At 37.6% G+C, this 60,948-nt stretch overlaps 2 protein-coding genes across 2 annotated transcripts in view; one reads left to right on the top strand and one right to left on the bottom strand.

The window, feature by feature from the left end:
- Positions 1 to 218: 218 nt before the first annotated feature.
- LOC129419196 (neprilysin) lies at positions 219 to 41,540 on the bottom strand. Its single transcript, XM_055174250.2, has 23 exons — positions 41,190 to 41,540; positions 28,348 to 28,518; positions 21,852 to 21,887; positions 21,310 to 21,471; positions 15,426 to 15,506; positions 15,099 to 15,194; positions 14,877 to 14,995; positions 14,463 to 14,528; positions 12,769 to 12,903; positions 11,022 to 11,123; positions 9,805 to 9,941; positions 9,557 to 9,650; positions 9,106 to 9,234; positions 6,810 to 6,908; positions 6,493 to 6,570; positions 6,297 to 6,400; positions 6,092 to 6,150; positions 5,885 to 6,004; positions 5,660 to 5,793; positions 5,212 to 5,277; positions 4,261 to 4,356; positions 1,848 to 1,924; positions 219 to 1,753 (listed from the first exon to the last, which is right to left on the bottom strand). The coding sequence occupies exons 1-23, from the start codon at positions 41,230 to 41,232 to the stop codon at positions 1,654 to 1,656; spliced, it is 2,304 nt and encodes a 767-aa protein (XP_055030225.2). The 5' UTR covers positions 41,233 to 41,540; the 3' UTR covers positions 219 to 1,653.
- Positions 41,541 to 58,467: 16,927 nt separating this feature from the next.
- LOC129419692 (probable G-protein coupled receptor 149) overlaps positions 58,468 to 60,948 on the top strand; it is a 13,745-nt gene continuing 11,264 nt past the window's right edge. The window contains exons 1-3 of the mRNA XM_055174861.2: positions 58,468 to 59,722; positions 60,152 to 60,335; positions 60,852 to 60,948. The exon at positions 60,852 to 60,948 is cut by the window's right edge and continues 328 nt beyond it. Of these exons, the coding sequence (XP_055030836.2) occupies positions 58,793 to 59,722; positions 60,152 to 60,335; positions 60,852 to 60,948 (1,211 nt within the window). The 5' untranslated portion in view covers positions 58,468 to 58,792. The remainder of the gene's footprint in view (positions 59,723 to 60,151; positions 60,336 to 60,851) is intronic.

Here is a 60,948-nt window from a genome sequence, read left to right as displayed (position 1 = left end):
GTTTTAACCCAAACTGACTCTTACCCAATGCATTAAGACATTACATAGAGAAATAAAGCTGTGTTTCTCTTCACTGGCCGCTGGTACGCTTTGTCTCACAGGGCTTGTTTGCCTGCCAAAAAAATGCCAGAGTGGATGCCTGTTTCTGAAGCCTGATTATGTTCCCCGTTCAATGTTTTTTCTAAGTGGTAGTGTGAGAAATAAATGCAGAACGGAGACAGGGTTTACATTAACAATTTATTATTAAAACAAATTTCTCTTTAAGATGTTTATTACAAAGTATCTAAATACAGGCATCTGAGGTATATTCGTCTGTGAAGTGATTGAGATGGATTTTGGTGAACAGTATTGGACTCTGTTAGAGGGGGAGCAGTGTCTGATAGGTGTTAAAAAGGCCCCATGCCTTTGAAAAAGAAAGATGTCGTACAGCTTATTTATAATACATCAAACTATAACCTAATCACTAATAATATCAGAAATGTAATCTCATTTTCATTAATGTAGTGAAAGAAAAATATACATATATATCATTTTGGCAGTGTGTGTCATTGCCTAAAAAAATGCGTGAAGAGTTTGGTCCAGCAGTTCAGAAATTATTACCGTATAAATTTGGTAGATGAACACAAAATCACAGAATGTAAATAACTGTAAAAATCTTTGGCATTATAATGTACTGTGTGCATGGATTGGTCACAGTAGGACTTATTCTGCCTTGTATTTCATAAAACATTGATAGATCATTTTAAGGCGTTAAGTCAATAAAGCTGGACAGGCTGGAGATTATTCGTCAAATGTGCACCCATTCATACAAGCAAATGTCAAGGCGAGCACAATGGAAAAAGAAAAACAATCAAATGTAGACAAACACACATGCCAAACATTCAAATAATGTAAGCAGACCTCTTTCATAACATATTAAACATTCAAAGTCTGATACATTGTACATACTGACAAATGTTTATATGTTCAACAAATCTTAGTTAATCATTCATGATCTTCATGACAATCTATGTAAAACTTCATACAAATTACAAATGAGTCTACATATTTTAATTTTACATTGCACTGTATGCAATTTAGTTAAATCATCTTTTTTTAAATAAATGAATACAGAGTATTTTTATTTTATTGTAGTTCACTGACTATCTATTAACTCCCATTGTATTATACATAACAGTTCTTGTCATAGCTGTGTGGTGTCATAGTTTAGCTTACTGAATCTATTCTGGTTGACAGGTGTTGGTACAAGCAGTGGACATATATTGGTATTGCGATAAATATTTATATACATAATGCTACTGATATCTCCAATTCACAGTTTTACTTGATATTACCATAATTCAATCAAAATGAACAGTACCTCTACACAATCTTCACTTTAGATTTGACATAGTGTTTGGAAACAGTAAAAGCCATGGACTGAGTAATGATCTCACAAACTAAAATCAGATAAACCATTGCTTATAGGAGTGTATTGAGACAGCTCCCCCTCTCTGTGTATGGCTCAAGTGCACTGGTGGAGTTGAGCATTACGGCCCTAGCTTACCCTGTCGAGGGTATTTCTCAGCTTCCGCAATTGTGGTCTAATAGTCAGCAGAGTTTCTACAGACCATAGGACCTCCAAAAAACCTTCATCTTCTGGTCCACGAGTAATCACCACACCCGGCAAATGTTACGAGGCACCATATTGTGATTATTCTGGCACTGGAAGGCTTTGGCAAACTCTGGGAAGTTCTGTAATGACCCAAGAACTCTGCACAGAGAAGAAACAATGGAGGGCATGGTAACAGTCAAAATGCATGAACATCAAACACAAGAATAATCTTGGTGAATAAAGATGCATGTACCTGAACTTCCCTGGGCTATGGACATCTGTTTTGATTGAGTTGACAGCATGCTCTGGTCTATGTGTACCACACCACACCTTGAAAAAAAGAATGCCGTTTAGGAAGAATGCTTCACTTACAATACACATTAATCTCAAGTTTGTCTTACTCTGAAGCATTAGTATTCAAATAGTTAATTATTCTATCTAATTTTAAAGTTAAAGGGCTCTATCTTACACCCGGCGCAATGCGCGACGGAAGTGTCTTTCGCTAGTTTCCACCCTGCGCAATTATAATTTTCACGTTTAGTGCCACGTTGTTTAAATAGCATATGCATTTGCGCCCCCTTTTGCGCCCATGGGCGTTCTGATCTGAAAACGAGGTGTGTTCAGGCGCATTGTTGGCGCGTTGATATTTTGGGGGAACTAAAATAAACTACGCCATTGACCAACAAAAACCTGGTCTAAAGTCTAAAGTCAATGGCGCAATATGTTTTATGTTATTTAAAGAGAGATTAGTAATATGCGCCTATAAACGGGACGACAACGCGGGTTTGCTTATCACATAGTACATGAATGCGCAGCAGCAAAAAAACGCTTTTAAATATGAAAGATTAAAGGATTGAATGTAAAAGATTATTATTGAGTCTCTTGGACATAAATGAGGACTAATTATGAGACGTTAGAAGGCACAAAGAGCTGCTTCACCTGTCGCCTGGTAAGTAAATAAATGCTTTGCTTTAAACAAATGCATCTATTTTTAAATGTTTTTAAATGCTACCTCACGGATTTATTGTATATGATGACTTTGTGCCTGTGGATATGGTGAGATGAGAAACATTTTTAAATAATGCTTAAAAAAAAAACGCTGTCCAAGTGCTGAAACGTGCAGAGGGCCGTTTGTAAATTCTTATCTCCTGTTTGTTACAAATAAAGTATTTTTAGAGTACAAACCTTATCTTACATACTTGTAAATTATTTTTTGATGATATTGGATAGCCATACATTTAAAGCAATTACAAGCCTACTTTTTTACTTTCATGACTATAAGAAAACGATTTTTAAAGGTTTTAATAAAAAATAAAAATTTCAATACAAGTGAAAAACAACACAATTATTTAACATTAATCTTAAACTGGGGATCTTCTTCCTCCGCTTAGTTTTTCAGTTTACAAAGTCCGTCATCTAAATAGGGATTAGACATAGTGCCAGCGCAACTGGCTTTTAAAGGGGATGAAAGCTGAGACTCTCATTGGTTTATTGCACGTTACGCCCAAAATACTCTCATTACAATAGGACCAACCCTTTTCGACCATGCGCTTGGTGGACAAACCATTTTTCCCGTCCTTAAATTAGCAAAAGTGGATTCGGACACGCCCATTTAGACGTTGCGCTGTGCGCTTTAGACAATGCACTTAGATCGTTAAAATAGGGCCCAAAGGATTAGTCAATTTTCTTAAAAAAAATCTAGATAATTTACTCACCACCATGTCATCCAAAATGTTGATGTCTTTCTTTGTTCAGGTGAGAAGAAATTACGTTTTTTGAGGAAAACATTCCAGGATTTTTCTCATTTTAATGGACTTTAATGGACCCCAACACTTAACAGTTTTAATGCAGTTTATCATTGTCGCACTGGCGTGTCACAGGACCGGAGAAAGACGATAAGTTGTGGTTTAAAAGTGCATATTGTTATATATTTTTTTTTTGCCAAAAATGACAATCGTTTCGTTAGATAACACCAGTATGCCTCGTTTGGGATCATTTAGAGTCCTTTGAAACTGCAATTTTAGGGGCTGATCACACCAAAAGCATTTATGGCAGTTGCAGGTTTTTGCCGAAGGAGCGCTGAGAGCAGAGAAGCGCCTGACATCATTCGCTTCTTTCCATTGTCCAATCGAATGAGGGGAGAGGCGGGCAATCAAGTTGCTTTGAAGAACCGGACTCCACTCGCTCACTCTCTCCTGCGTGTTTGTGCACCTCTCACCCTCAAACAAGGTCAGAGCAAGCGCCCTCTTTTTATAGTTTCTGCTAATATGACAGTTAACAGCAAAAGAGCACTCACGCTTCAATATTTGATTGAGAAGACAGCTGACTCGGTGGTTGCTTAGCAATATAAAAAGCCGCGACGCACTGCCTTTTTAAAAAAAACATCTTGCGTTTCCAAGCATTTAAAGCGCGTTTGGTGTGATTAGCCCCTAAAACTGCATTAAAACTGTTCCAGAAAAATCCTGGAATGTTTTCCTCAAAAAACAACAAAGAAAGACATCAACATTTTGGATGACATGGTGGTGAGTAAATTATCTGGAATTTTTTTTTTAAGAAAATGGACTAATCCTTTAGGTGGATTGTGAAAATGATTTTCTTGTATTGTGACCCGCTAAGGTGGTTTATTTATATTCATACTTTATCTCCATATATATATAATTTTTTACCTGTGCAAAGTTAAGGAAAAAAAGTTGATCATGACTGAGGTCTATTCCAGGCAGAGGAGCTTCCTTCCCATGCTTCTTCACATAGTTCTTGTAGGCCTGGAAAAGTGAGAACACAGTGACGATGAAGAATTATAGGAAGCTGTTATTGGAAACAAAGTCTCGTCCTTGAGATTTCTAAACAGTAATTAACATCAGACATAAAGTGTCATCTCACAGCCAATAGCTCTCTGCAGAAAATGCGAATCACATGTGACCCGTGAATCTGTGACAGATTTGTGATTGCATCTTATACACTGAAAGTCCATATTTGATGGTTCACTGAGAGCTAGCATTAAACACATTCGGATCATGAGCCATTTTCTCCCCTTTGGCTTTCTGGGAGACTAAACTATTAAGCCGATTCTATCTGTCATCACAGTCTGACAGAAAAGCCATCCGCAGCAGAACTGCCCGAGTTTATTATGAGTTCACTTTAGGAGCCTTCAAACACGGCTTATTTGATTGCACAGCGCCGGTTCTCGGCTGTTTGAAAGTGGCAGTGATATAAAATGGGTGGACCGCTTGTGACATCATGAAACGTCTACCATAAAACTGTTAAAATATATTTCAATAAAAGCTTAAAGTCTTATGATAACAATTAGGGTATCAAGAAAAACAAGTTTCCTGTCTAAGTCATGCATGCAAATGGCCGAACCTGCATTACTCAAAACGGTTTCTCCTTTATACCTATCCCCTAAGCTGTTATTATTCAATTACTATTGGCAATCATAGAGACTTTAACTGAAGTGAACTACACAATTCATCTGCAGTTTGAGACCACTAAGAGTATTTCACTTTTTATTAACCAGAATTGTTTTGGAAGTAAAAGTGTGTTAAACTAAACCCATTCCTCTGGCAGTAAAGAAGGATGACAAGGCATCCACAGCGAAGGCTGTGATGTCCTGTACTTACCTGATAAGACTGCCGGATGCCCCCATTGTCAGCTATGTTCTCCCCAAGGGTATTATTCCCATTTAGCTGTTCACACAAAGGACACATGAGAGAGAACAGAAAATAAGACAGTAATTTAGATGTCTTTCTACATCTCCAGAAAATCACTGCTTACTCTACTTCCAGGAAGACTATTTGTTGACAATGAGGTCCAAATTACTGCTGTCAAAAACTCACAGAAAGCTATGAGGAGCCTTTGACGGGGACATGAAAGAATAATGTGCAAAATACAGTAAACAGCCTGAGCAGGACTGTTTGCTCAATGGTTTCGAATTGCGAGCTTTGTTGCACTGAACATTATTTGTCATTTCTACTGATTACTTTCCCCACATTATGTGCCTCATTAAAAAATGGTCTGGCAAGATTAGACAGTCATTGCAAATGGAAAATATTTGCCATGATATAATACATTTTGTCCATTTGCCAGGTCCCAAGAGAAGCTTCCATACTGGTCCACAATGCATTTCGAAAGATCATGGAATTTCTGAGTCGACGTTGGAGTCCACCAGTCTTTGAGGTCACCTTCTTTATCAAAATTACGTCCTGAACGAGAATAGAAATGACACAAAGTCAAGCACAAATGGAGTACACTCTTAACCTCAATAAGAGTGTTTTGCTCTTGTTGTTCAGATACCATTGTCATCAAAGCCATGAGTGATCTCATGTCCAATGACCATCCCAATGCCTCCGTAGTTCAAAGACCAGGGCTGACCTTTACCAAAAAAAGGAGGCTGAAGAATACCTGCAGGAAATACTGAGAAAAAAGAACTGAATATTAATATTCAATGAGTATTAAAAAGTTTTTTTTACTGACATTCATACATTTTTGTGATTCAGTTACCTATTTGGTTTCTGCTAGATGAGTAGAATGCGTTGACCACAGCAGCTCCTGTGATCCACCTTGAATTAATAATACATATCACTCTTTAATTTTTAATGAAACATCTTTATTAGTACGGGTAATGGCCATTATGAATCTTGAAAAATGACAGTGCTATTTCGGAGAGACTGTAGTTTAAAAAAATCACATGATGAGGAGATCTTACTCGTCTTTGTTCACTTTTACTCTTAACTTCTTCAGACGTTTCTTCTGGCCATACTCCAGGTTCATCATGATGTTCTCAAAGTATTTATCCTCACTGTAGCTTAACTGATAACAAGAAGGATTTGCACAACACATCGATTTGAATACAATCGCAAATGAATTTCTGTTCGTCAACCATTCTTCTTGTAGCCACTCACTTCTTGGTACTCCTGGTCCAGGTATGTGTCGTTCATTATGTTTTCTGAGAAACCAATTCTTTCTCGGATTGCTCGTGCCTGTTGTGACAAAGAATAGTGAAATGATAACAATAGCTTTGGATGGGTGGGTGGAATATTGCACATGTTAAAAAAATAGAAAACAGCAAAATTGCAGTTACACACTTTAAAGATCTTTGGTTCAGCTTTAACATACTATTGCTTGGGTGATAGAATTAATGTTCTTTATCTTCATTGTTCAAGTTGATAAGTTTTTTTTGATCAGGTTAAAAAAACACGGAAGGTAAAATAAATTTTACCTTCTCCTCTGCAGCTTTCTTAGTTTCAGCGTCCATCCAGGTTAGATCATCAAGGTTACTCACAAACACCTCTCTGATGTTAGTGATCATCTCATCCATCTGAGCCAAACACAAAGGACACTATGAGACATTTCTCCACAGAGGTTTAAGTCAGAAGCATTTACTTTTAAGAGATAGAAAATGTAATGTGTTTTGTGAACTTAAGATCAAACTGATCTAAAGGATTATTAGGAACACCATACTTATAATGTGTTTGACCCCCGTTCAGAATTGCCTTAGTTCTATGTGGCATTGATTCAACAAGGTGCTGAAAGCATTCTTTAGAAATGTTGGCCCATATTGATAGGATAGCATCTTGCAGTTGATGGAGATTTGTGGGATGCACATCCAGGGCACGAAGCTCCCATTCCACCACATGCCAAAGATGCTCTATTGGGTTGAGATCTGGTGACTGTGGGGGCCCTTTTAGTATAGTGAACTCATTGTCATGTTCAACAAACCAATTTAAAATGATTGGAGCTTTGTGACATGGTGCATTATCTTGCTGGAAGTAGCCATCAGAGGATGGGTACATGGTGGTCATAAAGGGATGGACATGGTCAGAAACAATGCTCAGGTAGGCCGTGACATTTATACAATGCCCAATTGGCACTAAGGGGCCTAAAGTGTGACAAGAAAACATCCCCCACACCATTACACCACCACCACCATCCTGCACAGTGGTAACAAGGCATGATGAATCCATGGTCTCATTCTGTTTACGCCAAATTCTGACTCGACCATCTGAATGTCTCAGCAGAAATCGAGACTCATCAGACCAGGCAACATTTTTCTAGTCTTCAACTGTCCAATTTTTGGTGAGCTCATGCAAATTCTAGCCTCTTTTTCCTATTTGTGGTGGAGATGAGTGGTACCTGGTGGGGTTTTCTGCTGTTGTAGCCCATCCGCCTCAAGGTTGTGCATGTTTTGGCTTCACAAATGCTTTGCTGCATACCTCGGTTGTAATGAGTGGTTATTTAAGTCAAAGTTGCTCTTCTATCAGCTTGAATCAGTCAGCCCATTCTCCTCTGATCTCTAGCATCAACAAGGCATTTTTGCCCACAGGACTGCCGCATACTGGATATTGTTCCCTTTTCACACCATTCTTTGTAGACCCTAGAAATGGTTGTGTGTGAAAATCCCAGTAACTGAGCAGATTGTGAAATACTCAGACCAGCCCCTCTGGCACCAACAACCAGGCCACGCTCAAAATTGCTTAAATCTCTTTTCTTTCCCATTCTGACATTCAGTTTGTTGTTCAGGAGATTGTCTTGACCAGGACCACCCCTAAATGCATTGAAGCAACTGCCATGTGATTGGTTGATTAGATAATTGCATTAATGAGAAATTAAACAGGTGTTCCTAATAATCCTTTTGGTGAGTGTATCTTTACGAAATAGTAAATATAATGAACAAACACAATCATACCAAGGGCGTGTCTACTACTCGACTTCGTTGCCCGGGTTGCGTATGTGTGGGGCGGGTCTATCAAAAGAAGGTCCAGATTCTATTGGGGTGAGGCGTGTTTGTTTAGGTGATTTCAAATATCAACATTGGCTTTCAGAGATCATGCACCCCGCCTTTAAAGGACGGTGTTTATATAAATGTGTGTGCCTTTAATGTCTGCCAAAAAATAAAGATATGGAAATTCACTGCCAATGAGGGACTTTAATATTTTAAGTGATAGGTTTGTTTTTCATCTGACAAATACAGTGTTCTCCCATTTATCAAAACTGGCAGACAGATACTAAGGAAAATTTGAGAGCCTGCAGAATGCTGTTATCTGATGTTGTTGAACGGGCTAATGATTGGCATATATTTTGTGTGCAAATCTGTAACGTTATCCTGGTGACCTAGTACTGCCTGGAACAACATGGATGCAGTGAGGAATGATTTGCAGGAGAAATGTGTTTAGGTCACCTGATCATGGACACCCACATCAGGTCTGTTTTATACTGATTTGTTGTATTTTTTTTATCATAGAAATGCTGGTCTGCAGTTTCACACAACATTGGAACATGCAGAAGGATATTGTCAATGTACATGTAGTGGGCTTGAGGCCAAGGGCGTCCAGTGATTAATGGAGTGTTAAAGAGCGTGTTTTACAACAGGTGGTACTGATACACTGCTCAGCTGTTCTTACATACGCAGAAACACAACTCAAATCAACCCACGCAAGCTTGAGCGTATCGTACCCACAAGAAGTCCCGAGACCCATTTAGGACCTACACGCACACCACACACAGATGCTGCTTACCATCTCTTTGCTATCTCCAGCGAAGGCTTCATCCACATACAATCTCCCCACAGCGCTGTCCATGTTGTTGTTGACATAGATGGCACATTGCCTCCAAACTGCTGCTTCGGAGCTGGTCCCATAGATAGCCTGAGTAAAGAGAAAAAGCAGAAGGGGTCAAGTTGCTGTAGCTCAACTAGTTCTTGAAGCTCAAATTGAGCTAGAAATGCCAACACCTTTTGAATATTAACTTTGGTTTCATTATGTTAAAAGTGTAGTAACCATATGTTTGGTGTATTGATTACAATCTGCAAACAATAAATCATGGTTAAACTATTGATCCTACCAGAAAACCATAGTTAATTTGCAATTCCCAGGGCACACATACATTGACCAATTGTATACTATTGTATAAAACCTTGAATGAAACATGGCAGGCAATTCACAGTTTGAGATTTTCCTTGTCATTTACCTTTCTGAAGGCTTTTCTGGTCTCCCTGTACGGCCTGCTCAAACCAACCACCAGATTCATAATAAAGCGCCACACAATGTAGTTATGAATGTCTCTGCACAAACAAGTAAGCTAAGGTAAACAACAGTATGCTATTATATTCTGGCATGTTATAGTTTAGTGTAAGTATATGCTGGTGTTTATATACAGTAATATTTTAGTGACACATTCTGGAAGCTATGCATACTTGATCAGTCTGTGGGAACTACCTCTTTGTGTACTTGGCAAGGATAGGGTTGAGCCTCTTAAAGTAGTTTGGGGCATACACAATAACATCCTCACTGTCTGTAACATTAACACTGACTGTATCCATGATCTTTTTAGTAAAGCGGGTCCAGTTGAACACCTGAACGAGAATATTGCATAAGAAATTATGATAGGATCAATAATATTATGTATAGATCATTATTAAAGGACAAGTTCGGTATTTTACACTTAAAGCCCTGTTTTCAGATTGTTTATGACGAAATTGAACGGTTTTGACCGAAATTTCGACATATGCGGCTGCCCCGAGATTTTTCGGATGTTTGTTGTTTCACCTCTCACCTCTACAATGGGTGTATAGGTGAACAGGAACAATCCTTCCTAAAATGCATTAAACTTTCGTTTACAAAGACGTGAAACTCACCGAGCAGTCAGGGGTGTTCACTGATATGCTCGAACAAAAATCGCTGCAAAAGATGCTTTCCAACAGGTGTTTTAGCATTCGTTGTAAACTTGTGGACCTATTTTTCCAAACGCCTCACACTCGTATATTCTTCCGTTGAGAGCTTGAATAATAGACACTCCAGCCCAGTTGGTGGCGCTAATCCGCCTTTGCAAATTGCAAGAATACCAACAAAGTTCCCGGCACGGAGTAATCCCGTACCTCACAGCACAACTAATACAAGTCAATGGAGTTGGACAAAAACTACGATAAAACCTGTTGGAATGCGTCTTTTGCAGCGATTTTTGTGTGAGCACACCAGTGAACACCCCTGACCACTCGGTGAGTTTCACGTCTTTGTCAATGAAAGTTTATTGCATTTTAGGAAGGATTGTTCCAGTGCACCCATATAGCCATTATATATTGGGAGGTGATACAAGAAACACCCGAAAATTCTCAGGCCAGCACCACACGTCGAAACTTCAGTCAAAACCGTTCCACCCCATCATAAACCGTCCGAAAACAGGGCTTTAAGTGTAAAATACCGAACTTGTCCTTTAAAACAACTAAGGTGATTTGTGCATCCCCAGCCTGACAGAGTAGCAACACGTGCTCGACCAATAGCATATGTTAGGTCCAGAATTATACTGTATGTCTGCCCAGCCAATGAACTTGTTATTCTTACAGTTTTAGTACTGTTTAGTGGTGCTACTGGCAGAAATACACTTATAAACTTTAAGACATCGCATAAAGTCTCTTATAGGAGATTAATTTTTTTACCTCAGAGTCAAACTCCAGGGTGAAGTTGTTGTTCAGTGTCTCCAGAGGCATCTTGTTATAAAGCAGAACCGGGTTGTTTCTGTCCTCTAGTGTGTCTGTCGCCTGCAATGACAGTAAATGTATTACATAAGGGAGATCCAGTACATCTCTACAAGGGTGGTAGAGTATTTCATAGGGAATGAGAGGCAGATACAAGAGCATGATATCTTTATCCAATTTTCTTATTTTATAAACACAGAATCCCACAAATTGAAACATTTAAAAGTTTTGCCAGCATACAGCATCAAATCTTGAAGATGTAACCTAGAGCCAAACCCACCCTGTTGCACAAATACATATGATGCAATGAGCTTGGCCATTTAATTACTGTCAGTAAGAATGTCTCAGCAGCAGTGTGGGTCTGACATCAGCTCAAACTTAACTTGAACACATTTATTAGGACTGTAATCCATACTCTGTAAACTGAGTAGGAATGAGCTCACTATCGTAAAAGGTAAAAACATGACTATAACTTGTGGAAAGAAACATGTCACCTATATTTACAAATTGAGCAGCTGATACAGCCACTCTAGCTAATTGTTTCAATGTGGAGCACAGACACAACCTATGAGTAAAACCAAAAAACTAACTATGAGCGCTGAATGCACAATGAACATATTAAAGTAACTACACAGTACTTTTCAGATAAATAGGCTCCGAGTGGTCAGGGGTGTTCACTGATATGCTCACACAAAAATCGCTGCAAAAGATGCTTTCCAACAGGTGTTTTACCATTCGTTGTAAACTTGTGGACCTATTTTTCAAAACACTTCACACCCGTATATTCTTCCGCTGAGAGCTTGACTAATAAACACTCCAGCCCAGTTGGTGGCGATAATCCACCTTTGCCAATTGCAAGAATACAAACAATGTCCAGGCACGGAGTAATGCCGTACCTCACAGCACATCTAAAAAGTCAATGGAGTTGGACAAAAACTGTGATAAAACCTGTTGGAATGCATCTTTTGCAGCGATTTTTGTGTGAGCATATCAGTGAACACCCCTGACCACTCGGTGAGTTTCACGTCTTTGTAAACGAAAGTTTAATGCATTTTAGGAAGGATTGTTCCAGTGCACCTATACACCCATTGTAGTGGTGGGACTGGGAGGTGATACAACAAGCACTCGAAAATTCTCGGGCCAGCATCATATGTCCAAATTTCAGTCAAAACCGTTCTATTTCATCATAAACAATCTGAAAACAGGGCTTTAAGTGTAAAATACCAAACTTGTCCTTTAAGACACACAGTAAAATGTTAGTAGTGAAAAGGCGTAGACACAGTTGTTTAGACATGACTGACTTAATTGCTTATGCATTTATAGGAGTTTCCCCTTTCAGACGTGAAATTTATGGGAGGAGAGTATTGAAATAAATCCTGCAAACTGATTTACTAAGATTTGTGTGCGGCAGTTCATTGGTATTTGTGCTATTATTTAACTTGAATTTAATTGCGTTGGTCATGATAGAAAACAGATATTGTGTCTATGTTCCTTAATGTGTGCCTTGTTAGTAAATTGCTAACACATTTGGCATTTTCGTAGATGATTGATTTAGATTGTAGATTATAAGATTTAGTTTCTCATATTCAACTGTCTTCTCGATGGCATTAAAAATTAGCCCTATATTCTCATCCATCATTAAACCTCTGGCCAGTCTCAGTGATTGGTTGGAAGGTGGTTAGGATTTTAGAAGCTTATCCTCACTTACATTAGCAATTTCCTTCTCCAACATCATCACTCGAGAAACCTCTTGTTTGATATTGGTTTCATTAACGTCAAGTCTCCGGTCAGTTCTGATGAGTTTCGCCAAATCAGTCATGAAGTTCACATATGTATCACAAGCCTGAGAAAAAGTACACATTGGAAACACATGAGTGCTAAATTCAATACCCGTAAGAATGCACATGTTCTTGACTAAAATACGAGCCTACAGATTCTCCAGTTAATTGTTTGTAAAAAGCATTTGTACATTGACAAAATTATTAAGTGAGTTTTAGCTTTCCTGCAGAAAGGTCTATAGAAATAAAAGACAAATGTTTTATGTGTTTGTTCCTTTCTGGTGAACTGAGGCTCCCCAACCTTTATACTATCCATTTTGTTTCTAATTTACCAGCCAGGCCTGGAATATATTAAAGGCACATAGGCACTTGAGAGTTAATAAGTCTGACTTGAATAATAATTAGATGATAACTAACAGATGTGGTCCACTGTCCACCAAGCCATCATTCACCTAAACTGTACTTTTTCTGTCACTGTGGTGGTACCCTCATATGTTCATTTTGTACCTTTATACATGTATAACACATTGAAATGTTGTACCTTTTTGGGTACAATTTTATACTCTTAGGTTATATTGTGTATCAGTTAAATATTAGGGATACAAAAATTTTCCTGTACTTTTAAAGGTACGGAAAAGGTCCATAAGGTAATGTAATGTATCCAAAGAAGGTATTATATATTGTATACCTGTAAAGGTACAAAACAGAACCTTATGATGCTTTCCATTGCATAGTACCCCACGGTTGGATCTGGTTTAGTTTGGGTCGGGTCAGCTTACTTTTGGGAGCTTTTCCATTGGGTGCAGTACGTAGTACCCAATACTTTTTTCGTACCACCTTGGTTGGGGTTCCAAGCGACCCGAGCTGATACCAAAAAATATCACATGAAAACACTGTAGAGATTGGTCTGAGAGAATCGTCACTACCAGCATCATCGCTATAATGTAAAGGATTAGCTTTACCTTACGTGCTAGCTTGCGCTGTCTCGAGCAAACATGTTGTCATGTGTACTATAAGTTCCCAAACTCCCTTTTAGTGATGAAAAACATACACAGGTTGTGAATCAGGAACACCATAACAGTTTTTTTCCAGACTATGCGCACGTCCACATATATGCTTAAATGCAACTTCAAGCGGAGCATCTATTTGTTGTGGTCAATTTTAATTTTGTTGCAGACTGAGAAATAAATGAATGTATGGGAATTTACAACGAACCTCTCACTTGCATGATGTCACAACAGTAGGCAGTGCAAATATAAAAACACACCTATGATCCCTCCCACTGCGAAGTGATACTAAACTCGATGGAAAAGCTAACCACGCCAAAGTGAGATGAGCTGACCCGACCCAAACTAAACTAAACCGTGGGGTACTATGCAATGGAAAAGCGCCATTAAGGTACCGCCACAGTGACAAAAGGGGTACAGTTTTGTACTTGTGTACTTTCTGACAGTATAGAATTCATATTGGTTTCAGTTTGTCTTTCAAGAAGATAGATTTGACTAAATCTACCTGTAACTGTTGAACAGGAAAGTCAAGACAGTTTACATGGCCAACAAAATTAAATTCAGAATAAGTTCAATAATTAGATGACTGCTGTCCATATAAACAAAGTCTTTCTTACCTCCGCATATGGTCCAGTGCATGCATAGTAGTCTCTGATGGGTAAGCCAAGAAGGGGCTGGTCAAACTAGCACAGAAAATAAAACCAAACAGACAATCACCCTTTCATTCTTAATAAGAAACCCAATATAACCTGATACCAAAGAGCCATCCCAGTAAAATGGTATCATTTACTGCAATTAAAACAAAGAAAGCACTCAAAAGCCCCCTCTAAGGCACATAAATAGGTGTTCTGTTTGTTCATAAAGATTTTGTGATGTTAAGTGTTTCGTTTAAAAGGCCCCTTGCAGGGAAAGGTTATGGCTGTTTAGAGAAAAGTTTTTACTGAGAAAATACACAAAAACTGTTTATGTGCATTTGTGTCTACATAAAACACAGAACAGATGTACTGTAGTCTGTTTTTGTGCACACCTACATGAATGATGTGTGCATTGGAGTCTTTGTCATCTGTACCAATAAAAAAGCTAATAAGGACTTGCTTTCCATATTTCTCATTTAGTCTGGCTATGGCATCTTCTGCTGTCCAATTAATTCCTGCAGATGCGAGGAGAAGAAGAGAAAAGACAAGAGGAGATGAATTGTAATATAGTCAACCGATGAGGTCTTTGGGGTTATGCATGAAAAATCCTTCTCATACCGTATGTGTTGTCCCAATCATCTGTTGCTACGGGCCACTCGAAGACATCTGGCAGCATTGTCAGTAGAGGTGACCCACCTCTCTGTTCAATGTGGCCTGTCAGAAAAATGCAAAATATTGAAGTAATGCATGCTTAGTTTAGCACGCAATGAATATTGATATCCTCTGAAGTTCCTATCTTTGGAGAATCTCTTTACTGTTGGACGATTACGACATACAGTAATGGTTTTCTAATGACGTCCTACATGGACAATGTCAAAATAGCATTTTGGGTGTCTTTACAACAATTGACAACCCAGTCCTAAGTCTAAATGTAACTTTACTTACTTTCATTGGTGCAGGACTTGTAGAGGATCTTGGCTTTGTTTAATGCGCTACTGGTTTCATTTTCCTTCCGCTCCATCACTCCTGTAGTAAGAAAATGGTAAAGTACCAATGAACGCCACATTATGACCTTACACTTTATTTACACCTGTCCCAGTCTTGTGTGACCTGACCACAAGTACTATACTGTAATACTGTACGTGTTAGAGGGAACCTCCACTTTTTTGAAAACAGGCTCATTTTCCTGCTCCCCTAGAGTGAAACATTTGATTTTTACTGTTTTAGAATCCATTCAGCTGATCTCTGGGTCTGGCGCTACCACTTTTAGCATTGCTTAGCATAATCTATTGAATTCAATTAGACCATTAGCATCGCGCTCTAAACTAACCAAAGAGTTTCGGTGCAGCGCCTGAAAATAGTCCCCTTGGTTACTTTCAATGGCATTTTCGGGTGCTGCGTAATATCATTGCGCCCCATGCAGCCATGTTACATCAGCAAAGTCCTTGATTATTACGCCAGAATGAGAGTATAGTTGCTAGACATATCAGCCTAAAAAACTGCAGCTTTTTTTTCCTTCGGTCTTAGTACATGATGTAACTACAGAAGGGTCAAGTTTTAAATAGGAAAAATATTGCAACTCTTTGATTATTTTTGAGCGTGATGCTAATGGTCTAATCAGATTCAATGGATTGTGCTAAGCTATGCTAAAAGTGGTACCGCCAGACCCGGAGATTGTCTGAATGGATTCCAAAACTCTAGAGGAGCTGGAAAATGGGGGAGTGTCCCTATAACCGGTTCCAAAAAGTTGCTCCCAAACTACATTCGGTGGTATAGTCAGAAAAACATGCAACCCCACTGCATCGGTAGTGTTGTTTAAACACTAATTAGAGAAACTTCAAGATACTTTTGTTTTAAACATAGTGAGTATTAAACACATACATAGTGACAAAATCAAAGACAATCTCTGCAACGTTAAGTCACAAATTCTTACAGGAGATATTATGTTACTACAGTATAAGCAATATCATGATTACTAACACATGCATCAGGTGTAAACAGGGCCTTAGAGATGCATTTCTTTCTGAATCAGTGTGTTTGTGAGAAAACTAAATGAAAACCTCATGCTGCTGAATGAAGCATGGAGACACAAAAAATCCTTCCTCCTCATCTCATTTACCCTTCATTCACCCAATAATCTCAATTATCTTAATAATTGGACCAGCTATGGCTCCAAATCTCTCAACTTGTATCCTGTTTTCAGGGTTTGTGTTCAGATTTTGTTTTAATTAGTGCTTTGGTTCAGAGTGTTTCCTGTGAAAGGGCACAGATCATGTGTGTGTGATTGGATTAGAGGCCGCCTGGTGTCCATGTGGCACGAACCCCTACAGCTTCAAAACTCTGTCACTTCATCTCAGCCACTCTTTTCCTTTATCCATCTGACATGTGCGGATTACAGGTTTTAATTTTGCATGCAAATGTAGATCAATTTTATAGGCAAATACTTTAAGAAAAGGTGTTGCACACTTGACTGCTATTAGGATAAATTTATAAAAATTAAATAGTAAATAGTAGTTGATTTGTACATGTGGTTTTGCATCTGAATGCCGTATAAACACACCCAGAACAATTTGTTCAAACATATTTTGCAGGTGGAGTTCAGTAGGATCTAACATTTTAGCTTTTATAAATAACACGTGCTCAACTGATATACAGTATGTTTATATATGTCAGATTATAACCCTTTACTTCATTATTTGCATGAATTTCACTTTTTATTTAAAAAAAACATGGATTAAATACAGAAAATGTGCAATAAAAATGAAAAAGAAAGTCCAGATTTAAAAGTAAGTTAAAAAAACAAATAGCATGTGTCTATAGCAAAGCCAAACTACTGCTTTTTCCACTGCAACTTTGAAGTCTTTATAATAGAATGGCCATTAAAGCTACAGTATACAGCCTCATTGAAAGTAACTTTTTGATACTGAGATCAGCAAGTAGCCTTATCTGACCCACATCTTCGACAAAGCTCACTCTGTCCCGGCAGGAAACAGCCCTTTCCTCTAGCATCTCCTGCATGTATATGCATGAGTATTCCTGCTGGCCTTCTTCAGAAAGCTTTTCGTATTTATATCCCATTTTCTGTCACCTCAATATGGATTATGCCTCTCACAGACAGCCTGTCATAGCACACTAAGTCTGCTGGAGATATGTTACCATTTAGTCATTAACATCCATATATTGACTTGTATTTATTCTGTGTATAGACGGTTTCATCGGACTCACGTGATACACGTCTGGATCCGAACCTTACTTCCGGTTTTGTTTTTTTTAGTAGTCTGACTAGTTGCTAAACTGATCTCTTGAACAAATGCCTCGTCGAAAATAACAAATATTTTGCTTTCCTAGGTAATCTATGTGTTGTTGTTTTGCTTGTCATATAAATAAACTACGTTTAAAGTACTTTGTTGTTATTTATTATTAGCGGAGTTTACCGGAAGTTACGTGCGGACCGCGACAGCCGCTTGTTTATGTTGTTACTGCTGAAACCGTCTATACCGTGTTGGCCAAACATTTCTGTTTACATAAATGAATTCATGGGAAGTTTCCCATGCAGAAGAGAAAATAACTATGACTGTTTTCTTTTCGTGTTTAACTTTCTCTACTTTTTCTTAAAAACGCACTTACCTTACTCTCTCACTCGCTCTCTCTCTCCCTAAACCAGACATTCCTAACCTTTTGGTCGCAACCCCACATGGGATTCCCAGAGATACAGATGGCCAAGAGAGATTTCTGTGAACTCTATTTTATGTTTTTATTTCAAGGATCATTTTTATAGCTTAAGCTCTTGTGCTTAAAATTTTACAAGAAATGTAGGTTACAGGGCTAATGAGCCAGCTGCAAGAACACTCGATACTTAGAAAGGATGGTTCGCCTAGAAAGGCTAAGAACTCATACCCAACTCTTGTCTCCAGATGAACACAAATCTAAACAACCCAAGTAAACTGAGCAAACCATTGCTTTGAACCAACCGGCTCATCATAAAAACTATTTTTAATTGGTAACAGAAGTCGTTCTGTTCCCATTTCCTTACTGTCTCTTTTTATTGTCACTTCTGTAGTATCTTCTTTTACTACTAAGGCTAGGTTTAAAATGATGTAGTGAAAAATAAAAAAAGTCTATTTTTTGCATTTTTAAAACATTTCACGTACACCCAACAATGTTGTCAAAACAATTCACTTTTACGCAGAAAAAAAAAACTGGCCAGGCCAGTAGTTGGTGAAATACTACATGTCTGCGCATATACTGTACACATTCTTCTACAGAGCATAAAATACAAACAATCAATGCAGCAAAAGCATCTAGCAGTTTTTTATGCAAACAATAAGTTATGTTTATTACTGCAAGTTGCCTTTAAAATTCATTTTCAAAAGTTTGTGTTTTCAAGACCCAAAAGAAAGAAATAAAATGTTCCTTTTTTTTATTGGAAACTGTGGTGTAGTGCAGATATACAGAGTATACCGACTTCTTTATTAGATGGCATGTTACTAAATATAAAATATTTATTTCATAAAGATCCTTACGCTGAGAAGTCAAGCAGCAGTGACAATGCCAGCCCATTTTGGAATAAACAAATTATACAAGACTATAGTCTTACATGTCACTGTTTATATCACAGGGAGTTCAACCTAAGTTGAGCAGCTTAAAAAAAATAGGGGCGTAAATTGAAGAGCATATCCACTTCTCCAGGCACCACTAGACCACTGGTTGGAAACGATGTCTCAAGTCCTCACATGTGAATATCTCATGCAAATAGATTTATTCCTAGAGGTCATAGAATAAAATGGAGTAGAATTTACTTCACAAATGTACTTTACTTCTGGCAGGTTCTATACTCTATGAGCTAGTTTGCTTGCAATGCAATGGCCAACAGCGAGGGTCATAAAAGTCAGGTTAAATCGAGAAAGTGTGGCTCCATTAGGTTGAACTGTTGTGAAGGGTCAAGTCTTTCATTATTAGGACCTCAGACTCTGGACCGGCAAAGGTGCAATGTTAGCACCAGAAAAGTGCTATGAGCATACTTTTTAACTTTGGTTTTTGCACTGATTAATGGAAGTCTTTCAGGCGTGACTTTTAAGGTAGCATCAGGTCCAAATCTCTTGTAACCAGGTTTTGCACAATAAAATATGCTTTGACTCTTTTGATCATATACTCTCTTATTTTAATTCAATAAGTGAATTGTAAAAATAATAATCAAGATTGTCTGGTACATAATAATTTAGGAATAAATATTGGTGGTTGTCTTGTCTGAATATTGGGAATATATACATATGTATGCACAAATATTTAAAATATTTTTATAATTTAAAAGTACTAACAGTTAAACTGCAGTGATAGCCAACCACAGCCAGAGCTCTGAACCTTAATTTCATCAAATTTTAATTTGCATAAAAGTCTAATCAAGTCTCTAAATAGGCTCTTATTTTCCAATCAGTATTCCTGTTAATTTCTCAAACACTCAGCACACTGGAAATGCTAATGAAGGCATTTAGATTTCGCAAGGGAAAGTCACAACCACTAATACATATTTTCTCAACAATAGTTATTTTTTAATCTAAGTGTTTGTTCATTGATTAGCAAGAATTTTCAATTAATTAAACATTTAACAAGTTATGAGGAGTCTGGGAAATTTTCATCGTGAATTATAAATGGCAGCTCAGTAGCTTTTGTCTGCTGCCGCTATAAATCAAGCAGTCATTACTACTCTTAATTAAAAGGCTGTAAAGAAATGGCTGATTGTAACACATCATTAAATTCTAAAAGGTAGCGCACCGAGAACGTGTCAGAGAGAGGGAATGATACAGAGCGATACATGAGATGGAGAGAGAGAAATGTTTGACATTCTTATCAATGCTTGTGTACAAGCACAACCATCAGGGTTAAGTGATAGCTCTGGTAGCATTTGACCCCCGGAGCTCGAGTTCCCCACAGATTTGATAACATTTAACTCCTCGACACATCCACAAACCCTCACAGCTCCTGCACTACTGCTGCTTTCTCCACCTCCACAGCCTGATCATTAGCCCACAAATCCTCATATGTCCCCCCGCTAAAGCATCCCATGACCCCAAAAGGCTGCTGGGGAATGGTCTCTATAAATCAGTGTCCATGCTGGGGCCAATAAGCTCCCCATTACTGGTCAGTCAGCAGAGCTCTCATTCCTCTAGAAACCCTTTAAATCCCGGACTCACATCACCCTTTTTCCCATCATCAATCCACCTCTTGTACCCTGTAGCTAAACATCAGCACTCTCTATACTTCAAGACACACCAAAGATTCAAATATTTTTGTCTGAGAGGTTTCACTATTGTGTGAAGGGGAACATAAAGCAAAGCTATAAATGTCAGTCCAGCTATCCAAGCCTTGGGCAGAGTCCCGCTGAGCTTTAAATGGCTGACAACAGCCATAACTAACTGAAGCTTGAATTAATTATATTTGTTCTCACTTGCCAAAAGATTTAAAAAAACAAAAATATTTATACAGTAGACTATATGCAGCTTGATCTCACAGTAATTTGTACGTATTTTATAAGTTGGCTAAATGAAGTTCGTACCAAGCGTACAAAATATATAATTATGAAACTCCACCCCTAGCCCAGACACCACAGGGGGAAAGCAAATCGTACAAAAACATGCGGTTACACAAATGAATATAATTTAGCCACCTCGTAAATACATACAAATTGCCATGAGATTGCATTGGTGTATGCAAACTGCAGTAGGCCTATATACTGTAACATCTCAACATATGCCATTTTCTTCAGTCACTTATTTTACTGACTCTGTAGAGTACAGTACAGTTTAGTACAATAGTCAGTGTTTTTCTCTACCTTTGAGTACCACCTCCAGTTCATCTCTGAGTATGTCGAAAGTGCTGTAACGTGAACTTGTCTCCGGTATGATGTTCTTCTTAAGCCAGCCACCACAGGCGTACTGGTAAAAGTTTTCGCATGGGTTCACAGTGGGGTCCATGTTCTCAATAAGGCGAGATGCTACAGAGAGAAACCAATACATAACAAAGAACAGTTGCTTTGGAGAAATTTCACAAAATAACAAATAATAGTACAAACACATTAAAGGCGGAGTCCACGATGTTTGAAAGCCAATGTTGATATTTGAAATCACCTAAACAAACACGCCCCTACCCCAATAGAATCTGGTCCTTCTGTTGATAGACCCGCCCCACACATACGCAACCCGGCAAGGATGTCGGTAAGTAGAAACGCTCCTTACTGCTGATTGGCTATAAGTGTGTTTTGGTAGTCGGCCCGTCTCCTTTTCCAAAGCGTTTTTCAAACATCGTGGACTCCGCCTTTAACAAATAGGTATGCATGTCGTACAATTTGGAAATATATGTCATATAAATTTTTACCTGACTGTGTGCAGTCAGCTGTTATGCAAACACCGTCTACAAAACGAAAATAAAGAAAATTAGGGTATTAAAGGGGGGGTTTAATGGTATTTCAAGCATTCTGACTTATTAACACAGTTAGGGGCCAGTCACACCAAAAGCGTTTATGGCAGTTGCAGGCGCCTTTTCTGAATGATATTCTATGGACAGGGCGCGTTTGCGCGCTGTTTATGCGCGCCGTGCGCCTTGCGGTTTTTTTGCCGCCTGCCGCGCACGCATTTTTGAAGGAGCGCTGAGAGCGGGGAAGCGCCCGACGTCATTATTGTCTTTCCATTGTCCAATCGAATGAGGGGAGAGGCGTGCCTTACGTTGTGGTGAGGGAAGTTTACAGTTGCTTTGAAGAACCGGACTCCACTCGCTCACTCTCTCATGCGTGTTTGTGCACCTCTCACCCTCAAACAAGGTCAGAGCAAGCGTCCTCTTTTTAAAGTTTCTGCTAATATGACAGTTAACAGCAAAAGAGCGCTCACGCTTCAATATTTGATTGACAAGACAGCTGACTCGGTGGTTGCTTAGCAATATGAAAAGCCACGTCGCACTGCTCTTTTTTTTATAAAAGGCAGAGCGTCGCGCCTTGCGTTTGCAAGCGTTTAAATCGCTTTTGGTGTGACTGGCCCCTTATAGAGTTGTTTCCTCATGCTAAACGTAGGCAAAGTGCACTTCGCCAGGGTTCGTACAAGTTTCGGCAAGTTTTTTCCGATTACAGTTCTAACTGACGTTTCAGGGGTTTTCGATACGTATAACTTCTTTATATGGGCTTCCACCAGAAAACTTCCCCCGGAAAACCCTGCCCACCCGTCAATCAGCGGGAGACGCTAGAGCTGCTAACAGCTTATCACGCCACTCAGCTTTGTTTAATTTCAAAAGTCAACAATTGCACGAAAGAAGAAGTGTGTTTTTGGATGTAAGAAGAAGACATCCAGCCTTATGGAAACAATGGATATAGTTTATTATCCGGGGTAGCAGTGGAGTTTTGCGTGTGTGTTTGATGCAGTGGATTTTCCCAACCGGGTCATTCAATTCAATTCAATTCAATTCAATTCAATTCAATTCAATTCAATTCAATTCAATTCAATTCAATTCAATTCAATTCAATTCAATTCAATTCAATTCAATTCAATTCAATGACGAGTTGCACGCGGTAAGTAAGACTTCTGTCTTATGTTGGAAATTAGTCGCGTGCATATTATATAAATGACACGAACATGTAGTGAATCATAAGTTAAAACAGTATTGTATAGTGTTGCATGACTCGTACTCGCTCCTCCTGCGAAAGTAACTCCTCCTTCTTCATTTTTTCGTACGTTATCGGAAAGATTCGGTAAAGCTATAAATCTGATGAAACTAAAGACTCTTCAGAGAAATAAAGGATGTCATACTACTCTATAGGTACTCCAGATTAACATCAGAAATGCAGAAACAGCGTGTGTTACGTGAGCTTTAAGGCAAAATGTTAAATGCCCCCCCCATTTGTGGCTGTAAACTCTTAAAAATAAAGGTTGTAAAGCTTTTTTTGTAGAAGTGCTACACTCTAAAAAAATTTTGCTACATTGCGCTAAAAGTGGTTTACTGGCATGTAATCATATGGGAACCACTTTAAATGCTATAAAGGCTGTGTCCGAATGCTTACTGTGCTTTCACACCCCCACCGGCAAAAGCGTAAAAAAAGCTCTGGCTGCCCTGCCAACGACGCTATAGAAAAGGTGTAGTGGACGCTCCGATGCTCGAATGCATTCTCTAAACTCCTCTCAAGAGGAGGATTCTGCCTTCCAATTGGTTGCCGGCAAACGTTTCCGCCTTCTGATTGATTGCCGCCGAACCGCATCATAGCCCATTACCATAAAGTTGAACTAATTTTAACTCTCCTCGACGCTCACACCATACATGACGCAGCTCTGGGAAAAGCATTCGGACAGCCTTCATACGCAGCATAATGAAATACTGTTTGAAATATAAACAGAGAGCGCCTTTGTGATAACTAATCCTATTTAAAAAAAAACATTTTAAAGCTTTCGGGCTGCCCCACCAGTGTTATAATTAACCTATTCTCCAACCCATATAATTGCTTTGGTTGTTTGTCTATTTCACCAAATAAGACTATTTACTAAATTAGCGCCTCTACCGGAAACAGGTGAAACTTATTATATTAGGGTATAAAATTATATTTTGGGGTATAATTTTGCAATGATGACATGTACTGAGATAAGATTTTCAATTTAAACTGCCAGGATTAATTGTATTTTATTACACATTACAATATTCAGGCATTTATGGCAAATAACGTACCCATTTATTTATTCTACGATATTAACACAGCATACAAAACAGTCACATTTTAAAAATGTACTTAACATATTCCAAGTCTACCCACGTCAAACGATCGATTGATTTGAAGAAAAGATGCAAAAAAAGTGATGACAATCCACTGTAAATATCAGAACCGGTGTACACTGATTCAAAAACTGCCGCCAGAAGAAGTGACGATACGCCATATGATTGTGAAACACATGTGTCTCATGACCGATTGCATCATTACTTTAGCTGAGAATGTGAATTGCTATTGGCTCTTGTGACTGTCTACATTATGCTGGTTTATGTTTGAATAAGATCTGACTGTGCGTTTTGATCACAGAGTTCTTCATACAAAGTAATCGTATGGCTTCGGTTCGCAATGTTTGCAACACGAATGGTTTGAAATACTTTTATGCTGTTTTATGCGTTAAATACCTGTGACTGTACTTTTACTTGTGTGTTGTGTTTTATATGGTTAAGAAGTGGTTGGTTTTAGGATAGGGGTGGGGTTAGATGCTCCAAAATATCTTTAAAACCATAAATGTTTATGAAACCGTTTATACATTTACAAATTCATTAAATTAAATGTGTCAAATCTGATATATAAGGCAAAAACCTTAAAACATAACAAAAGGTTGTATAAGCTACTGCCGCTAGAGGACAATCCCTTAACACATCACTATACGTCGACATAAGGTGCTTGCACAAACGACCTATGATGTCGTTACTTTTGAACAGTGGCGGTTGTAGACAAATTTCACTAGGGGGGCCAAGGAGGGGCCAGTGTTTTACCAGAGGGGCACATAAAAAAACGGCAAGAAATTATATTTAAAGATTATAGGGGCGGTTACAGGAATTAGTTTAAGACAGGACTAGGCCTTAGTTTAATTAGGAAATATAACTAGTTTTAACAAACATGCCTTACTAAATACATTACTTGTGTGCATTTTGAAGCAAAACAAAGGGCACTGATGTATTTTAAGATATGGCATTGCAAGTTGTTTTCAGTTTGGACAGCTCTTACATTTATTTTAGTCTAGGACTAGTCTAATCCCTTTCCGGGAAACTGCCCCGTAAACTTTATTTTACTTTACAATCATATAAATCTTTATTTAATACAAGAGTGAGTGCAGGTGCAAAAGAGGAGCTTGGCTCTTTTCTAAAGCCCCCCAACCGAAAATCATGCGAGCCTTCTTAATAAACTTTATGAAATGCAAACTTTTATAAAGACAAACGTTTGTTTTAGTTTACATATAAACACACATTGCTAGACAGTTAGGGACCACAATCTAATCAGTATTTAAAATAATATTTATTTTAAATTGTAAACATTTTTATATGACACATTTAATTATATTCCTCCAATTGTATGCACGTATATGTAAGAGCATAATTACAGCGCTTTTTACAATGTGTAAACTTTAAAAATTTAGCGAGATGTTGGTTTTGCCGGTTGTTGATGAGTAACAGCTGTGAATGATCACCGCGTTTAAGCAGCCATGTCACAGGAGAAAAAGTGAACAGTGTCCCAATGTCAATTGAGCTAGAGTCCTTACAGTGCCCAAACCTGCATACACATTCTCAACATCGGAACCGAGCAGCACCCGCAGCCGGCTACAGTGATTGGGTGCGCCGCTCTAATTTGCCCGTTTAGAACGTTATGCGTCGGATTAGTTCCGCTTTTGGCGCTCTCCGTGTAAAATCAAAATAAAGGTATACTTTTTTATTTGGTCAGCACGGGGTGGCCACAGGGGTGGCCAGGGACTTGTCTACAGAGGCACGGGCCACCCTTGGCCTCCGTGTAGAACCGCCACTGCTTTTGAAGAACTGTCTCCTTATAATGGTGTGTGGGGGATATTTTCTTGGAACACTTTGGGCCACTTAGTACCAATTAAACATTGTTTAAACGCCATGGCCTACCTAAGTATTGTTGCTGATAATGTCCATCCCATTATGACCACAATGTACCCATCTTCTGATGGTTACTTTCAGCAGGATAAGCACCATGTCACAAAGCTCAAGTAACCTTAAATGTTTTTTTTAAACATGACAATGAGTTCACTGTACTCCAATGGACTCCACAGTAACCAGATCTCAATCCAAAAGAGCACCCTCGGGATGTGGTGAAACGGGTGATTTGCATTGTGGATGTGCAGCCGACAAATCTGCAGCAAATGTGTGATGCTTTCTAGTCAATGTGGACCAAAATCTCTTAGATATGTTTCTAACACGTTGAATCTATACCACGAAGAAATAAGTTGGTTCTAAATGCAAAACGAGGTTCAACCCGGTACTAGCAAGGTGCATCTAATAAAGTGGCCAGTGTGTGTATATAGCACCTAGTATGTAGAACCTTAATTGGTGCTATAGCCTCAAAGCGATGTTGTCTCAGACCATTGCCTCATCTCATACATGGTACCAATAGATCATAGATCATTTGTATTTATTAAAAAGTATATTTGTCATTAAGAAATAACTAGTATCACTTTAAAATGTGAAGCCAGTAGTCTGCTTAGTTCTGCAAAGTGTGGTACTACTCACAGCCTCATTTTTACCACATCTTACCATATTCAAATCCATTCTGCAGATTTTCTCTACAAATATGCACATTAATTGCAAAAGCAAAAGTTAACACACAGCCTCCATGGCCAAATCCCACTTCTCTGCCCTCTCATCCTGAACCCTGCAGCTAAAAGGAAGAGCTTGTGGAGATCATCTCCTTATTCTGGATTATGTCTACCTTTGCTGTTTAAACATTAATTCAGCGTATTAATGACATAAGGTTACAGTGAACTCTCTGTCTATAAGCTCCATCTGCTGCCCTGGGGCCCTTTAATGGGGTGTGAAGATGGGCTTACATGCCATGTTTGGGATAGCATCACACCTCACAACCACAAACCGTTGCCTGAATATCTGATGCATAAAGCACACAAAATTGGAAACACTTCAGGAGTTTTAAAGTCAATGTGATATTCTACAGGATGTCTTTGATATGTATGTTGCCTTTTATTATGGTCCGCCTACTGGTTGCTTTACTGAACATTGATTGCTTTTCTCTTGTGCTGTCCTTCATAGCTAATGTTATATTGCATGTTATTACACGGCTCTCTGGAATGCTTGATTCTGATTGGTCAGTTGAGACATTTGCAGGTTCGTTCTTTTCAAATAATAACCGCTCCAAATTAATAATGCATAGCCGGACTACTTGCACGAGTAAAATCGCTCCGCGCCAATAAAGATCAATAAAGATTACTGTCTGTTTGGCGCCATCTTGTGACAAACACTCGACAACCACGACAAGACACAGAGAGCTTACTGAGACTGAAGTTGACAAAATAGAGCATGACAGCTGCCATCACACACAAAAATACAGAATGGGGATTAAAACTGCTCAAAGACTGGCTAAAAGAGAAAAAATGGAGACAGACAAGTATGAAGCAGCGGATCTTAATAAGGTATTACGATCATTTTATGCATCTGTGCAAAGTTTCGCGGAAGGATAAAAATGTTAATTAAAAACAAATATGCCAATAAAATGTTTAAAATTCATATTCATGTCCAGTTTTTTTTCTTATGTGGCAAGTAGCCGTGTAATAAGCGGGATAATGTAGAGGCAGCCGGTAGTTATTGGGAAATAAGCCCCTTCAGTGTGATACAAGACCCTCCGCTTCGCGTCGGGTCCTGATCACACTGTCGGGGCTTATTTCCCAATAACTACCGGCTGCCTCTACATTATCCCTTACTTAACAACATAGGCTTATTCATTATGATTTTAAAATATTTTTACATATTTATGATCATTTGTGACCATGCCTGTGATATCTTGGATAAAGTCTCAGTTTAATTTTAATCATTATTTTCACATTGATTTCAGACAATACTGAAGATATCAAGGTTATACTTTCACAGAATGTTTTTTTTTTTACATTATATATGATGATTTCATATAGAAAATAAAGTAAATCATATAAAATGACTTTTGCTGGGTTTTCACATTTAAATGCACTATATGGCTACTGTAAGTTTGCAACAAACCATTTAGACACATTTTGCAAAGAAAAAAAACCACTTAATTTTTAATGTAATTGGATATACTGTATCTTGTACGATATGTAATTGTTATTCTACTGTTCATAACATCACCTCTGAAAGTGTATGAAATTACCTTTCCCTTTTTGTGTGATGAAGAGAATGATGAGAGCCACAATAATGACGAAGAGCAGAGATACAATCGTCAGGAGCCCGATTTCAAGGGAAGTCCAGCGGGGCTTTTTTTTCTGAGTGTTGTTGTCGGCCATGATCTGCTCTCCCTCTTGGGCGACCTGTAGAAACTCACCTGATAAACAGAAAGAGAGTGGTCATACCTTTAGCGTGTTTACACTGAAATCCGAAACGTCCTCACACATCTTGATTTTAACAGCTTCCAGACATGCACACACTGTGAGATCATGCAGATCATGTACACTTACTCACTTACTAGTCATACACACTTAAAAATATCACAAATACACACTTCTAGAGCTACAAGCTAAGGCAGAGACCTGACTACTGCTGATTTATGGCTGAAATGACAGGACCCCGACCTGGGGACAAAGTCTTAAAGGGGTGGTTCAATGGTATTTCATGCATTTTGACTTATTAACACAGTTATAGAGTTGTTTTCTCATGCTAAATGTAGGCAAAGTGTCAAAAAATCAGTTGGGCGTGTTACAGGGTATTTCTATGCCAAATGCACTTAGCCAGGTTTGTACAAGTTTCGGAAAGTTTTTTTTTTTCGATTACTGGTCCAGCTGATGTTTCAGGGGTTTCTATAAAATTTCATTGAAAAGTCCCAACCAGTTCATGAGTTGCATGCGGTAAGTAAGACTTCTGTCTCATGTTGGAAATAGGCGTGTGCATATTATATAAATGACACAAAAATGTAGTGAATCATAAGTTAAACAGTGTTGTATAGTGCTGCATGACTCGTACTCGCTCCTCCCGCGGTAGTAACTCCTCCATCTTCATTTTTCATACATTAATCGGAAAGATTCTGTAAAGCTAATCTTTCTTTTATAAATCTGATTAAACTACAGACTCTTCAGAGATAAAGGATGTAATACTACTCTATATACTCCAGATTAACACTAGAAATGCAGAAACAGCATGTGTTATGTGAGCTTTAAAGTTCATTTGAAGGAAACTTATGCTCTTTCTCTCTCTCTAACACACACACACACACACACACACACACACACACACACACACACACACACACACACACACACACACACACACACACACACACACACATTCTGGTTTCCATGTTTTGTGGGGACATTCCATAGACGTAATGCATTTTATACTGTACAAACTGTATATTCTATTTCCCTTACCTACCCCATTCCCTAACCCCAATCATCACTGAAAAATTTCTGCTTCTTCACATTTTCAAGAAACATCATTTTGTTTGATTTATAAGCTTGTTTCCTCATGGGGAAATCAAAATGTCCCCACAAGGTCACAAAAACACTGGTATAACATGATAATTACCAGGTACACACACACACACACACACACACACACACGCACGCACACACATTTAACATTTAATTTACTAAAAACATTGAATAATTAATAAAGGTCCAACACTTAACAACTTTATAATCTGTATATTTTATTACCTTCCCTATTTCAGTTCTATTCTAACCCAAATCAAGATCAAAAATTTACTGGTATTCCTATTTTTGTGGGGACATTTGGTTCACACAAAGTGATGATTACACACACACAAATTTAAGTACACAGCACAGCATTACAGTGAAATACACACTAACCTAGACTCACATTCACACTGGGGCAATTGTTTCCCCTCTTTACACACAATCACGTCTCTTTCGGTTCCTGCTGTCTTTATGAATAATAAAAATGAAATCTCTTTAGCAACAGGGGGCTGGATTTCTGGTGGAAATGAGGATGAAGAATGTCAGGGCTAATGTGGCTAATGAATGGCCAAATTGTACTTCCAGGGGGTCCTGGCTTTAATCTCGAAGGCTGTTTACCCCTCGTAAGATGCATTTTGGTCGATTACAGGTAGACGACACTAAATACAGGTGTAAATGAGGTGTGTAACATTTAGAGCTTGTTAATTGAGCTAATAATTTCTTAAAACATACATGACATTCATAGTACAAACGTGCTGTGTGTACAGGAAATTGCAAAATAATGTAACGGAGACGTATGATGAACTAGAAAATAGAGTTACTTCTCAGATATAGGTAAGGAGGACGATGTTCTGCCTTTGGGTTCACGTCGGCAAGATGTACATGTACTGTCCAGGAAGGGATATTTAATAAAACTACCAATAACAATGTTAACTAATGACAAGTCTAATGAAAGCACTTTTGTTTATACAGTTATACATGTTTGATATACAGTAGTACTACAGTAAATAAAGAATGTTATATAGAATATAATTGCAGGTTAAAAAAACTTGTAAAAAGAGTGTTTTACAAATAGGTTGATTTTTCCTGCAACTAAATTTAATGTGTGTCCATTTCATTTTGTTATTGAAAACATCAACATAAAAATGAAAACAGCTATTTTCATTCTGTTTTGTACATCTGATCTCTCCTTCATCTGTTCTGCATCTGTTTTGAAACAAATGCCTGATTTGTGACCCTTCACACACTTACACTCATTATGTCAACACAATTCTAGGCCTGTCAAACTATTATAAATCTTTTTTTTTTGCATTGCAAATGCATGATGTGATTAGTAAATATATAAACTATTTGCAATTAATCAATTAATATAACGGCAAAAAAATTATATTCCCTTTAATCTATGTAGAGTTGTGGCAAAGAGCCCTCTTAAAAATAAACAAATAAGAAATGTAATTATTTTTCATTCAGATTATTAAAAAAATCTTTGACCGGTTGCAGTCTACACCAATGCATCGCAGGACCTTGCATTGTGTTTAATTAAGCTATTTTTTAACTAAAAACAAATTTTGTATGAATCATCCTGTGCTATGGTTGCACAGTTTTATTGAATAAGGTTTTTTTATAATTACTTATACATAAACATTATCATTCAGGGCAGTTGTAGCCTAGTGGTAGAGAGTCTGGCTTAAAACCCAAGAGTTGCTGGTTTGAGTCTCAAGGCCGGTGGGTTCCAACTATGGTCCCCTTGAGCAAGGCACCTTACCCTAATTGTTCCCCAAGTGCTTGGATAGCTGCCCACTGCTTTGTGTGTGTGTGTTCACGACTTGCAGTGTGTGTGTTTGCTACTCACTGAGATGGGTTAAATGCAGAGGACACATTGCTTGTCACTTTCACTTTTTCATTTAAATTACCATTAACATGAAATATGTGATCCTGGACCACCAAACCAGTCATAAGTTGCACAGGTATATTTGTAGGCAATTGTACATGCTAAAAAAATTAGCGTTGGGTCAAAAAAGCCCAGCAGCTGGGTTAAAATGAACCCAGAAAATGTTTATATTTGACCCAACAATGGGCTAAAAAAATCCCAGCATTTTGGGTTGAAACAATCCAACATGGGTTAAATTACAACCAAAATGTTTAAAATTTAAAAAATAAATAATAAGCTAAAATTATTATTATAAAATATTTTTATTTTATATTTTAATGCCAAAAATCATTGAAGAGCACCTATTGTCCTATTCATGTTTTTTACATACCCTTTGGTGTGTAAGTGTGTATTAGTACACGATAACGATATGCAAAAGGTTCAAACCCCAAAGTAAACAATGACACGAGTTTTTGTCTCCAATGTAAATCTCTTTTTTTTGGACTACAGCAAACACATGGATTGTAGGCAACAGTTTACTTCCTGGGATTGGTGATGTAGACAAGGCCGACATTATCATAAACCCTCTTGCTTCGGACTCACAGCCTGTAAGTTAACTCCTGTTAGCATTGCATTGTGACCGAATCTTTCAAACATGGTAAGGAGCGTCATATTTCCTGCCGACATCAGAGGTATTTGGCCAATCACAAAGTACAGATTAGCTGGCCACAAAGCTTTTCAAATCTGTGCGTTTCAGGAAGAGAGTGAAGCTACAAAAATGTATGGTATGTGGAAAATAATGTGTTTTTTTAACCATAAACCACGCGAACACATTGTATAATACCTAATACACAAAATAACATTGTTATTTTGCAATGAAATAGGTGCTCTTTAAGTAAAGATCATGTTGCATTTCATATTTAAAATTTAAATAAAAGTTGTATCTCAGCTAAATATTGTCGTAACAAACCATACATCAATGGAAACCCTATTTATTCAATTTAATAAAAAAAATAAGTATTACATGTTGTGAGTGTGTCTGGTTGGTAATATCTTTACAAATTTTTATCTATATAAATGTAGCAAACCTGCAGTAATAGACAAATTCAAGTGAGGTATCTTTTTCCAGCCCTGGTGTTAACCTAAGTGGCTATGTAACAGCTAATACATGTCCTCTGCCCCCCACTGTGGACTTGATCAGAGCTCGGAGCAGAACTGTTCCTTGTGTATCTACTCGTGACTGCAGCAGCTCAGGGCAAATAAGACCCAAGGTTGTCTTCATCAGTTTTTCAAATTCAACTTTCCAAATCCAGGCAGGAGGCTGTTTTTGATTTAAACGCAAAGAAAGTCGGATGTAGAGATGGGGAAGGGGGGTTCAACTGCAAGAGATAGTGGCAGATGCGTCACTTGCCACATAATCCTGACATGCAGGGACAGTACCAGGACCCCTGGATCGGATATCATCTGACGTATATGGAACAGCAGGGAACCAAACTTAGTGGGGGTACTGCAATCTCCCTGAGGTGCTAAGAAACAGGATGACCTTTCAACCAAATCTTTTCCAGATCAGCCATGCTGCTATCTTCACAAACCAAACTTACACTAAACAGCTACAGTATACTTTAGGAAAAATAATTTGTTTTGCTTAAGACAGCAATGGCAGTGAAGATCCCTGTGTTGTTAAAAGTGATTTGTGTTATTATTTTTATGTTATACTGTATTATTTTGCTGAGATAATGTGGCACATAACTTTCAAACAGTTTATACTGAAAAGTGACAACACTGGCAATATTAAAACATTTTTGTTGTTTTAGCATTCTAACAAACCTTATACTTAAATATGCTCTAACCAGTGGTGTGAATTAAGGCCAGTGTTATCTGTTTTTTGAATCAATTGTAGACAGAAGGACTGTTTAACTAAATAAAATAAAATCATAAAATCAATTTAAAAAATGATGTTTAAAATGACACTTTGAAGTTTTTCAACCTTCATATATTTTCAAGACCCTTGTGATGGTACATCCACTTAAAATAGGTTGAATGACATGTCCACCATAGCCTGACGGGGTCTGTATCGTTTTTACTCATAGTTTTAAACTGGGGGTTTCGGGTAGTTACCCGAGCACCAAACAAAAAACTACAAAAAACTACGTCACTTTCTCCACTCCCTTAAATTCGGACGTGAGAGCGCAACTATTTATTTTCCTGATGTTTTTGTCATGGCCGAAGCAACAACTAAGAAAAAGAAACCCAGGGTTTTGTACTAGTAAGTAATGTTATAATGCTTATATATGCATATATAAGTCCTTTTCTGAAATTGTGGCACCGTGGTAGCGTCATGGACCTACGACACGGCGATCTGGGTTCGATTCCCCTTTAGGGCAATATTTTTTTTAAATATAATCTTTAACCAAGCGACCACCGTTACAACTGGCTTGTAAACGTGAGCTACGCGATTTGTTTGGCGTTTGATGAAAATAAAACCCATGAAATTATATTATATGACACATGACATGCTGGAAGGCACACTTTGTGATCTAAAGAGTTGTCTTCTTTTCCTTTGCGACAGTGCTGCGGCGCTTGTGGCCTCTAGGGGCGTTAAAGGTGAAAAATACATGTCTAGCACCCCCTAGCGGCCAAAATGTTCCATGGTGTGCCTTTAAAGAAAGAACTCTTAAAGTTTTTTTAATAACAGTTACAGTTTGTTATTGTTATTGTTATTATTAATATAAATTGTAATGATATAGTTATGTTATAGACAACCCTGTATCTCAAAATTATGTACCTATAGATGGTTTCATCGGACGCACTATAGGCGCACATACGGGGCGCTATAGGTGTCTGGTCCGAACTTTACTTCTGGTTCAGTTGCTAAACTGAACTCTTGAACAAATACCTTGTCGAAAATGACAAATGTTTTGGTTTCCGAAGTAATCTACATTTTGTTTACTTTGTTTGTTTTATAAATACACTACCCGTAAAATACTTAGTTGTTATTTATTCTTAGCGGAGTTTACCGCAAGTTACGTGTTGACAACGAAAGCCGCTTGTTTATGTTTTTACTGCTGAAACCGTCTATAGTCACGTAAATTTGTAAGTCTTTTCCATGACACTGATACATTTTTCTGCTTTTTTGCGTGAACATGTCCTGCATTTCTGTTTACGTGTCACTGTCACATATTTTTGTTCTATTTTCAAACCATTGATGCTTTGGTTTGCTTTAGGGTTAGATTTGGTGTTTGCGTTAGGGAGTCACTTTAAAGGTGGAAAAGAGGATGTTTGTTTAATAAATTTTTTTGCAATATTACTTGAAACTGTCTTCACTAAATGATAAAAGACTATTTATTAGGTGCACTGAAAGAAATAATATTAATATATGTCATCTGTGCATAAGGTATGGCCTTAAAAACATCATCCAATCGTTGACGCAATCATCGTGTCAACGATTGGCCCTCTGGCTTGTCAATCACTGCCATTACGTTTCTTGTGAGAGACGTGCACGCTCCAGTAACTTTACACGAGTGACGAATGCGCATAGTGCATGAAACTCCGTTGTAAGTTTCAGTTTGTTTTCATTGTCGCTCCTGCTTTCCTCCTTGAATTTGCACCATGGTAGAGAAGAAACCCGAAGGAGGACGTAAAAGAAATACTTTTTAAGTCGCTGAGAAGAGGAGAAAATTGTCAGAATAACTTAATGTAAACAGAATCGTTATTGGAGAAACAATTCAACGCTGGAGAGCAATGAAGGAACAGAGAGATGTCAAGACAGACGCGCAGTTCGCAATAATTCTCCTTGACAGGTAACAGTGATTATTCTTTCTTTGTGGAATAATTATTGTTGTACTGTTATTCAGGTATATCGACATTGTTCTTGTAATGTAGTTGTAAGGCAGTGACCAGTCTGCTACATGCTAGTTGAAATGGGAGTAGTATCGACTGATCTAAATTTACGTCTTATGTGTTTAATATCATATGATTTCACATCATGAATCCACTGACGCGACACAGCATATGCCAGTGGTAAACAAACACTCGTGTTCAAATAATCGTGCACGAGTTTTGGAAGGCGTTCCCTAGAAATGAGCTGTGAATGAGGGAGGCTGTTCTTACAAATGCAGTTTTTTAAAAAAACTCAGTAACGGTCTTTGGATTCTCAGTCGGCGGAAACATCCTCTTTTGCGCCTTTAAGTATTTGTTTATATCTTTTTTTCATGATTTTTTAAATATTTTATGATTTTTAAACCATTGTCGGCTGGCATTAGGGCTAGAGTTGGGTTTGGGTAAGGATCTCATTTTATGTAAATCTAACCCTAAACCGAAGCGACAATGGTAAGAAAATAAGACAAAACGGTTGAGTAACAAATACGTGACAGTGACACGTAAATTGAAATGCGTGACATGTTCACGCAAAAATGTGTCAGTGTCATGGAAAAGACTCACAAATTTCTGTGACTAGGTACGTAATTTCGTGATACTGGGTTGGTAATAGAATATATATGCTATGCTTTGCTTTCATTTTTGCTTTCATGATTGTGCTTGTCTTTAAGATTGTAGGTCAAACTGAGAGGTCATAAATAATACATAAGCTAGTTTTGCAGTTTTTAGTCAATTGTTTTTAACTGTATAATATAAAGTTATGAAAGACAAAATAACATAAATTGATGTTGCACACCTCTACTTTTGACAGGCAGTTCTCAGTGGCAAAATACATTTTGAAAAATGGGGGCAAGCCCTTTGAAGTAATTTCATAGGCTGTTTCAGTACAGCATTTACTGTAAGAGCTTCTGTCTGATTCCTTGTTGGCACTGCAATGGTGAATCACAGACTTGGCTATAGTAGCTGCCGTCTGCTTCCGTGCTGGCACATTAATGGTGAATCCTCTAAGCATGTCTGTTAAGACAAACACGTCCTCATACCCTCCAGATGACTTCTTCATCAAAGTGTAATGTATAACTAACACCCTTAGGAAAGTGTTGGTTCATTGGTGTCCGGTTTTCGGGGTCTGCATCTGTAGCTAAACCACACTCTTGCACGTTTAATCCTAAATGTCTTAACCCTTATGTGTTGTTGGGGAGGTTTCCATCCACTAACAACACGAAAGGGTAGTGAATTTGAACAATGCACAAGGGTTAAACAGAGCAGACTGTAGAACTAAACTTTGTTTCTGTTCCAGTCTCGTTAATAAAATATGAAGTAGCTGTATGTACAGATTTTTTGCTTAAAGGAATAGTCCATTTTCTTAAAAGAAAAATCCAGATAATATACTCACCACCATGTCATCCAAAATGTTGATGTCTTTCTTTGTTCAGTCCAGAAGAAATTATGTTTTTTGAGGAAAACATTGCAGGATTTTTCTTAATTTAATGGACTTTAATGGACACCAACACTTAACACTTAACCCAACACGTAACAGTTTTTTCAACAGAGTATCAAAGGACTATAAACGATCCCAAATGAGGCATAAGGGTCTTATCTAGCGAAACGATTGTCATTTTTGACAATAAAAATAAAAAATATTCACTTTTAAACTACAACTTCTCATATTCCTCCGGTCCTGAAAGCGTCAGCATGACCTCACGCAATACGTCATGACGTCAAGAGGTCACAGAGGACAAACGTGAAACTCCACCCCAGTGTTTACAAGTGTGTTGAAAGAGGACCTTTCCTAAGTTGTTGTATGTTGAATGATACTAATTAATGTCTTTGTGTCAGTTTATTGTTTACAATGGTCCGCAAATGTGCGTTTTATATATGTAACACGTGACCTCCCTATGTCACTACGCATTTACATTAGGTCGCGCTGGACCGGACCTAGACGAAAAGTTGTGGTTTAAAAATTGCATATTTTTTTATTTTTCGTGTCAAAAATTACAATCGTTTCACTAGATAAGACCCTTATGCCTCGTTTGGGATCGTTTATAGTCCTTTGAAACTCCGTTGAAAAAAACTGTTACGTGTTGAGTTACATTAAAGTCCATTAAAATTAGAAAAATCCTGCAATGTTTTCCTCAAAAAAAAAAAAACATAGTTTCTTCTGGACTGAACAAAGAAAGACATCAACATTTTGGATGACATGGTGGTGAGTAAATTATCTGGATTTTTCTTTTAAGAAAATGGACTAATCCTTTAATGGGGAAAATAGAAAGCATTCATCTTCAAATGTGTGTTAAGACTGGTTTGGACGTTAATATATGACAAAACATCTGCAATTATCTGTTTCTAAGATTCTGCACTTTCTTAGTGTATTTCTGCGTCATTCTCCACTGCCAGTCTCAAATTGGTTTTAAGTTTGCTTCTATGGTGCAATACACTTTAAAACTTGTTTATAAATTAATTTATAAGGGAATGAGTGCACAAATGTTTTACAGATTGTTATAAAATTGTTAGTTTATAAAGTGAAAGGACAAGCAGGGAACATGCCTCATGTACTATCAAAAAAATGTTCAAAACTTGTATCCCAGGTGTCACTTGGACAGTATCCTTTAAAATGGTCCTAATACCAATAGTACAGGTATACATTTGGTATACCTCTGAGGTACTACTATGAACTATTTAGGTGGAAAGCTGTACATTTTGAAAGGGTACTGCCCCAGTGACAGCCTGGGACATATTTTGACATTTTTCTCTGATCATTGTATAATGTCATACGAAGCATAACAAATTTGTAATTTATAGTAACCTTAAACTCCCCACCCTAAACCATAAACCCTTGATTAAGGAAAGCTTAGAATGTCAGGCAGAAAGAGGAGGAAAGAAAAACAGAGATGAAAAAAAATCTGGCAATTAGAGAGTATCTGTTATCTTTAGGAATGTGCAGAATGAGGGTAATACTGAGCAAATATCTGCAAAGTGATGACAAGTGATATGCAGACACTACTCTAGACTATGGGTATAAATGATTGTGGCTGTCCTGTGTTAAGTCTGCAGTGTTGAAACATACCTCATGACACAAACCTGAAGCTTTTGACCTGAAGACACCAAATTGATATTTGCACGAAAAAATCATTTTGCAGTAAGAATACAATGCGAGCAAAAAGGCCACAGACCTACCAAACAAGTCCAACTAAACCAATTTGGTATAGCATCATATCATAAATACTGCATAATGGGAGGTTTGTGATCTGTATAGGTTTGTTTAATTTTAATGGCTTTAATATCTAATGAAATGTGTTGATTTAATAATTGAATCGAAAAGTAAATGTGTTTTTATAAATAAATGTCATTTGCATGTGTTCTACATGTTTTGAAATAAAACATGCACAGAGTTCTGACAGGGCTCTTTTAACACTGGGCACTTTTTAGCCTGCAAGATCTCTCAAACACCTTACTGAATAGCCCAACAGCCAAATTGAGGGAGCACAAATGATCCTATAATGTCCTAGCGCCTGAACAAATATATGAACTGATTCATGATTGAACTACTGCATGATTGTTTCCCCTTTTAATAAACTGTTATTAAAAATGTGTATTGGATAATACTACTATAGGCTTATTTGCTTGCCCTAGATCAGTGGTTCTCAATCTGGGGTCCGGGGCCCCCAGGGGGGGCCGCGAGATGGTGCCAGGGGGGCCCCAGTTTTATGACATTTTATTAAATTCATTCATTTATCATGAATTCTGTGAAATTAAATCTAAAAAAATAAGGCAGCACTACTTTGTATAATTTAATGTTTTGTTTAATTAAAATGTCAAGTTTAGAACTGTTTTTTTTTTGTGATAAATTTTCTTTGGGGGAGCTGCGAAAGAATGCACCGTACACAAAGGGGGCTGAAAAAGTTTGAGAACCACTGCCCTAGATTATTTACAGGTGTTGCGTGTTGCATATATTTTATGTTACAAAACTGTATGCAGCACAAGAATTGGAATATGATGATGACTCAGTATAGTATCTTTTAACTCTACAATTCAGCTCCTTCATTGTCAGAAATAAAGGTACAAAACTGTACCTTTTCTATCACTGGGGCTGTACCCTAAGTTTCCGTTTGGTACCTTTACAGGAATACAAAACAGAATACAATTTTGGGTAGATTACCATACCTTAAGGACCTACATTGTTAGAAAAAAGTCAAAGTATGTACCATAGCTGTCAGTGGGGCAGCACCCTTTAAAAAGGTAATTGTATGGAACATTAGCTACAGATATGTAAACATTTAGTACCAATTTGTACATTTGAGATACTAATATGTATTTTTGAGGTACTTATAAGCTCTCTTTGGTCCCAGAATGTACTACTGAGGTACTAAAATGAAATCCTTAGGTGCAAAGCTGAACTTTTTGAAAGGGTACAGCCCCAGTGACAGAAAAGGTACAGTTTTGTGCCTTTACTGTATTTCTGAGAGTGTTTTCTAAATCAGTTTGAACTATTCATTAAACAAATCACTATAAAAATATACATTTAGTCTAACTGAAGGTTTCCTGCCACTAAAGCCCTGTAAAGATTGTTCTTACTTTCTATCCAAATTAATAGTCTTTTTTTGCTAACTTATTTAATCTGTTTGTATGCAAACAAGCAAATTAATAGATTTCAATATTAATTTAGTGTTTGACTCTATTTATAAAACACAATAATGATACCACCATTTACCTATCTAACCTGATATTTTAAAAGAAGTAAGATTGTGTGAAAAGGGCTTTACTGTATCACAACAAGTTTTACTGTATCCACCCTTTAAATTTCCATCCTTGTCTTTTCTTATTCAAAGTTTTGAAAAATACTTTCAAAAAAATCAAAATAAATGCAAGAAAGATGGTGATTATAAGTATTAAAAAGAAAACTAGAAAATTCCCAAAAGGTGAGATCAAAACAGAAGTTCAAATAAATTATCTTCTATCTCACTTCTCTATTCAGATAAGAAATACATAAACAATAGTTGAGACACACAAACACACATACAAATAAAGATAGAGAAAGAGGTACAGAGAGTACTCTGGATAACACTTCTCAATGGTGTGTTTGGCACTAGGTTGTATGGGGCACTTGATGAATGCATCTATCATGGAAACAATTTGACAGGGTCAAAGATCAGACCAAAAATGTTTCCATTCATTAGTGTTTCGAAGGGAACTGTAAATAAAAGCACATCAACAGCAATAGATTGAGCATGTTTTGCTGATTCGAAAGAGAAACATCATCGCTCATGACAGCAGAGAGCACATGGTTTATTGTGTGTTCAGTGTAGAGGTGTCAGCACTGCTGTATAACTTGTAGGTCCTGTTATGTTGCCTACTTTTCTGCATCTCTAAATTATTTTGACACACACAGTGTGTGCTTGTAAATCATTAGGGCTTTAGACTATGTACCGTTATACTGATAAAATTATTGCTCTTGTGCTATTACAATTTGGATAAACATAAAATATCTGAAAATTGTACTTGAAGGTGACAGGACAGGACACCAAAGAAGTTAAATTGACAAGGGAGGTGTGAACGTTGTCTGCCCTTTTCAGCAATACTCATTCATTTACTTATTTTCGTTCATTTAGAATGAGGTTTAGAAGCAGCAGAGTTAAATACATCGAGACGTTTATATACTTTCAGAATAGTGCGTAATTTATGATATAAACATAACACTATTGTCATTATAATCATTCCACGGCAATTTTTTTCTTTAAAAACTGGTAAACTTTAAGTAAACATTTCACAAACTGGCTAAATGAAACACCTTGGTCAGCACACCGTGTTTTATGCCATGTGCAGCATGCGTAACAGACTCACCAGGTGTCTCTGCAAATTTGCGGTCGATGATATAAATGGGCATCACCAACCGATCAAACAGCCATCAAATCCGTGAGAAAGATACCCTCCTTTCAGAGAGCCTGTCAGTCCAGCTGATGATCGATTAGAATATTCTGGTTTTCCTAGGATATCGATAACAAATCAATCAGTTATATCAGTTTCCTTGGCTACCTGTTATTGGCGCGCCGGATGGATGTCCTTATTACAGTTATTTTTTGTGCGCATCAGGAAAACACCTGGAGAAAACCTTAGCATGAATTCAGCGAAATGCACGGTGTGTAACAGCGGAGCGCGTAAGTTGAGCCGGTGTCTAATGTTGCCTCCCACGAAAGGCGGTGTTAAGAGTGACTGAGATGGCAAGCGGTGCCAGCGCGCAACCGTGCGCTGCTCTCCAACCACTTTAGGATCAGCGCGCAACTGTTAAACACCTTTAACCCGTTTTAGTGCACAACTCTATAGTGACCAAAACTTCTGAATTTTACTGTTTTTGATATTATTTATATATAGTTATACTATTATACAGTTTTAACCTTCATATGATGTGTATAATCTCCACGCATAAAGATTCACATGATGTTATTTGTAATTTAAACAACAACTTCGAACAAATATTAATAACATTGACTTTCAGGTACCTCATACTGTATACCCAAAAGTTATATATTGTCTACATGGTATATACATACAATACATATCTCTACTTTGTCCATAAATTTGATATTAAAAGAAAGTTTTATAAGGTGTTAATTACAGCTGTGTGTAGAATTTAAATGAGCTATTACTAATATTATTACTATTATGACTTTTAAAAAAGTGAATGAAATGAAATGGATGCAGTCTTTTTTAAATGTTGTAAAGGCATTGCTTTCCCTTTTGCAATTTCACAGAAGCCTGTGAGGTCAGCTGACACATTTAACACAGTAATAAACTGTATAGGGCAGTATGACATCACCACTCACTCAGCAGCAAACAATCATTATAAACAAGTTGTTAGCATACAATTTAACATTTAACAGAGTTGCCTTCTGCAATAGAAATGAATGTATGATTTGTTACAACAAAGTGCTCATGTAAATAATTCTACATTTCTTGAAATGAAGTTTATTTTACCAAGTTCAGGAGAAGGATGATCATGTGATCCAACCAATTAGTCCGAAGATGTGCCTTTAAATAACCGTCCCTCACCTCTGTCCCGTGACAGTTTTCTGCAGCATCCCTCCTCCACCCCATCACCTCACTCTCAGTTGCTACATCTATCCCAGTTAAAGAGGGGGGAGTAATCTGGGTTCGGGCTAAAATGTAGAAATCATTAAAAGTAATTGAAATTTTGTTCCAGGTCCTTTGTGTTCTGTGCGTTCTTGTCCTTCGCTGTGAACCATTAGTATAAAACAAAACTAAAAACAAATGTGCAATTTTTCATGTAAACAAATTGAACTTTAACTGGTCCATGGCCCTCTGCAGTGCTCTCATTGTGATATTGAGTAATCACAGGGTTTCAGTCAAGAACACTTTTTCCTGTCACTGAGGGCCCAGCACACTTAACACAATGACGCACATTTGGATGTCTGGTGACCCCAAGAGAATTTTTGAAATCTAAATTACTGCTGTGATGCAATGTCTTTTTACGAGTGATAAAGAAAACTCTTATGCGATCTGTTATCTGACCGTCCAAGGGGAGCATATAAGAGTTTGGGCCGGTAAGGACCCCCCACCGTTCAAATCAAGTAATTTCCATTAGATCGTATCAGATTTCCTTTTCTGTGGAATGTTTATTTCCTTTTCTATTTTACTGTATCCACCCTACCCATTAATTCTATCTTCCTCTTGTTTTCTTAACTGTTATCTATTAGTCGGTTTTGTGCGCAGTGAATTACTTTGCAATCTCTTGGATAATCTGTGCAGGCCTTGCTTCGGGGGTCTCCGGCATCAGGCCATTGGCTGGATCTTCTCTTGCTTCCTGCGCCTTTATATTAGATGGTCTGTTTGGTATTAGCATGCTGCACACGCCTATTACTGTATCTGACTTCCATGATCATCATTTCACTGTGCATTTTTCCATCCACGAAATGACTTTTAGTTTTAACTATGATTCATGCAAATAAACCAGCATTTAAACTCAGGGCGAAACTTTTAACTGAAAACCACAATTACGTGGGTTGGACCTCAGATTTACAGGAACAGCCATGATTTAACCGTATTTCCTTGGAAATGGTTGAATAGCTCCTGTCATGACAGAAAGGCAAAGAATGTAAAATTCACCATAATAACCTGTGAACTGAAAAAAGTAATTGTACAATCTGTATACATTATTATATTAAAGTTTTTTAACATTTAAAGAGGAAAGATCACGTATACCTCCAATTGTGAAATATCAAGCATTTATAATGAGGAAATATATAATAATACGTTTTGCACATATTGCACTGATTGTTTTTTAAAGCTCACATAACACACACCGTTTCTGCATTTCTGATGTAAATTTGGAGTACCTATAGAGTAGTATTACATCCTTTATATCTCCAAAGAGTCTTTAGTTTAATCAGATTTATAAAAGAAAGATTAGCTTTACCGAATCTTTCCAAAAATGTACGAAAAAAAGAAGAAGGAGTTACTACCGCAGGAGGAGCGAGTACGCGTCATGCAACACTATATAACACTTATAACTTATGATTCACTTACTTGTTTGTGTCATTTATATAATATGCACGCGACTATTTCCAACGTAAGACAAAAGTCTTACTTACCGCATGCAACTCATGACCCAGTTGGGACTTTTCAATAAAATCCAGCGCCTCAAACACAAACACAAAACTCCGCTGCTATACACCAGATAATCAACTATATCCATTGTTTCCATAAGGTTGGCTTTCTTCTCCTTACATCCAAAAGCACACTTCTGCATTTCCGGGGGAAGTGCCCATAAAAATAAGTGATACGTATAGAAACCCCTGAAACGTCAGCTGGACCCATAATCGAAAAAAACTTTCAGAAACTTGTACGAACCCTGGCGAAGTTCCTTTCGGCACAGAAATACTCTGTAACACGCCCAACTGCTTTTTTGACATTACGTTTAGCATGAGGAAACAACTCCATTGAAACTGCATAAAATACCATTGAACCACCAATTTTACATTGATCAAAAAAGATATTTGCAAACATACATTACATTTTGCAAAACTCTCAGCAAAATCCCTTGCTAGATTTTCAATGAATAATTAATGTGAGCATATGTCCCTTTCTGGAGACTGGGTGTATTTGTGTAAAATAAATTAAGCATTTTAATCCATGTCTCTGATTAAATATGGACATTGATGTTGACACTTTAAAACAAACTGTATTAATGGACTGGAATTCATTTTAAGTGCTGCATAATGAGAATTTATCACAGATGAGAGTGAGTCATTCAACCGCATTTCACTTTAGGAATTCACACAATTAAGCTAATGGGCGATAAAATATCACGCTTATGTACAACCAGAATATATTAAAAGAGCTGCTATGCTTTAATGAAAGTGAAGTTTATCTAATATATTATGTTCATAGAACCAGACACAAGATTTATTCCAACACAACAACCACTTATCAAAACTGTATATGATATTGCTTTACTTTGAAAAGTATGTTTTGAGTTTGTGTCTTTTATAGCTTTGTTGCACCCCCCTCCTTTTCAGTCTGTAGTCCTGGATCCCTAAGGGACAGAGTAAACATTTAATTTGGCAATTTCCATAGAATTGGTTTTACACACAGTGACATAAACACACATACTCCTCATGGACCCTATAAATAGAAAGTTAAAATTTACCTTTCTTTTTTGCCATCCCCGATCACACGCTGTGATGTTGAGATGTTTTTTATAGCATACAAACACAGTAGGGTTGTCTGATGTGTATGAGACTGGAGTGGTGCAGCAGGGTCAAAGGAATGTAAAGTGTTAGAGGATTGGTGCATGTTAAGAAAACAAACAAACAAACACACACACACACGCGCGTGCATGCAATACACCACTAGTTTTTTCTAGGTTCAGCTAACACAAAGTTATATGTCTTAGATGAATTTCCCCAAGACTGCAAAATGTTTCATGTCAGTCTCTGAGTCTACTACTGTGAGCTTACAAAAAATCTTTAAGACTTAACAGATAGCAAAGAAAAAAGTAATAAGAAAAAGAAAACAAACCACTAACATTTTTAAATTAAAAAAATCATGCTTCAAAATATTTCTTTATTAATGCTCATCACTTGTAACCCATAATGACAGATATGTGGAAAAACTGTATCTATATGGATCAATATTTTATGATGCCCTAGTGGCAAGTTTTCTTTTTTTATATTTAAGACACTTAATGCACTTTCAAAAAATGAAAGTAGTTATCTGCTTAAAACTAAAGTACAACAAATTATCAGCTAGTACAAATAAATTCAACAAATATCAAAATCAATTTTTTTATGACCATAACAGCATATGTGTGGCATCTCTGTCATTATTGTTAAAGAACAAAGAAAATATTCATCCCACTCAACTGCATATGTCTTTTGCATAATGTATGATAAAGTTTTCCAGTGAAACAAGACTATTTTCTATTCATCTACACCATTTTCTCTTCTCTTACAGTCTCCTGCCACTGTGACGTGAATGGAGATGATTACTGTGATAGTCTGTATTTTCTGATGTTTATGGTGGAATATTGGCTCTGCTTTTATCACTGTTGGTGTGTCCCAGAGACCCAAGCCACATTAGTGGGTGATCTGTCTTCACGGCAGGCATGTTAAGTAGGCAGTAGCTGATGAAAACTATCTCTCTGCATTCCTGCTCTGACATTGCCACTCACAGATATCTGCTCCGTTAATGAAGTGCTGATTTGGGTGACTAACTGCAGATCAGAGATAGGATGCAATGACTGATCCTGTAGATAAACTCTTGCAACAGAAGATACCTGGGCATGCACACATGCAGTATAGTGTGCCGAGTTGATACTGTCTGGTACCTTTATAGAAATATGCAAATAAAATTGTGCCAATTGAGTGATACGATATCTGTTGTAGAGACAGCTCGAAAGACGGATAAAAACTGGGCATTTGAACTATCCAGTGAATGCATATACAGCATAATGAATGTTTTTCTGAAAAAAAAAGGAAAATGAAGTTGATCCCTATATTATATATAATACTATATATATTTATACTATATTAATTATCTATAATAAGGTATAAGGGTTATTCATATATAAAATTCAGGTCAGTGTACTTTTTATTTTAATTCTGTATTTTTTCAGTATTCCATAAACCACAAAAAACTTGAATAAGATCCAATGAGAGCTGTTTAGGGATCATCGTGAAATTCAAGGACATGATAAACTTAATAAAGTGAAGTTGTCAAAATATTTTTCTTTTGATCCGCCATGAGATATGTGGTTAGCACACAGGAAAAATATGCCGCAAATTCTTTCCATAACTTTGATACTTCTAATAGACCAAACCATGTCAGGTTAGCTTTGCTTCCAAGAAATTCTGTTATTCCTCAGTGTAGTGAAGTTCACATCAAAGCCACATCAGGACTCGGCAGGAAATAAAGTTGTCAAACAAATGCAGTGTTCACATGGCCTGAGTTGCTCTAAGAATAGAAGTGAGAATAATGAAAATAAAATACTGTACCTCATTTATTTATCATGCAAGTTTGGCTATATTATCAGTGACTGTTTAACTGATTCACTGCCATTTGTGTTTATTTATGCCTATGTTTGCTTTTTGTTAGATCTCATGGAAAGTCATGTTATAGTCACAAAAAAATTAATTAACTTATTTATGTCCAAAATTAACTTTTTTCGTGCCTTGAGCACGAATGTCTTTTTTGTGTCACTCCCACAAATTTCTATAAATAGTTTTTCGTGTGAGTGGCACAATTTTCTTTTCATGGCATTTTATGTATTGTTTTCTCATAGTTTTTTTTTACTATTTTGTTGCTTGGGGTTGGGCTTAGAATTACTTTCTGTTACATTTTTAGACATCCTAACCCAAACCCCAACTCTAACCCCATCTTCATGCGAGAATACTTTTAAAAGCGGAAGAAAAACATGTAGAAACCAATACATAAAGGTACATCCTAACCCAAAGCCCAAATCTAACCCCAACCCCAAATGACAATGAAAAGCTGAATTTCGTGGCATGGACACAAATAAATGAATAAAAATTTTCGTGACTATAACACGACTTTCCGTGAGATCATGTTGCAAAATATACAAGCCTGTATTGCTCAAAAGGCATCGATTAATCATTAGCAGAAACAATGTAAAAATACTGCCCTCTAGTGTGCACTTAAAAACTATTTACATCTATACGTTTCAACATATATTTAATTTCCATAATGTAAAAAAAATGTAATGTTAAACTCAGAAAGTTTCAAACTTTAAGGGTTAAAATAAGTTAAAATAAGGCGCTGCATAGATTTCTATGGACTGCGCGTTCTTGGCATGAACGCTATACTGCATAATGCAATGCGCATTGTTATTGAAGTTATGCATGTTAAAGTGTTTATATTACCACAGTATTCCCAAGATAGTCATGTTTACATCTAGGGAGATCATATACTAACCATGTTTGGATGATTGGGTCGCCAGGAGATTAAAGTAAAACTCTCTGTAGTGCATCTTCACTAATTAATTGTTGCTTATTAGGAATTGACTCACGTGCACGCGCACATAGTACAGCCTACCTCACCAAATGGTCTTTCATTAACCTTTAAATGAGATCCTTTACTTCAGTATTTGTAAACCACTAGGGGCCTCACCAGCCACAAGAATATAAAAACAAGCATTAAAATAAGCCAGAACAACTAAACTCAAAATATTATTGGTTTTATGATACATATTTGTAAAATATTTCATTGAGTAGAAATTGTGATTGGTGGGTTATGGACTGTCACAGGCTTAAAAGGCAAAGGAGTTAATATGTGCATGCAATTTCCAGGTCGTGCACTTTGTAAATACAGTCCTTATTTATTACCTGCATGTACAGGTGGTGTTCTTGGAAGTATACTGAACCGTTCTTTTCTGTTTGTTTTTCTTTGTGTTTTCTTTGTGAATATTGTAATTATATTTTTATCATGGTAATTGTTTTCATTAAACACCGCAGGCTGCATGAATACATTATCTAGATTTGTGTGAGGTTTGAGTGAATCTGAGATAAAACTCTTACGTGGGTTTGTGATTGCTGTGAGTCTCTGGGGGGTTTTGTCATTATGCGGATGTCCCCATCAATTTCATGTCTCATAGACATTTACTGATGGGTTTCTCTCTCTTTCTCTCTCTCTCTTTCTCTCTCTCTCTCTCTCTCTCTCTCTCTCTCTCGCTTTTTAATTACCATATTACCTCAGAGTTTACCCAGAGCATCTGTTCAGCCATTAGTCAACTCACCTTTTTTATACAGTAAAGTTAATTAATTATTGAAAGTGAATCACAGTTTATAGCTTTGGTTATAGCCATATATTTTGTAATAGCCTATAAATAATTAAGTATAAATAACTGAAAAAATGTCAAAATATGTACCCCAACTTTCACAGTACCCTTTACAAAGGCCCTATTATTTTCCATTATGTAAACGTTATGTGTACATTTGGTATCAATATTTATCTTCGAGATACTATGTAATATGACTCTTTAGACACAAAGCTGTACAGCCCCAGCTCTGACAGTGATGTTGAAGTCTGCACTCAGTGGTCACAGCTTTTTAAAAAGGCAGACACTAATGTCTGTATGCTCAAATCAGTTTAGATGTTGATTAATTTCAGCTCAAGCAGTGATATGAATCAATACCAAGCAATTTGCCGAGAACAGTGTTGTCATCATCCAGCGCAATTCAGTTCAAATGATGCACTCCAACAGTGTCTATAAAGATATTATTTAAAATATTAAGTGCGTTTTCAAACTTAACTATGCGAAAGTGCCATTGAACTCAAATTTCATCAGGTGATCCAGAAACGGAAACCAGAGCTCACTACATTTTTCAGAAAACACTGGCACACAGAGAAAAGCAAGAAAGAACTGACGTTTAGTACAACAGGTCCATCTAGTGGCATAACCTAAAGATCAGGTCTCACACATGACCTTCAGTGTGGCTTTGACGTCAGGAAATGCCTGAGAGAAGTGTGAATAAATGAGCTGTCTGGATTAAAGGATGTTTGTTCGTACAGGGTCCAAAAACACGAGAAATAAAAGTGTGTGTGTGTGTGTGTGTGTGTACCTGGTATTTATCACGTTGTGGGGACATTTTGATGTCCCCATGAGGAAACAAGCTTATAAATCAAACAAAATGATGTTTCTTGAAAATGTGAAGTAGGAGAAGTGTTTCTGTGATGGTTGGGGTTAGGGAATGGTGTAGGTAAGGGGAATAGAGTATACAGTTTATACGGTATAAAATTACGTCTATGGAATGTCCCCACAAAACATGGAAACACAGAATGTGTGTGTGTGTGTGTGTGTGTGTGTGTGTGTGTGTGTGTGTGTGTGTGTGTGTGTGTGTGTGTGTGTGTGTGTGTGTGTGTGTGTGTGTGTGAGTGTGCATGTGTGAATTCTCTCAGCAAAACAATGAATCAAAAGAATATTAATCTGAGGCCAAATAAGCATAAGCACAATTATTTCTAGACCATTGGTAAATGAAAAGGATAGTGAGACACGAAGTTTCCTGAAATCATAACTCCTCGACTAATCACTAAATAAGACACTGTTTCTTGATTTATTGCTATGACAGTATATAACAAGAAATTTTGTCATTTTATTTTAAATGTACAATGTACTACACATATTAGCACCCCCCAACACAAAATATTCACATACACTAAATGTATAAAAAACGTTTTATTATAATAGAAAGAAAAATGTGTACCTTGTGGGTTTTTATGGTTTTTGACCTGTAATGCTGTCAACACTATGTACAAAATTTCTCACTAACTTGAAATTTGGATCAGAACTACTTGAGACTTATGGCTTCATGTTTGCATTATTACTTTTGTGAAACATTTACATTTTTATAATTTTATTTATAAAAATAATATGTTATGGAATTAACAATTTAATTATCTAATATGTTCACCTCCTTTGTGAAAACTCCCAAAGTGTCTTCTTTAAAACAAGACCAAGATTAGGCTTCTAGACCAAAAAAATGCCAGAGTTATATTAATTAGAAGATGTATATCACAAATTGACCCCCCCCCACTCTAAAGGTATTTGCGCCACCTAAGGGGCTAATTTGTAATATTTCATGCACACATACAGTATTTGAAATGCTTTTGCATTCTGATCAACTGCATTGTCTGTTTAGATATTACTTGGTTGTATCTGCATTACCTTGTATTAGAGTTGATTTAAAGCAATGCAATGTACATTTTAAAGGGTTGGTAATCCTTATCACATAATTGTATGAAATTAAAAACCACATCTGCCACAATCTAATTTTTGTTGGTTGTGCAAACATTTATGCTCTCATTTTTAGATGATGCTTGACAATGACAGGTAAATATGTGGCAAATGATGATACGATAATTTTTATGTGTTCCCTATGCCAACCACAATTTAACACATTGTTTTGCCTCTTAACAATGCGGTGCAGTAAATTATTATATAATATCTGGTTATTATAAAATATGATTTCAAAAGTGTGTGAAACCAGAGCGAAATGAGTAAAACCTTTCCATTCAAGTACTTTTGGTGTCTATCCTGAAGTAAATAAAGTGAGTTATAGGAGGGTGAATAGCATAAAGTCAGTATTCAGGTAAACATTCATAGGGCATTAATATCTTACATTTATTAGAAGATGCTTTTATCCAACACAACTTACAGTGCATTTAAACCATACATTATTTTTTAGTATGTGTGTTCACTGGGATCAAACCTATGACCTGTGCTTTGCTAATGCAATCCTCTGTCGATAGAGCTACAGGACCACAAGTTTTATGACTCAGGGCAGCATTTCACAAGGCCTGAATTCTCAAGCTTTGACCGCTGACAAATTGTTTAAATACATCAGTGGTTGCTTTCACCGGCCTTGGAGTATTTGACAAAACCATAGTTTCCATGGTAACACATCTTGTGTTGTATAACAAGAGTAAGACAGGTTGCAAGCGGACCACTTTTGTTTATAAATGTGGGCTGTGAAAGGTTACGCCATAGCTGACACCCAAATGTGATTATAGCCATTATTATAGCGCTTTGACCTCAACCGTGTGTTGCGGAGAATCTACAGGGGGCTGTGCCAGATGGCGTATTCATTCATATTTCTCATTAAATGAATGGTGTGCCACCCATCCTTACAATCAAATACTCCCATGTTTGCCTTCAGTGACTTTCACTGTATCCATAGAAACAAGTCATTGGTGTTAGGCAGGGTGTTACCAGGCCCGCTTCTAATGTCATTTAGAGTTTCACACTTTCAGAGTGCACACGCACACAATAGCTACAGATAAGAGAAGATAAAGGCTTTTTCTGAGTCTGCTCTGGTGTTATAAACCTAGCAAGGACTTTTATTAGCTGGAAATCGAATTGTCCCTTCTGCCGAGCAAACAATGTTTTTAACACCATATTGTTTATACCCAAAAGGCAGACAGAATGAACCTTGTCTGTGTGTATACAAAAAGAGACGTTCAGGGAGACTTGATATACACAAAATACACTGCATTATACATATTTAATTTACAGTATATTTCAGGCTACTTCACAGTATTTTAGCAATAGTAACAGCATATTGTGCTGAAAAATCTGAATTAGGAGTTTCAAAGCTTAAGGCTGGAAATAGAGGGGGAACACTGGGGTCCTGGGAGTGAATTTTGGAGGGAATGGAGTTCCACCTCAAACTGGCAGGACAGGAACTATATGCTTTGTAAAGATATTATCAGTTCATTATATTATTACCTCGTATTCATGCCCCAAAGTAACTTTAATCACTACAAAATCAAACAGAAATTTTATGAATACTAATTCACAATGGATGGATTTTTAGTATAGCACACATGCACACGCTCATTCAAACTAACACATGGTCTGACGTTATAGTCCTAGTTCCCCATGCTGTGCTGACAGTGACGCACTGTTTGCGTAGTGGCCGACTTCATGCTGTATAACCGCAGATGCTTCTCTGTCTGTGACCATGAACATGTGGTCACTTGAATCTGTAGTGTGCTCTTTTGTCTAGTCAGTGTTCATTTGAGCAATCTCTTTCTTTTTGCACTTTCTCTTTTTAAGATATTTTCCACATAGTCTACTTGCAGAAAAAGCTGACAATGTCCAATAAAAAATTAATAACTGTTTATTTTCCCTTTGCCTGAATATCTTAATAATTGATCTGCAGTTGGTGTAGCTGGCTGGTACTTAGTGTGCATCACTTTTATGTGTGGGGTTAAAGTTGCAAAGGTTCTGGGTGCACTTGTACCATCTGTTTTGGATGGACTATGTGCGCACGTTGTATGCGAGCGTGTTAAAGGCTGCTGGAATAGTGAATATTTAATGTGTAGGACTGTTCACTGCGAGGTCAAATAAGCCGATTGGACACTCTCTCTCTCTCTCTCTCTCTCTCTCTCTCTCTCTCTCTCTCTTACTCTCTCTCTCTTTTCCATCATGTGTAATGTTTTATGTTGTTGCTCTCGAAGCATGCAACCCAACAGACTGTTGAATAAACTTCACCATCCCCCCATAGACCTTTACTCATACACACTGCTGTGGTTGTCCATAGGGAGGACTATGTTGTGTGCAGGTGACTGGTTGTTTAAACGAGAGTCATAGCCCCATTTCAGGATATAGGGTTAAAGCGACACGAGGTTATGGGTGCATTTTGCCCCACTGTTTTAAATTGAATTCAAACACCAGAGGGATGTGGTAAACCTAGGACATGGTGCTCATCAACCGACTCCCCCACGCTCATGCACCTTCAGCCAACCCATCGAGAGTAATTCACAATTTGATTAAATAAATCCAGATGCAACCAGGCAGCCAATGTGAATTTAGCTCTCAGTAATGCTGTGTGTGTGTGTGTGTGTGTGTGTGTGTGTGTGTGTGTGTGTGTGTGTGTGTGTGTGTGTGTGTGTGTGTGTGTGTGTGTGTGTGTGTGTGTGTGTGTGTGTGTGTGTGTGTGTGTGTGTGTGTGTGTGTCAGAGAGACAAAGTTGAGAAATGGCATGGATTGTAAATGCTTAAAGGTGTGATTTTTCGGATGATATGTATCTGTATTTTTCAGAACCTTGTCCATATCATCACTTGGAGAGAGAGAGAGAGAGAGAGAGAGAGAGAGAGAGAGAGAGAGAGAGAGAGAGAGAGAGAGACAGAGAGATAAATGAATAGAGATGGAATGATAAAATAAGATGCTTATGTATTTCAGACACCTTGAGGCATTGATAGCAGTATGAGTACTGCTGCTGAATACAAAAAGAAAGAAGGTGGAGACAAAGGTACGATTCGTCCATGAACATAAAATTGCAGAACTTTGAGGCTGTCATTTAAGGTGGTGAAGCACGTAGAGATATTCTTTAAGTAAAAGAGATGATAATATGTCTGGTGTTTCATTTCAGACCACTTGGCTCACACTGTTGCTTTGAAGAAAACCATATGACTAAGACATGTGTCTTTCTAATACCCGCATGCACTCTGGTATTCGGTGATGGCCTAGTTCTTTTCCAGCGTAATCATTAGCAGATTGGTTTACATGGCTGAGTTTGCTCATAGTACAAACTGTTTGGCAATTGCTCATGATTAATTAGCCAGAAAAAGATGCTTGGCTGTCAAGCCTAAATCCCAACAAAACAATCGTTTAGTTTATTGCAGTAATCTTCAACTTCCCAGTGGACATTACTGTGGGTGAAATACAGACTCAGTTAGTAGTACTTATTTTCTGTTACGATGTCATTCATACAAATTAAACAAACATGCACACAAGGAATTTTAAAACATCTGATTTGTTGTGGTAATTTGTAATTTTTCAATAATTTATAGGAGATACAAAACTAAATCTTTCCAAGCACACACATGGAACTTACGCATAAACAGATCTTTTATTCTAGCATAATGAAAGTTGAATTCTTTATTATTCTGTGCATATACAGTAAATCTCTCACACTCACATTTACATGTTCACTCACTTGATATTTGCTAACTTTCTTATGTACTAATTCACAAACATTACCTAACCTTCAGAATCCACCAAAAAGAGATAATCAATCATACCTGTGGGTATACTTGTGTCTTTAATAGCTCAACAGACTTAACCTAGCCTGTAAATCACTATAAAATGTATTAAGAAACTTAAACGTATAGCGGAAGATTTTCGTTTTCCGGGTGGATCACCTATATTATTGGTCATCCCAGATGTCAATCATTCTGATGATATGTTGACGTATAACCGTTGTACGTGCTCGTCCCTAGGTTTGCTTTCTGCGCATGCACACTTTCACGTGTATATGTGTGTTGTGTTTGTGCTACGGTTTCAAACATTCATTGAAGCTCACGTTCTCACTGTTTTTTTCAAAATGTCGCAAGAGAAAAAGTGTCTACGAATTGTATGACAAGAAGAGAAAGGACTATGAAGAAAGAAACAAGACCAGAGTGTTAATGGGAGACTATTTCACACGCTTGCCGCTGGCGTGAGGTAATAGGACAGGTTGGGCTTCCCACGTGAAGTTTCTACTGGAAAGGTACATTTTGTCATGCTATTTGGAGAAATCCATTTAAAATCACTGCTAGTAAAAGTTGATGTAAGCTATGATTAGCGATGCTAGCCCTGGCACAAGTCACGAACTGCACAGATACGGTACACATGCCGACAGCAACTTGTAAACAGAGCGAAGAGAAGATAGGGTCCTGCATGCTCTCTCTCTCTCTGTCTCGTGCACGCGTTTAACAGGCGTTCCCTCCCGGGAGAAGGTAGAGTGTTGCACTTGTGCATTTTTTAATAAATGTGGAGCGACGGTTCTTTTAAATAATTCGGGAAAATCTTCCGCTATACCTTTAATTTTCCAAATGGATGAGGATAAAAACTGGACTGCTAAGTCAAGTCAATAGGATTTAAATAAACCACAAAAAAGGTAGAAAAATGAGGTGAGTTGAATTTATGCAAAAAAAATAGTATGAAATGTAAATGGATTTTTAAGCCTGTGCACAAACCTAAGTAATACTGCAAATATTATTTGAGACATGAAATATGAAAGTACTATGCAAAAGCCAAACATAACACGTAAAAAAAAAAATCACAGACCTTCAAGCACATGAGAGATGGCATTTTCAGAAGAGGAAACTGTGACTACAATAAAATATTTTTTAATGAAAATATCATAAAAGTTGACAACATAGTAGTATACTAAACCTTTCACCAGTATGAAGTTGGTTCAAATTAATTATATTTCATAAGATTTGTTTCTTTTTGATTCCTAAAGGCAAAAAATCATTAATCAAAAATAAACCTTGAGTAAGTCAGCAACAGAGGACAAGGCCATGCAAACACACATATCAACCTTGAATACATAATCTGACCAAACACATTATGTCAATCTGCTTTGATTGAACTGACTGACAAAAGTACCCAGGATTTCAGTGACGATCTTCTTAATGATGACATTTAATGCATTAATTATCTATTTCCTGCTTTCACATGTATTCTCTAAAGCCTGTAGGCATTTTGTTCATAGATAAATGCTCTTTCCAAATTGAGTTGACCAAGATTAGATTATGATCACATCCGGATACAGTCTCATGCGGAATTAATCCAGTTTATTTGTTCAAGCTTTCTAACTAGAGTCACTGATCAGTGGTCTCCATGTGTGTATGTAGGGGAGAGCGGGGAAAGTTGTCACATGGGTAAGTTGTCACACTGTTCATAACTCCAACACTCCAACGTCATGTTTACATGTGGTCAAGATCGCTCTAATCTGACGTTAGCACAATGTTTTTATTTTTTGGTTAAAATGTAAAAAAATGCACTTTACATTTTATGCAATACAACTTTATTAGGTATGAATGTTCAAAATTATTATTTTGCACAAAATAGAGGAGACAATAACCTTTTTATACTTTTGATACTTTAGCTGACATTCTATGTTGAGCTAACCCTGAGGTTTAGCCAACATTAGCACACATGTCAGTTTGGGGCCAGTTGTCTTAATAACTTTGGGGCAAGTTGTCACATGCTGTTCACACAGGAAATAGTTAACCCTGGGTTATTCTTAACTCTGGGTTATTCTAAACCCGAGTTAAAGGAATCCTGGGTTATCTGTTTTACGTTTCACACTGTTCATATTTAACCAGGGGTTAAGAGATAACCCTGGGTAAATTTCAGGATAACCCCGCTTCTAAATTACAGTGTGAAACGATCCTTAGCTATAGGGTTAAAAGCAGGGCTTAGAACAAATATAACCTTTTAAAGATCAAATGGGGACCCATAGATACCATAGATACCTTCGCCTTGGGCCCCAATATGCTAAATCCTCAACTGTGGGTAACATACTTATGCCGCAATAGTTAGCCTGTCTGGAACCAAGCTGATTTAAACCACATCACTGTGTGACACTTACATTACATGTGAACGGCCCCTACGCTAATAGGATTTTGTTTCTCTCTCCCTGTCTCGTCCTTGACCCCGAGGACAATGAGACAAACAGTAAAGGTCGGCAAGCCTCTGATCTACTGGCCATCCTTCAACGTGATACCCAGCTGATTCCTGACCAACCGGCAGAACCCGCTTTATCTCCCTATCCGTTTACATGTGTGTGTATATATATATATATATATATATATATATATATATATATATATATATATATCTCCCAAGGGTTTTATCCTCCTAGGACTTTTTTCCCCCGGCTAAAATGTCAATTTTTTTTTCAACCCGTGGAGGCAGCCTTCATTGGCTTAACTTAGCACCCTCTTCTATATGTTACGTAATACGCTTGCTTATAATGTTGATTCATAGCCGCAGCAAATTTAGCTGCTTATGCTATATGTATTATGTTATGCTATCTGTCGATTTTCTGTGCTTTTCACTGCTTCTATTAATGTAAAGCTGCTTTGAAACAATTACCAATTGTGAAAAGTGCGATATAAATAAAATTGAATTGAATTGAATTGATTTAAATAACCTAGGGTTAAGTGCAGTGTGAAAACCCTAGAGTTAATATTTCCAGTTCTGGTTTGAATTTAAAAATTAAAATCAGTAATCACAATTAAGTTGTGTTCTTCTTTGTATATAATCTTACCCGCCGATGGGGCAGATTGTCACAAGAACATTCTTTATTCAACAGTCTACAGTTCCGTAATGAGATAAGATATGAAAATTTAAAGAATACAACATTATGTGCCCAAGACTTCCTTCTTTCATTTGGTATGAGATTTATACCATTGTGATGTATGGTGCTCAGTAAATGTTAGACAGTGTGAAAAGTGTGACAACTTAAACTGCTCTCCCCTACCTGTAGTTTGCCTGCAGAGGTCATGAGATTGACTTTTATCAAATTGCACTGTGCTTTTCATCCAAACTGGCTAAAGGATGAAATTACATAACCAAGGCAGCTAAAATATAACCTAACAATCTTTAACTAAATACACTCTCACTTGTAAGTCGCTCTGAATTAAAGTGTAAGTAGAATATATTCACTCTAGCTGCATTGATAAGGGGCAGATACAGAAGTCTGTTTTGGAAACCAGTGTGTTCAAGATTATGATACCTCTTAAAGTTTTCCTATGGGTCACTTATGGTATAGTATAGTGGTAACAACACCAAGGTCATGGGTTTTATTTCAGCATGGACTGATAAAATAATTTCAGTGTAATTTGAGTGCAAGTTGCTTTAGATAAATGCGTCTGCCAAACATTTAAATGTAAACAATGTGATGTTTTTGCTTCAAGGATAAGTGAAACCGGAGGCCTGATCTTGTATGCTGAAGGCTGACTGATAGAGATATTTGTTTGACTCATACAAATGAAATCAGGTTTTATACAAAACAATTTGGATGAATGCAAGCATTTTTGTAGGAACGTGCGCAGATATGACAAAGTCATTGCAATAACACTAAACATAACGATTCTGTGTACTCAGATAATAATAATAAAAAAGAAATTTGTACTGCATTTGATATACTGTAGGCCTACATGTATGGAATACTAATATACTACAGGTTAGTTTATGGGGCAGCATTTTGTATGAATTATAGTTACCAAGTTAAAGACAGTGTGCAATATAAATCGTATTTTAAAGCAGTGACAGATGAGGGAGGAAGGTGGCTCCACCCCTCTACTAGCAACTCCACTCTGACAGCTCATTCATACTGAAGCGATCGGATGCGCGGGTTACGCACCGAATTGGCAACACGTTTAACTACGCATGCCCCGGGGGGAAATATTAATGTAACCATTGTGTAAGTAGCAGACTAAAGGGAAATTACTCGTTGACTCATTTACGCACTAAATGCGTTGACCACAAGTGCCTGGAGACCGATGGCCGAATGCCGCGCATTGGGAAGCACATGCACTTCGTTGCGCGCCGGACGAAACTTCCATAAGATCGGGCTGATCGCGTAATCCTATGTGGGGGAATGAGACGAGTTAAGCTGAAAAAGTTAGACTGAATGAACATGTCGACTACACATGCCTCAACATTCCCCAACAAAACCAACCATTATGGGGACGCAGACCCGGTTGAGGGTTACTGGAAGATTCTCTTTGGTTTTTCCTTCGTGATGGCAAGTGTCACATTTACGGGAGGTTTGTACTCGCTTATATCGTTGCTCAGGATGAGGAGTAAGTCTTCCTTATGTCTTATAGTGGCTTCACTGTCCATAGACGACCTGATCAGCGTAGTTCCGCTCACACTCTTTATGATCCTACAATGGAGGAGCGGGGACGCAAACCGGTCGGGCACACTGTGCACCTTTGCCGGACTGCTTTATGTTTTCCAAGGATTGTCGAGCAATATAAAAGCCTGTCTCATTGTTGTCTATACTTTGTATGTGACAAAGCGCTTTGGAGTTCATCACACCCCCAACAGTCCTTTTGGAGTCTTCGTGGCCATCATCGCAATATGGACTGTCAGTCTGGTGATCAGTGTCCTGCCGGTGTGCGGTTGGGGTCGCTTTGCGCCCGCGTCTCTCGGATGTCTCCCGGAGAACGACAGCTTCTACGTGCTGCTTCTTTTCGCTCTTTACTCACTGTGTTTTTGCGGACTGATAGTTTGTTCGGTTCCTCTCCTTTATCAGCTCATGTGCTCCACGGAGGCCCTGAAAACATTTCACCCGAGTTATTTGGAAATTATCGGGTCGGCACCGCTTTGCGAGATCCCCTCGCTGTCGCGGGATAGCTTGGAGAAAAGTTTGGGAGCTTACAATGAATTTAGCTCAAACACGGACAGTTTCAAGAACAAGACGGATACTTATAACCTGTCGTGTTCCCCGGGTCATTTTCAGAGGGATACAGCACGGTATCCCCCCGTGTTTTTCTCCCAGAAGCGCTTCTCGATGATTCTGGCAATGGCTCGAATAGTTTTGTGGATGCCAATGATGGTGAGCTACACTGAGTGTGAAGCGCAATGCGCATTCTTCAAGTGTCTAATATTGTTGAATATTGCTCTTTCGCAAAAATTTGCGCACATTGAATAACCAAAATGTCTTAACTTGAAATTATAAATGCATTATTTTCTGTTAGAGACATACGAAGGCATAAATGCATCATATAAAATGTTTACATTTGCCAGACGCTTTAATCTAAAATGACTTTCAGTGCATTTTAAGCCTATCCATTTTATCAGTATACTGTATGATCCATGGGAATCGAACCCACAAACTTTGCGCTTCTTACGCAATGCTTTAACAACTAAGCAATATACAGTAACATTTAATTGGAAATTCACTTTTTTTCTGTATTAATCTTTTAAACAAACTGACGTGTTTGTTTATACTGTTATTTCTCACTTGCATATGTTGCCCTTCCAGATCCAGATCTTGGTGAGTCACGTTGTTCGCATGCACAGCTCGTCCTTGGAGACTCTGTGCTTTTTCCTGACCTTGCTCTCCGCTGCGGTCACACCTGTATTCGTGCTTTCGGAGCGCTGGATTCATCTACCTTGCGGATGTTTCATCAACTGCCGCCAGGGTTTGGGATCCGAGCTCTCCACGGGTTGGTACAACTAATGAAAATAAATAATTCGACACCACTAACTGTGGTCAAATAAAAGCAACCAGTACGGCTGTTTAACGATTAATCCAGTGGCCTAATACTGTAAGTGGATGTGTGACTTGATTTTGATAATTAGTGTAATTTGAGATTATTTGTGTAAGGTTTTCCAGATTTCTTGTAGTACAAACACACACACACACACACACACACAAAACGCTGGGCTGTTTCAAGTCATGGTTGGGTCATATATGGACATTTTTAGGGTAAATTAAACCAAAGGTTTGGTTTGTCCATATTTTACCCAGCTATGAGTTGAAACAATCCAGCATTTTTAGAGTGCATGCACTCGTGCCCTTATAATCCATCAACATAAAAAAGGGCACAGTGACATTTAAAAAGGTCGTAGGTTTTAGCCGTGCTACATTTCGAAATAAATGCATATCAGAATCCTTTGTTTTATCTTATTTCTGTGTGAGTGTGAGATCTAACTTTCTCGTCTCGTGTTTGTTTTTACAGCAAAGAAAAGAAGGTTTGAATTCAACCTCTCCTTCCAGCAAGGCTATGGCATTTACAAGATCTCTCACGCCAAGTCCATCGAGAGACCCTCGTTTAA

This window comes from Misgurnus anguillicaudatus, chromosome 15, assembly GCF_027580225.2.
Source record: "Misgurnus anguillicaudatus chromosome 15, ASM2758022v2, whole genome shotgun sequence".
Classification (NCBI taxonomy): Eukaryota; Metazoa; Chordata; class Actinopteri; order Cypriniformes; family Cobitidae; genus Misgurnus; species Misgurnus anguillicaudatus.
The sequence above is the reverse complement of the archived record's forward strand: the minus strand, read 5'-3'. Positions and strand labels throughout refer to the sequence as shown.

Excerpts from the sequence above, each read along its gene's own strand:
- LOC129419196 (XM_055174250.2), bottom strand. The coding sequence starts at position 41,232 with ATGCCCATTTATATCATCGACCGCAAATTTGCAGAGACACCTG. Across the intron at positions 12,904-14,462 it reads GCACTGGACCATATGCGGAG|GCTTGTGATACATATGTGAA; the intron begins GTAAGAAAGACT and ends ACTTTTTCTCAG. Across the intron at positions 5,794-5,884 it reads TCATGGCTTTGATGACAATG|GACGTAATTTTGATAAAGAA; the intron begins GTATCTGAACAA and ends ATTCTCGTTCAG.